This window comes from Cryptomeria japonica, chromosome 4 (assembly GCF_030272615.1).
Source record: "Cryptomeria japonica chromosome 4, Sugi_1.0, whole genome shotgun sequence".
Lineage (NCBI taxonomy): Eukaryota > Viridiplantae > Streptophyta > Pinopsida > Cupressales > Cupressaceae > Cryptomeria > Cryptomeria japonica.
Window position 1 is genome coordinate 559715330 of NC_081408.1, and position 72089 is coordinate 559787418.

Here is a 72089-nt window from a genome sequence, read left to right on the forward strand (position 1 = left end):
CCAATGAACAATGTTACTCAACAGCCGCAATACCAACAACATACTCAACAATACACTCAACAATATAATCAACAAGGCCAACAACAAAACCAGCAATGCAAACCTTTTCGATCAAGGGATGGGCCTCCTCGACAGTTTACGCCATTGGGAGAGCCTATTGAGTCAGTAATGAAACAATTAATACAAGCAAAATTTATTAAGCTACCAGATATCAAGGCAAAACCAATAGTAAAACCGCATTGGTGGAATGATAATGCATACTGTGAGTACCATCGGTCAAAAGGACATAAAACCACATCATGTTTCCAATTGAAACATATGATTCAAGACTTGTTAGAGCAAGGAGTAATTGAGGTAGATCCGCCCAACGCGACCTCTAACACTGATCATACCATTTTCAAAACTCCTTTGCTTGATCATGACAAGGGTAAAGCATCTTCTTCAAACTCTACCCAAACAACAAATTATGCAAGTACTGGTTATAACAATGTCATCAATTGTTTTTGAGCATCAAATGAGTATGTTTCCACCCTAAGAATAAAGGGACAAGATCCTTCTTGCACAGTCACCACTCGTCGATCAAAAATAGTCCTGAAAGGAGCTCCTACAGCTCCTCCCAAACCAACTCCTGCAAGTCAGCATAATCTCTTGGATCATCTAGGAAAGACACCTGCACAAATATCAATCCTTGAGTTGTTGAAAATGCCCCCCATGCATCGTGCAATCCTAGATAAAGCTTTAATTGAGTCCACTATCCCGACAGACATTGATGTTGACCCGTTTCAAGCTCGAATTGGACATCTAGCTGTTTCCCAAAATGTCGCATTTTCTGATAATGATATTGTAGACGTATAAAAATGACCATATTTCTAAATGAATATTTTATGTTCATTTCTCTATTTAATTAAATCCAATTTAATTAAATTATCCACATTCCTCTATTTAATTAAGTAAATTATTCAATTTATTTAAATTAAATTCACTATACCCATTTAATGAATAAACTATTTTATTCAATTAAATTCCCCGTATCCACTTTTAATTAAATTCAAATTTAATTAAATAGTTATCCTAAATTGAATAAATCTAATTTATTTAATTTCCCCAAATTGCAACCAAATTGAATTAAATTAACTTTATTTCAATTAAATCCTATTATCCCTCCATCCACTTGCAAAATCCTACATCTCCCACTTGCCTTCCTAAACCCCTTTCTAATCCCTTCTAGACTCTTCTAATCACTTCTAATTAGCCTAACCCATCTTCTAAACTTTGTCACATCCCTAAGCAAGGGGAGGTCACTTCTCAAATCCTTAAAGTCTTTGATAACCATTAAAGGCTTCAAGCCTTCAACCACTTAATTCCCCAAAGTCTTCATAACCATTAAATGGTTAACTCAAACCCTCTTACATGGTTAAAGAATTTATTTTAACTCAACCTTCATCCAACCCAAGGGTCTCATCAAGCCTTTAATGCTTTGACCATGATTATCTCTTAATCATTTGCACCAGGGTTTATCCTTGGATTAACTCTTAATCCAGTGGGTAATCTTAACTTAGGCTTGACCCTTACCTTCTAGATAACCCTAAGGTCTTCTCAGGTATTTAATGTCTCCAACCCCTTCTCTCAACCCAACCCTATGTTGACACTTGTCACCATTTCATTGGTGCCAATTACAAACATGGATCCCCAACTTTCAAACTCAACCCTTGATCAACTCTTTCAATCCTGACCATCCATTGCCCTGTTTTTGCTATAAATAGAGCTCTCATTCCTCCATTTTAAACATCCTCTAAATTTTTAGTATCACACTTATGCTCAAATACATTCAATCTTTCATATATCATTTTTATGCTCATCATTTTAGCCTCTCTTTAACTAGGAATTAGTCTAAATATGCATGTTTAGAATACTTTCTTTATCATTTAGTTCAATCATAGACTAATATATCATGTTAGGATAGTATTTATACTAACCTTGTCATCTTATAATCTAGTTTATTGCATTTTAAGATCATGCATAGCTTAGGATGCATTTCATTCTAAAATCTATCAAAGCATCCCTCGTTCTTGCATTTGCCATCCCTAAACCATTTTGCTCAGTGATCTGAGAGAAAAAACATTGGTTTGAGGGACATTGTAAGATAGAGAACCATGGGACCCACCTTGGGAAGCTGAGTTATACTTCATGACTCCATAGCTTGCACCAAGAAGTCCTATGTGTGTGTGTGGACAAGTCTTTTGGAATATTTTCACATATTGAGTTCTATCGACCCGCTTTTCCCGCATACACATATCTCACCTGATAAGCTCCCTCATAATGATCCTTTACACCTTGAAGTCTTTGTCCATAATTGCAAAATCTGACGAGTCTTGATAGATGGCAGAGCGGGTCTTAATATTTGTACCTTGAGAGTGGTCATTGGCCTTGGTTATACAGAAAATGACATTGATTCTTCCAAAAGAATAACAATCAAAGCATATGATGATGTTGAGTGCCCATCTAAAGGGATAATTACATTACCTATCAGAGTCAGTCCAGTGACAGAAAACACTTTCTTGCAGGTCTTAGACCTTGATCTCCCTTACAATATGATTCTTGGCCATCCATGGATCCATGCAATGAAAGCAGTTCCATCCACCTATCATCAATGTTTAAAATATCCTTACAATGGAACTGAGATAACAATTCTAGGAGATCCTAATCCATTTCAATTTTGTGCTGCCCTAAAGGATTCCCCGTAGTAACAAGTCCCCATCAATAGAGAGGCCAAATCACATAGTTATGTGGATCCTAATGAATTGTTAGATGCTGTCAAAGGAAAATTGAAGATACAAGACCAAGGATGCGAAGAATATTCAATGGATCAAACATTCCTCATCTAGAATTTACCAATATCTCCAAAATCATATGGCAAACCACATTTGTTGCAAAAGGAACCTAAGGTAGTTATTCAATATCAGCCTCCCACTACATTTACAAGATGGGGTGAACTTGACAAAGAAACTTTAGATGATGATGTCATAGATTGGCTTTATAAGGATCTAACTGAGACCCCACCTGTTAGGTTGCCAGTGGAACAGTACGGCAAAGGATTTACTATGCTGCAAAAGAAAGGATATGACGGCTGTAGTGGCTTAGGCCTGAAAAAAAATGGAAGGCTAGAACCTGTTATACCCAAGATGCGACCTCCAACTTTAGGGTTAGGTTTTGTACCATTGCGAATTGGATCCTCATCTACCAAAGTGACCACATGTGGAAAAGGGCGTGACTTTGATGATGAAATAACACCTGAGGATACCCAACCTGAAACTGATTCCAATGAATGGGAGTGGAGTTCTTTTTCTTCTAGCTCCTATGCCCTTGACAATATTTTCCTTGACCCTGATAATTTTCCTATGGAAGACAAACATGAAATAACTCCTCTTCCTAAAACATGTCCTAATGCTTGGATAGAGTCATTCTGGGATCCAAGCTCCGAATCAGATACAAGTAGTTCAGATAGTGATACCACAAATGTTTACATCTTTACCATCTCAGTCCTCTCTCTCCTTAAAACCGATGATGACATGCCCCTTGTCTATCCCTAGCTTATCCAACATGACCAACAAGAACCACTCACATTGGACTGTTTTCAAAATGACAAAGCAATTGCAGAATTCCTTGGACTATGGGAAGGCATACCACAAGGTGATCATAATGTAGGATTTGCTATTGACCTAGATTCCACAACATATTTTGGGGAGTCAACTCCATCTTCCAGTCATCAAAATGAAAAAAGAAAAGAAAAAGTAAAGAATCAAAAGAATAGGTCTTTGAGTGAAAACCATAAGGCACTCTCTGATCATACAAAAGTAAAAATAAAAGATGTACCTGTGGGCGAAAACCTCTCTGAGGTGCCCAAAGGTGGAAGAGTGGACATACCCCTATCAAGTCAGGATAAATCAACATTGCTTGTGGAAATGACCGAAAAAATCAATTTGGGCACACCTGACAACCCTAAGGTCATTCATTTTGCTGCTTCTCTATCAAAATAGGAAAAGATAGATTTTGTCAATTTCTTTCTTGAGAAGAAGATCAGCTTTGCATGGTCCTATGCAGATATGCTTGGCCTCGATCCAGAATTAGTCCTTCATCACTTGCCATTAAAAGTAGATGCCAAGCCTGTCAAATAGAAACTTAGAAAGATGCATCCCCAGGTGGCTCTTTTGGTCAAGGTAGAACTGAAAAAATTACTGGATGTGGGCTTTATCAGACCCATTGATTATGCAGACTGGATTTCAAATTTAGTACCAGTTAGAAAAGTAACTAGGGGCATCAGAATCTGTATAGATTTTAGGGATCTCAATAAAGCATGCCCTAAAGATGATTTTCCACTGCCAAATATCGACATCATAGTTGACATGATTGCTGGATATGAGATGCTCTCATTGATGGATGGTTTCTCCGACTATAACCAAATTCGCATTGCTTCTGAAGACCAACATAAGACTACATTCACATGTGCTTGGGGTACCTATTGTTGGAATGTGATGCCCTTCGGTCTTACAAATGCAGGCGCAACATATCAAAGAGCGATGACGACAATTTTCCATGATTTCATGCATACTTTGATGGAGGACTATGTTGATGACTTATTATGCAAATCTATCACAAGAGATAGTCATTTAGCCATCCTGGGCCCAATGTTTGACCGAATGGAGACCTACAAGCTTAGACTCAATCCAAAGAAGTGTGTCTTTGGTGTCACAGCTGGCAAATTACTAGGGTACATTGTTTCTCATAGAGGCATTGAAGTCGACCCTGCCAAGGTTAAAGCAATAATGGATATGCCTCCTCCTTCTAATCTCTGTCAACTAAGAAGTTTGCAAGGAAAGCTAAAGTCAATCCACCACTTTATAGCTCAGTTGGCAGACAAATGTCATCCATTCCAGCATCTATTGCATAAAGTTGTCTCTTTTAAATGGACTAAGCAATGCCAATCAGCCTTTCAAGCTCTCAAGGACTATTTGTTGTCGCTGCCTATTCTAATGCCTCCTATAGAAGGAAAGTCATTTATATTGTATATTTCTGCAACTGAAACGACACTAGGAGTTCTCTTGGCCCAACAGGATGAGAACGGCAAAGAGCGAGCTATTTATTATATCAGCCGGACACTAGTAGGCTATGAGCTGAATTATTCAACTATTGAATGGGCATGCTTAGCAGTGGTATTTGCAACACAGAAGCTCTGACACTATATGTTAAATCACCAAACATTGCTGGTTGCAAAAATTGATCCCCTAAAATACTTGCTTAGCAGAGCAGCTTTGACGGGTTGCCTAGCAAAGTGGGTTATGATCCTTAGTGAATTTGATATTGAGTATATGGAGCAAAGGTGATAAAAGGACAAGTCATAGCAGATCAACTTGCAGAGGCTCCTATTTATGATGATCATCCTATGTTGACCGATTTTCCAGATGAGTCAGTCTTTTCTCTTACATCTTCTAATGAATGGAAGTTATACTTTGATGGGTCCCATACCAAGTTCGGATCCAGAGCAGGCATCTTGTTTGTCACCCCTCAAGGTGATTCTATTCCCAAGTCCTATAGAATCACTTTTCATTGTACCAATAACATTGTAGAGTATGAAGCACTGGTCACAGGACTCCGAGTAGTGGTCCACTGGAACATCACGCATTTACAAGTCTATGGAGATTCTCAATTAGTCATCCGACAAGTGAATGATGACTACAAAAAAAAAGATGAAAATCTTATTCCCTACAAGCATATGGTAGATTTATTCAAGACAAAGTTCACGGCTATCCATTTTAGTCAAGTTCCAAGAATGCAAAACAAGTCGGCAGATGCGATGGCTATGGTCGCTTCCATGTTAAATATGCCCCACAATATGGATAAATGTGAATTTTTGGTCGAACAGTTGCTTGTTCCTTCTTTTGACATTCCGATAGCAGATGTGATGTGTGTTCTTGTTGGTCCTAACTCCTCGTGGTACAATGATGTATATCAATATTTGAAATCCCAAACCTTACCACCTAACCTTTCCGCTAACCAACGTTGAGCCTTCATCCGACAGATGGCCAAATATGTCATCATTGCCGACACCCTTTACCGTCATTCCTTTGACCATACCCTCCTCAGGTGTTTGGATTATGACAAAGAACAAATGGCTTTACACGAGGTTCATGATGGTATATGTGGGGGCCATTTCAATGGTCTGAGCTTAGCCAAAAAGTTGATTCGTGCTGGGTATTATTGGCCCACTCTAGAAAAGGATGTTCATGATTTTGTTAAGAAGTGCTACAAATGCCAGATCCATGGAAACTACATTCATGCACCAGCCCAAGAGCTTCATTCTGTCATATCTCCGTGGCCCTTTTCTCAATGGGGATTGGATCTTATTGGCAAGATTCACCCGACATCTGCAAATGGACACAAGTTCATCATTACAGCCATAGAGTATTTTACAAAATGGATCGAGGCTATCCCCATGACCTATATAACTGGTGTGCAAATTTCAAAATTCCTATTGAGTTATATCATATGCTGATATGGGGTTCCCCTTGCCATAGTCATAGATAATGGTCATCCCTTCAAGAATAAAGATGTCAAGGAACTCTGTGAAAAGTTTCATATCCAACACTGTTTCTCCAGTCCATACTATCCATAGGGTAATGGTCAAGCCGAAGCATCAAATAAAACCATTATCAAGATCCTGAAAAAGGTTGTCAATGATGCTGGTCGAGATTGGCATGTACAGTTGAATCCAGCACTATGGGCCTATCGCACTTCTATCCGCACACCTACTGCCGCAACACCTTATTCCTTGGTGTATGGTGCAGAAGCCATTTTACCCTTGGAAGTGGAGATTCCTTCCTTGCATGTTTCCTTGCAACATCTGATTGATGATGAGATGCACAGAGTCTCTCGGTTGCATTAGCTTGAGATGTTAGATGAGAAACATCAGACAACCCTGACACATTTACAAGCATATCAAAACCATCTTCGTCGCTCTTATAATAAGAAGGTCAAAGGGCGACACTTCGAAGTGGGAGATCTGGTTTTAAAGGCAAACCCTAAGAATGCACAGTCTACTAACATCATCAAAGGCAAGTTTGAACCTAATTGGGTTGGGCCTTTCATAGTGACTGCAACCTATGGCTCGGGGGCATATCAGCTTGCCACCCCAGAAGGTGAACCTTTGTTCGATCCTGTAAACAACATGCACCTTTGCAAGCACTGGGCATAATTTTCTATCAGCACTTCTTCAAGTATGATCATGAAAAAATACAAAAAAATAAAAAAAGCATAAAATACAAAAAAAAATTTTAAAAAGCAAAAAAAATACAAAAAAAGTGAAAAAAAAAACAAAAGAGAAAAAGAGCAAAAAAGTAAAGAAAAATGATTCGCCCTCTAGTGAAAACCTGGCAAACAGGCACTTTGGGCAAGTACCATGGTGAAAAACTGGCAATCAGGCGCCATGTGTAATGAGATCATTGCTCCATCATCTGTCATGACCTCTAGCTATGCTTTCTTTCGACCGGTTTATCATGTCTATCTTTGTCTTGACCCAATGTTCTATTCCAGGCCTATGATTGGTCAACATCATTGTCTTGCATACTCCGGTTTCTTGTACATATGTCTTTCAAATGTGCATTGAGTACGTTCCCCTTGTCATGATCAATCACTAGAACTTTTAAAAAATTGAAAAATGTCCTGAAATAATCCAAAAAAATTGAAAATGTCCTGAAATAATCCAAAAAAAATCAAATAATGTCCTGAAAAAATCTCTACAAAATTGAAAATGTCCTGAAATAATCCAAAAAAATAAAAAAATGTACTGAAAAAATCCCTAAAAAGTCAAATAAAGTCCTGAAAAAATGAACACAAAAAAATTGTAAAAACTCGAAAAGCATTTTGCCATAAATAACCCCTCATAGACAGATCATTGAGCATCCATCCCACAACAATTAATCACAACGCTGTGCTTTAATGCAATTATGCATTAACAGATGAACTTTTTCACTCAAACCGGACATTCAAACTGATCACAATTGTCATATCAATCAATCAACATCAATATCATTTTTCCTTGTCACTACTATCATGGGTCTTATACAGGGTGTGGTATACTTGAAACCAGACTATGTCCTATCTTAGATGGGGTACCGCATTCCCTGGAAATAGACAACATGATCATTCTTGTTTTCCACTTTTGACAATGATGATCAGACTGTTTGTTTGACTTGGTTTAATTTGTGTGTCTTATCTATTTACTGATTTTTCTTTGGCTTTGATCATGTTCCTATGTTGCTCGATGATGTCACTGAGTGATTTAGAGTGACTGGGATGGTTCATGGTCCCTTTCCTTGTTTTGTTGTGTTTGCTGTTTATGTAATGTTTGTCACAAACTAGGGCAACTATATCATTGGGTGTCTGTGATAAGTACGTTCACTTTGTGAATGCCGCACATACCTCGACCCTTGATGTATGCACCCTAGGATGCTTCACTCATTCCTTGTGTGTGATGTGTCTGTCTTTTGCAAAAGGGGTTGCATTTCAGCTCTGGCCTTCAATGCCATGATGCTCTGCATCCGCTTTGCTACATTAAATAAAGGTTCTCACCTACTTATGTGCATTTGTGAAAGCAAATTTTCCTTCATCTCTAACTGTCCTCTATCTAATTTCTGCTTACTAACATTTCTTCCATCAGTCTTGGCAGTCCATTCTTGATCCGTTCGAACCTATCATTTTCTATCATTCTTATTGCTCAGTTGGCCTCTTTTCTAGATTTTTCCGGCCAATTCCTCGAGGGGGCATGCATATGTCATTGTTATTGTTTGGGGCATTTTCATTATTGTTCTTTGAAACAATGCTTAAAATCGCATTGTCTCAAAGAGGGGCAAAATGTAGACGTCTAAAAATGGTCAACGCTTGCGGAGTCATACTTTAATATTTGCGCATTGCCTTATTTTAGGGTTTTTGCATCGCATTAACATTTCTCCTATGATTTGCACTTGGTCTTTATCATTTGCGAGCATCGAGTCCTTCTTCTGCATTCCTCATTTTTCTTGTTTTTGAATTTGGTCTTGTCGATAACAATATTTGTCATGATTTTGGTCAATCTTATCCTGTCGCATCAATGTGCGTATTCATTTGTCATCATTTTGGACATCGTCAATCCTAATTAGGGTTTTATCCTCTTATCAATCTTGTCATCATGCGATTGATTTGTCATCGATCGTTGTCATTTTCAATCTTATTATCTTGCGATCGATTTGTCATCGATCCTTGTCCTTTGATCAATTTGTCATCAATCTTGTTGTCTTGTGATCGATTTGTCGTCAATTGTTGAAATTTTCAATTTTGTCGTTTTGCAATCTATTTTGTCATCGATCCTTGTCTTCTTGTCAATTTTGTCATTTTGCGATTGATTTGTCATCGATTGTCGTCTTTCTCAATTATGTCAATTTGGATCAATTAGTCATTGTTCCTCATCAATTGGCGCATTTATCAATCAAATCACTTATCAGCATTGGTCATTTATCAAGTCAGAATCATGATCAAATCGAATTGACGTCAATTATCTTTTGTCAGGACCTAATTGTCATCCTTGCATTTCTAATTCATCTTTTAGGGTTTCATGATTTTATTCATTTAACCCTGTTTGTCATTTCCCCCTCTAGGATTAATAAATTATTTATTTATCCTAAGTCTTCGTGTCACAATTAAATGTTTATTTAATTGGCTAACTAATTATTCCTCTTTTTGTGAATTAATTAATAAATGAAAAATTATTAATTAATTTACCTAATTTTCCAATTTAATAATTTCTCCTAATTTCCTAATTTTCTAATTTTCATCAATTTTCAAATTTCCTAATTTCTAATTCATCTAATTTTCTAATTTCTCCTATTTTCTCCTAATTTCATGGGAATGACATTTCAATTTGTCATAATTTGTCATAATTGACAATCAATCAGTTTTGACATAGAAATTTGTCATAATTTTCAATCAATTAATCTTGCATAGAAAGTGCAAATTTGTCATAATTTGTCATAATTGACATTCTTGATTTGCAATTTCCATTCAAATCTCTTCATGCTAATTTGATCATTTCTCCAATTTGTCTATAAATTGGATGAATTTCTTCAATCAAGGCCCCTGATCCCTACCTGGTCGAATCAATCACACTTTGAGTATTCTTGCGCTACAATCTTGTCTACTTGCTTTCACATCATGCATATGCACTAGTAGGTGAGATCCACAAACAAAGCTATTTGAAGGAGAAAGAAGGACAATGGAGCCACATGAAGAAGACATTCAAGTTTGCTTAGTTTTTGATCTTGAATTGATGTCTTGTTTTCATGTCTTTATTGAGTGTAATTAGGATTGTTATCATTGCATTTGAGCTTTCGTGATTGAGCTAGATTACTAATACTATTTGCTTTGATGATTTCTGATTTCCTATCATACAACTTACAATAGGGGCCTGCACATGCAGGAAGGCCAACTGCCTAGAGCTCACTGCTCAATGGGAAGTCTCACTGACTTACAATGAGGATTATACAAATCCAATATCTTGTACTACTTTACAATAGCATCTATAATGCCTGATCTAATACCGGTTGCTGCTCTACTTCTTACATAAACCCTTAGCCTATATTTCGCATAATAGGTCTGCCTAATATTTTTCCTTCATGGTTCTTTACGCATTACCAAATGTCTACAATGATCTCTTTTATATATAAGAGTCATTTTACAATTTTCCAAGTCGGCTTACAAAGTTTTTACAATAATAACCAAAGTATAATATAACAAAATCATGTCAGCCTCTGTGCTGGTATACTTCTTTTCTTTGTTTCGGTGCCAGTATCCTGAGTGCCAATGTAGAGTGTGATCTGCTTGATGCCGGTATAACGCCTTTGCTGGTGCCATAGGATTGCAAGGTTGCCATCAATGACAAAACCTTCAATCACATACAATGTCTCATTGGAGTGTGCATATGCCAACACAATAAGTGTTGAAACTTCAAAGAGGGAGGTTTCTTTCAACATAACCAGGAAAGGAAAGGAAGAAGCTTCTCATGAAGAAGTTAAAGAAGACTCAGATGCTTCTATAGAAAATTTGGTTAGGAAACTCAAAAAAGGCTTAAGAAAGTACAAAGGCAATCTGTCTTTCAAATGTTTCAATTGTGGTAAGATTGGACACTTTGCCTGTAAGTGCCCCTATGGTGAGAAGGATGGAGATGAGAAGGAAAACAACAGATATTTTGGTAAAGATAAAATGAAGAAAACCTACAAGCCAAGGAGAAGGAGTTTTATGAAGAAAGATAGTCTTTACACATTTGAAGATGATGCCTCTAATGAAGAAAGTATCCCTGAAGATTGCTGCAGTGAAGCTGAAAGAGAAGTAAATCTTTTTATGGCACAAGGAGAACTAGATGATGAGCAAGTTGCTAGTGATGAAGAAGAGGAAATAGAAGCTGGAGTAGATCTTGAAGGTGAACTTATGAGTGCTCTAGAAGAACTTAGAAAACTGAGAAAAGAATACAAAAAATAAAGGTACGTTGCTACTGAAGAACAAGAGTTGTTAAACAACTCTCTTGAGGAATCAAAGAAAACAATTCTTGATTTGAAGATTCGATTGGAAGAAGCAAAGAGGATGTGTGAAGTGACCAAGTCAGATTTAGAAAAGAAGGATAAGGAGTATCAATAGTTAGAGGAGGAGATTATGAGTCTTAGAAAAAAACTTGAAAAGAAGAAAGATGAGCTAAACATGAGGGCAACATTGATGCTTTGGATAAAATTCTAAGAAAACAAAATCATTCCAAAGACACAAAGGGTGTTGGATTTGAAGTTGGAAAATGTTCTAACAGTAATGACTCATCAAACAAGGAGATACTCTTCACCTCTTCAAGTGAAAGTGAAGTCAAGAAAACCTTCACAGTCAGCAAGCCTAATGAAAAGAAGACATATGTCACTGCTACAAAAAATCAGTAAAGGAACCAGCATACTGGATCTAAAAGGAAAAGCCAAGATGGATGATGGAGGTTTCACAAGAGTCAATGATATGAGGAAGAGCTCAAGAAGACAGAGTTATGCTGATCCAAGGAGATCAATGAGAAATAAATTCAATAATGATTGGTATGTACCTCAATTCCATGGCTACTGCTATAAATGTAACACTTATGGTCATAGAATTGTAGAATGTAGGCTTATGCATAGGTCTCCTCCTAGTTTTGAAAGTAGAAATCAATTTGGTTCTCTTGGGGATATGGATTTTTTTGCTATCATTGTAATGAGTATTGTCATAGGAGTTATGAATGTAGGAGAAATGTATCTTTGTCCTACAATAGATTTTCAAACTCATCATTCAATGTAAATATAAAATGCTACCATTGTCACAACTTGGGCACATTGCAAGACATTGTAAGCTTAGGATAACTAAGAAAAAGAAGACAGTGTCACCATTTGAACCTAATGCAAAATCATATCAGAATGTAATAGTAGAGAAGAAGCAAGAATCAAAAAAAGTTTGGGTTGAAAAAGAAAAGCACAAAGTTGAGTCAAGTTTGATTGTTCAAACTGCCCTACATGTTGAAAGGAGAAACTTATGAGTAGTAGACAATGAACTCCAACCACATGACCGGTGATAAGAAGAAATTTATCAAATTAGAAGACTAGAATGGTGGTTCAGTAAGGTTTGGAGACAACTCATCAATTAAAATCAAGAGTAAAGGTACATTAAACATTGATGGTAAACTGGAAGCTCATGATGTTTATTATGTGGAAGGTCTGAAACACAATCTACTAAGTGTGAGTCACATGTGTGACAAACGATATAAATTTATATTTGATTCCAAAGGTTGTGAGATTAGAAAAGAGAATAGTGGTAAGCTAGTTGCAGAAGGTCAAAGGACAGATGGAAATGTATATAATCTTAAGGAATTCTTTGAGTCTCAATGTATGATGGGAAAAGTTGATGAGAGTTGGCTATGGCATAGAAGACTAGGTCACATCAATTTCGACAACCTTGTCAAAGCAAGCAAGATAGGGTATGTAAGACACATACCTCAAATTATTAAGCCAAAAAATACCTTCTTTGATGAGTGCTTAAGAGGTAAGAAAACAAAGGTCAGTTGTAAAACTAAAGAATACTCAAATACAAGACCTCTTGAGATGGTGCATATTGATTTGTGTGGACCTACAAGAACAAAAGCCCTAAATGGAGAAAGATACTTTATGCTGTTGATATATGATTTCTCTAGGATGACATGGGTCACCTTCTTGCAAGAAAAGTCTCAAGCCTATGGTATATTCAAAATCTTTAGGAAGATGGTAGAAAAGGGAAGTGGATACAAGTTGAAATGTCTGAGATTAGATTGTGGAGGTGAGTTCACATCAAATGAGTTTGAAGACTAATGTGAGAGACATGGAATCAAAAGGCAATATTCTTCCCCTAGGAAACCACAACAAAATGGTGTTGTGGAAAGGAAAAACATGATAGTCAAGGAGATAGCTAGAACAATACTGAATGAAGTAAATATACCTCATGTTTATAGGAAAGAGGAATTCCACGCTATTGTATATACACTAAACAAAGTGCAATTAAGAGTAAACAATAGAATGATACCTTATGAGTTATGGTATGATAGGAAACTATTTGTCAAGTATTTCAAGGTGTTTGGTAGCAAGTGCTTCATCAAAAGAGATGAAGATGGTCTAGCAAGTTTTGCTTAAAGAAGTGATGAAGGAATTTTCTTGGGGTACTCTACTCACAACAAGGCCTACAAGTGTTTCAACAAAAGACTAAAAAGGGTAATTGAGAGTTTAGATGTGAAAGTAGACAAAGATATTCATAGAGAAAGGCAAAACTCAATTATTCCAACTAAAGAACCATATGTTGAAGATGAAGATCAATCTGAGAGTGAACATGAAGAGGAAGTACCCAACAAAGCCCCAAATAGATATGTGCAAAAGAATCACTCTGAGGATCAGATTATTGGCAACAAGAATGATGGTGTGCAAACAAGGAGAGAAAGAAAAAATGAGCAACTAAATTTCTGCCTTATGACTGAAATGGAACCAAGGACATATGATGAGGCCACCAAGAGTGAAAAATAGGTAAATACAATGGAAGAAGAGTTGCAACAAATAGAAAAGAACAAAACATGGGAATTGGTTCCTAGGCCAGTAAACAAAAATGTTATTGGAACTAAATGGGTCTATAGGAACAAGATGAATGAAGAAGGCAAGGTAATAAGAAACAAGGAAAGGCTAGTATGCAAGGGGTATGCTCAGGTAGAGGGCATAGATTTTGAAGAAATATTTACACCAGTTGCAAGACTTGAAGCAATTAGAATGTTCTTGGCATTCTTAACATATAAAGAATACAAAGTATATCAAATGGATGTTAAATCTGCATTCTTGAATAGCAATCTTGAAGAAGTCTACATAGAGCAACTTGAAGGTTTTCAGCTACATGAAGATGAGAACTTTGTATGCAGATTGAAGAAAGTATTATATGGTCTAAAGCAGGCACCTAGAGCATGGTATTATAGGTTGGATAAATACTTGATTCAACAGGGTTTCAAAAAGGGAAATTTTGATAGCAATCTTTATGTCAAGGTTGGTGGAGATCACATGATCATAGTTGTGGTGTATGTATATGACATCATCTTTGGAGGCAACAAGGACATTTTATGCAAAGAATTTTATGATCAGATGCAATCAGAGTTTGAGATGTCCATGCTTGGATAGTTATCATATTTTCTTGGTTTGCAAATATCACAACAGAATGAGGGCATATTCATTTCTCAAACCAAGTATGCTAAAGACATGTTGAAGAAATTTCAAATGGAAGACAACAAACTGGTTAGTACCCCCATGGTGACATGATGCAAGTTGAGAAAAGATGATGAATCACCTAGTGTTGATCAAACCTTGTATAGATCCATGATTGGTAGTTTGTTATACCTAACTACTTCAAGGCCAGATATTGTGCAAGCAGTGTGCATGGTAGCAAGATTTCAAGTTTCTCCAAAGCAATCACATTTAAATGTGATTAGAAGAATCTTCAAATATCTGCAGGGAACACTTAGTTATGGCTTTTGGTATTCAAAGAAAGGAGATTTCACTTTGCAAGCATATATTGATGTTGATTGGGTAGGCTACATAGATGACAGGAAGAGAACCAACAGTGGAGAATTCTTTCTTGGTGACAGGTTGGTTTCATGGCATAGAAAGAAGCAAGATTCTATCTCTCTATCCACAGTTGAAGTAGAGTATATAGTTGTTGCCACATGTTGTTCTCAAGTTATATGGATGAAACAAACTTTAAAGGATATTTAGGTAGAGTTTTTGGATCCTATTCCCATCATGTGTGACAATTCAAGTGCACTCAACATATCCTAGAACTCTGTTATGCACACAAGGACAAAAAACATAGCAATTAAGTATAATTTTCTCAGGGAGAAGGTTGTAGAGAAAGAGGTAAAATTTGAATATGTTCCCACTAGTGAGAAGGTTGCAGACATTTTCACCAAGCCATTGCCTAAAGACAACTATGAATATCTGAGATAGTCAAAATTGGGTATTGATCCACCTTCTTTCAACACTTGAACCATTTTCATGAAGTCCCAAGTTTAGGAGGAGTCTATTGCTTTACCCTTCTTATCCTTGAACCTCATGTTTGTCTCAGGGGGAGTTCTAAAATTTTTGTAAGCAGTATTGATGCTGCTTTTTCATATTGTAATAATGGTTCATCTAATGGAATCTACAGATGAGAGTGATAACAATTTATTCATGTTGCTATCAGAATTCACATGATAGTCCACGAGTGATGAGAGTGATGAAAAGTTGTAGGTCTCTTTGCCATTGTTGTCAAAGGGGGAGAAAGAGAAGCCTGTATGTGTTGACATGAATGCCAAAGGGGGATATTGTTAGCATTATTATCATTGATGTCAACATGAGATACCAGGGTATCAAAAAGTGATGCAAAGGTTGTAGAGTTCCAATCATCCAGTGGAGAGTTTAGATTGATGTTAACTAGATGTAGAGTGAAGCCAAAGGTTGCAGGTTGCAAAGTAAGTGATCCAACAAGATATAGAGAACTATGTGTTTAGGGTTGCACAATGATCAGGGTTAGACAAAATGCATCTCTGACATATGTGTCATGACCAAAAATTGAAAAATCCATTCATTGTTATTTACCATCTGTTTGGGTCTTTGTTCTTTGTCATTACCCTCATATCTAGAGCTTAGGGTTTATGTGTTTTAAACAAGACTATGTCAAAAACCCTTGTCTCTTAAAACTTTTATGTTTTTGCATTACCTTTTTCAATAAACTCCAAGGGCCATCAGTTAGCATGTGAGGCCATGTTCCCCTTGTCATTTTTCTCCTAGGTGTTAACATTTTTGTTGGGCTTGTGTTATTTTCCTAAAGTCCAGCGCTTCAATTTATTTCCCCCCATAGACTATAGTTTGGCTATTAATTTTTATTAAGTCCTAATTACTAAGGCAACAAAAATTGGTTATAGCTCAAGCTACTAAAGGTACACAATTCTACACATGGGTTAATCAGATGGCTATGTCTAAATTACATCAAAAAGGTGCTCAGTGGTTATGCTATTAAGGTTGACGATCACCACAATAGGGAAGATAAAGTCTGAGAAGATCTGACAGCTCTCATTATCTCATGATGGAAGATGTGGGGAAGTTAACCTTCATGGTATCATGCGATGTTGCCATGTGTCCTTCTCAGACAGTCAAGCGACCAGGGTTAGAAGGTGGGACCGTCGTGTTGAGCCGTAAAAGCGTGATCAACGTGAAATATTCCTATTGGTAGAGAGATGAGTCACTTGCCAACATGGAGGTCAATATTAGGTTGACCATTGCAGATTGTCTGATCTCCCAGCATGGAGGAAGATCTACGACTAAGTTTTAAAAGTTCTTTTAAAATTGTTTCCTGCCATTTCTTTGCTGCAACTCAGAAACGGAAATGGTTGATAGGCATGATAGTTGTAGAGACCTCTTTGGCAGATGAACAATGTTAGACCAGGTGATTTGGATGCAAAATATGATGACATGTAGTAACCAAGTGGACAACCAGGAGATCCGATGTGCAGGTCAATTCTTACAGAGATGAAGGATGATTTAATAAGATAGTTGTCGATCCTTGGAGGGTACATAGAGAAAGAATGAAGAACACATTAATAGAAGATCTTTTGTAGGTGTTTGATGGGATCAAGATGATATATAGTTATTGGATCAGATTCACTGGGCATATCAAGTTTACTAAAGAAAGCAACCTAATGCAGAAGGTGAACTATATAGAGACCAAAAAGAAGAAAACACAGAAGAGTCATTTAATGTATGTGCTTGATCCATGAAGGAAAATCAAATCTGATTCATTCTAGGAAAATAATGAATCACTCCAAGTGGAATAAAAAGCATTCCTTGATGCAAAGCTAATAATACAGGGCAGTTAATGTGATTTGATTGAGGTAGTTGAGCCTGTTGAGATAGAGTGGGAAACAAAAAAAAGTGGAACAACTATAGTAGTTGATTGTTTTTTCTATGTGAAGTGAGTGAAGCACTGTAGTCAAGTGTAAAATGAAGAAAAAGATCTAAATAGAGACAATGATAGAGGAGTAGTAGAGTTTAGTTATCAGAGTGCAGAAAGCCAAGACAACAAGAAGCAGCAAGCTGTTAAGTCAAGGCAGAAAGGTAGAGGAGGGAACAGATCAGAGTATAAGACACATAGAGAACCTAGATCAAAAAGAGACAAAGAGGAAAGAGTAGAGAGAGTTACTAGCAGGAACATAAATCACAATTGAAGAAAAGAAGAACAAAACAAAGTGCAGAGGGCAGAGAGAGAAAGGAAAGATAGAAGAAAACTAGTAAGGTGCTACAAAACTTCATTTGTAGTGAGGTATCTAATTTGTAATTGAATCTATACTTATTGTAAACTCTGAGTGGGTGCTCAGAGTAGGGGTAGGTTCTCCTTTGAGTTGTAGCTCATAAAATCAAGGGTTGGTGCTCCTTGAGTTGGTGCTCAGAATACTAGGGGCTGGTGCTCCTTGAGTTGGTGCTCAGAATATTAGGGGTTGGTGCCCTAAAACTAATTGCAATTGTTATTCTTTGTGAAGTTGCATTGGAGAAATAGACTCCAGCAATGATTCTCACTAAGGTTTTTCCCACATTGAGCTTTTCTCATACATCTAGTGTTATGTGATGTGCCTCTTATGTGTGTGTGCTTGTATGTTTGATACCTCTGCTCATTGCTTCATAATTATTGTTATAATTGCTTAGATCCTTTATAAGGTAATTTTTTTTTTATTGATACCACTGATTCACCCCCCTCTCAGTGGTCCATCACATTCCTTCAAGAAATGATAGGCTCACAGAGTAAACCGTATTAGATAAAGTGGTGGAGGAACCCATTTGTTATGTAAGGGTTCATGAATATTTTGTGTAGAGGTGTTGGTATCATGAGGCATATTAAAAGAAATGGTAGGCTCATCTTGTGAGATGGAATCTTGTGAGGGACATGGAGGATTGTGACATGGAGATGAAGGGATGGAGGGATCTTGATAGGGATCTGGAATGATGATGGGATCTTGTGGTAGATATGAAAGTGAAGGGATACTTTGATCTTGACTTGGATGGGGATTATTGGATTCCATTGTAAGGGTGTTTCTCTCTTGATTTTGAATGGAATAATTAGGAAGGATGGAAGGGATGTCATGATCTTTCTTAGGAAGTGGAATATAAATAAGACTTGTAAGGACAACATACCCTTGAGGAAAAAATGGACCACCTTGGATAGGATGGGCATGGACAGTGGGATCATCAAAGTAAATAAGATTTTGGTTGAATGTTGGATGCAATGGGAAAGATTTAATATCTTGATCTTGATCTATTTTAAAACTTTATTTCTTTATTTTGTTGATCATCCTCTTGACATGGGTTTGGACTTTGAAAATGTCTAGGGGATTATGGGAAGGAATCAATGTTTTGACATGAGTGCAATGGAATTTTCATGGGACTCTTTGGAAGGGGAGTATATAGTGTGATTGGGTCTTGTATTTATAAAGCATGGTTGTGACTTGCATAATGAATTGTATTATCTTGGAAACATGTTGTGGATAGACCTTGGGAGGTTGCATCATTGGATGTGCCATTTCATTAAGATGGTGTAGACTGATCTTGTGAATCTTTAGGGGATGAAGGAATGGTGGGAGATATGGAGTCTACTTGAGAGTCACTTTTTTTATGGAAGGATGAGCCATTGATAGATATAGGCAGATGATCATTTTCAGAACTAGTCTCCTCTTGTTGAAGCAAACTATTGATAAATTCAAGTTGGGGTTTTTGATGTTTGGGTGATTGTTTTTGTGATATTGTTCCAATGTTTACATGTTGCAAGGTAGTTGTTGATTGACCTTGTTGCATGATAGGTGACACATTGACCATGTTCGATTGATGTCCAAAGGGTGACGTGTTTGTAATTACACTTGCATTTGGATTTACTTGTTTACACAATTTGTGTTGAGCTAGGAGTTGTGTAGTTGCTTGAGGAAAACTTAATTTCATCAAAAGAAAAATTGGTTCAATCTTTTGGGGTGGCCCTTATTGAATTATACCAAACTATGGCTGTGTTGATTTGAACAAGTTTTGATTTGAGATATGGTTGAGTGGAGTTTGATATGAGAGTTTTCCTGATGAAGTTTGATTTGGGACTTGATTGAACAAGGCTTGATTTGAAATTTGATCAAATGAGATTTGATTTAGAAATTGATTGTATGAGGTTTGATTTGGAATTTGGTCAAATGAGACTTGATTTAGGTTCATCGTTTGAGATTGGTTTCTCATGTTTATTGTGAGAGGAGAGATGGTATTTTTTATTTTTCAATGAGAGCTTGTATGTCTACTAGCTCTAAGTTTGTATTGGGACCTCTGAATTTGCGAAATAGTTTGGCCATTTGGGATATACTCTCTTCACTTTTTTTCTTTTTTTTTCTAACATCTCTATTTATCGAGCTAGTTTTTCTTCAAATGATGGATAAATAGGATTGACACTTGTTTGTTCCTAATAAGTTTTATGAACATCTTGGGACATGTATATGTTAGATTGACATGATTAATTTTTTGGTTGCAATGACATGGTCCCATGAGAGTAGGAAGATTGATATGGGGAATGTTGTCTCTTAGAAGCTTGAGAGCTTGTTTCAACCATTGAACTATATGCCATTTTTTTTTTTTTGAATTTTAGGGATGAAATGTGATGCAACTAAGGGAAGAAAATGCAACCCTATTTTTTTTTTTTTTGAGAATTTTGAAAATGGACAAATGTAACTAAGGATGACAAATGCAACCTATGTTTTTGAAATTTTTGACCAAATGGACTAAGGAATGACAAAATGAAATCCTAAAGAATGACAATGCAATCTATGTTTTTGTTGTTTTTGAAGATTATGAAAAACCTTAGGAGTGCAAGTCTAAAGAGATATCCTAGGGGACTGAAATTGAATCAAGACCTTTAAAAGACAAAAGGACAAATTTATAAAAGGTTAAATTGGCAAAGTCTCACCTATCACTTGGATACTAAGCTAGGTTTGATGAGATATTGTTGTTGATAAAGGACAAGGGTTGATCAAGGTCAAGACTCCCTAATAATGACTTTGGATATGATCTAAAGATTTGATTCTTCAAGTTTGACAAATCTAATTTTGGAGATTAAATACAAATGTGAAGATTGATACTAAGGAAATGATGTGATTTAAAATGAGGATAGAAATGATATGCGATAAGGGGAAATGTAAATGGACTATTATGACAACTTTGGACTTGGACTATGGAATACCCTAATTTTGAATATAATGCAAAATGGAGATAATGATTTGATCCTATGATTTATGAGGATAAGGAATATGCAAAAGATTATCCTAAAATGATGTCGGATTGATATAAACAATGATTTTTGAACAATGCTAGGAAAATGATATGTGAATGAATCCAAATAAGGATAATGACAATGATATGGAAATGAATCCTAAATTTGGTTGAAACAATTTTAATTCCTTGTGTGATGTTTGACATGATTCAAATTTGTTGGACAAGTTTTTCATTTGATTGTTTGGAACATTTAAGTGTTTTGGACAAGTGTTTGGATTTTGAAAATGCTTTATCTTTGTTTTGAAGCAATCAACAAACACATCATACAAAATGGCCGCTTGATTTTGACTATGAAATGAATACATTCAAGTACAACCCTAGGTTAGGCAAAGACAATACTTGTTGAATCCCCTTGCCCAAAATACCACATTTAGTTGGATAGATAGAAGCTTGGTAGCCTTGACTCCCCTACACTACACACACTTCTCGGACATACCAAGCTTCTAATTTCTAAAGACCCGAAGATCTCAAGAAATTTTTTATTTCAAGTTGAAGGGTATAGAAGGGGTTTCTTCAGCATGTGCGTATCACAACACTTGAGTCAACAAGTAGAAGGTTTTTAGCAATCTTAAATAGTTAGATCGTAGTAAATTTTCAATGGGTCTAGTCCAACAACGGATTCTCAAAGCCAACAACTTAAGGCTTTAATTGAGCTTATCGATGTAGAGAAGGCCTCCACATATGTCAAATTCACTCAACACTTCAGCCGCTTGACCAAATTTTGTATATATTGACTTGAAAAACACCACTTGAGATCTTGTTGGGAGTGAAGACATCCCCAACGTTTCTCAATTCGAAATACCCTTGTGAGGTGAGCAAATCCCCAATCAAAGATATCCCTCTACTACAAAAGAAAAAAGTGAGTGTCATTATCACTTTTTCCTCTCTCCCAAGACCCTAAAGGTCTGTGGAAAGGTACTTAATACAATAGTGGGTCCACCCTAGAGAGCAAGAAAGCAAAGATATCAATTTGTGAGCTAGTCTAATTAGAAGGCTGTTGGATATTGGATGATATGTTGTCATTGATTTCAAATATGTGACATATGTGGAGATTGTTGATGAAGAGATTATTGGAAAGTTTTATGTGTATTCTAGTGTTGCAGTTTGATTGGATGAGTTGGTTTAGCTTGTGTATTGCAAATGAGATAATGCGGTTTAAAAGGTTTCTAGTATGTTGTCTGTAGATGGTTCATTTCCATTTGTAGAGGTTTGCATGATGATTTGATCGAGTTATGAGATCCGGTATTGAGGATGCTATGCGGTTGTTTGTGTTATCTAGTATTTTTTGGTTTATGCTCCATATTGCTTTGAAATTGCTATATCTTTGGTTGCGGATGTGTGGAATGTGTTCTGTGTGAGCAACAACAATGAAGGAAAAATGAGGGGGGGGGGTGAATCAATTTTTACCGAAGCATAAACTTAACCACAAATACAGATCTTATAAACTGTAGTAATAACAAAGATAAGAAAAATGATAGCACAACACACAACACCAAGACTTTTACATGGAAAACCCAGTGAAGGGAAAAACCATGGTGGGAACCTACCCACAATAAGATGATACTCTGCAGTAATATGTGAAAATATTACAATGGGGAATGCACATGAATCTAAGCACATTGCCTAGAGCTCACTACTCAAAAGATAATGACACAGAAGGCTACAACCCTCATGGAAGTCTCACTGACTTACAACAAGATTTGGAATACAATCCGAAAGGAATGAACTGCAATAATAGCATCTACAAATGCTTGATGATAGTTTTGGTTAAGCACAATTGTCAACTCTGTAGCACCAATCTTTTCTCAATCACAATGTCAAAGGATGAATCACTTGTTTTCACATACATCACTCTTTGATAATGCATACACAACCTCGATACCTAAATTACATGACAATATCACCTATTTATACAATTCATCAACCTTGATAACAAGGTCGGATAAACACTCAACTCATAATTACAAAATTACATCACACGATACAAGGATCAACCACTAGACCAATATAATGATATACATGACATAACATGGACCTAAATCAAATCTCCAAACATGTAACACCAATGAAAATCATGCCAAGATCAACCATAACATGCTACACCACCAAGAAAACCACATAACACGAAGAACATCACCGGTTCAACAAAATCACCAAAAACCTGCACAATGATCAATGCAGATCACGAAAATAAATAGGAAAAAAATAGGAAACATCAGCAAGGATGTTAGAGTCTTCAGAGATAGCTGCACCAACACCACTTATCAAATCTTCATTTGTCAATGTCTAAACTATTGGCCATTTGGTGAAATTGATTATGTGTTGCATTGATGTTTTGTCATTAATGCCAACACTAGTTGTTTGGATGTTTTACCGACACCCTCATGGTCCCAGTAGGTTGAGAAGTTTCTAGTTGATCTAAATCTGGCATGATCTGATAGGCTCCAGTATAGTTTGGTGATGGAATTGGCTTGTTCGTGATACTCATGCTCATATTTGGTCAGTTGGTTTTGGTCTGGTGGTCGGATGCTATCCTGCTTAGTTTCTGGTTTCGGCGAGGGATTCACCACTAGAGATTTTGGTTGAGATCTTTGTTGAATTGCATAAGTGGTGTTGGTGCAGCTTCTGGTGGAGTTTTAGGATGCTATTGGTGATCATGTTTGAGACTTGGCAGATGGAGATCATTGCTGAAGCATGTGGACCTATATTGGGTCCCGGTTGATCTAGGTTATGGACTGACTTTGATGTAATGTGTGGATTGGACCCCTCGTTGTATTTATGAGATGTCTTATTTGTTGGATATTATTTGTTTGGTCAAAGGCCAACATGGTTTATAATTATGTAATTGGTTTATTGTTTGATGGTTGACCTAATTGTTTATGGTTGAGAGTTTGTATATATAGATGTAAGATCTCATTGTAGATTACAATGGTCATGGTTATTGTTAGAGGTCATGGTCAAGGAATGCAATATGCGAATAATGTAATATCATTTAGAAAGAGGAGTTGGTCGATCATTGGAGATCAAATTGGGTTTATGAAAGAGGATTTAGTCCTCTGATATTGAGCTTAACCGGAACTATACTCAGGCATAGGAGATGCTATCTTTTGCAATTCAACACTTCTCTAGATTGTAGTCTGGATTTCTATGTAGTTAGTGAGGCTCCTTTTGTGATGAGCAGTGTGCTCTAGGTTGTTGGCCTTCCTGCAAGTGCAGGCCCCTCAATCGTAATTCACATACTTACTACAAAAGTATTATCTGACTGTGGGTAGCCTTTCCAATGTGGTTTTTCCCTTTAGCGGGTTTTCCATGTATAAATCTTGGTGTTATGTGGATGAATTTTATTCTGTGATTATTGTTTATGCTTAATTGGTTTAACTATTATTCTGATATTAACATCTTGGGTTTTGGTATTAAAGTTCAAAATTCCAATGGTTCCGGTAATCCATGACAACTGATTCACCCCCCTCTCAGTTGTCTTCTAGTTATTTGAACTATCTAATAATTGGTTTCAGAGCTTTGGTCCTCTCTACAGAAAGATTAAGCGCTTGAGGAAGATCCTATGGTGACTAACAATTCAAGTTCATCCAGTTCTTCTGGATCTATCTTTCAAATGAATATTCTGAGGCTTGATGGAACAAATTACATAGTATGGAAGATTCAGATGGAGACTCATCTGAGATGTCTTGGCAAGGATATGTGGGAGATCACACATAATGGTGTCACACCTTATAATCTAGGATCTGGCAATCCTCCTCTGACAAACCTAGACAAGGAGTTTGAGAATGATTGTAGAGAAAGAGAAGCCCTCTTGTGTGCACTTTCTGATCAATAAATAATGGGATTAACCGACAAATAATCTGGAAAAGATATATAGGATAAGTTGGAGACTCTTAATGAAAGTAACCCTACAGTGAAGATTTCTAAACTTGATGGTTACCAGATGAGATATGAAAACCTGAAGATGGAAGAAGATGAAAGGATTATTGCATTCATGGAAAGGGTAAATGACATTGTTATGGGAATTCAATGTTGTGGTGGAACTTTGAGTGAAGATGAAATTGTTTCTAAAGTCCTGAGAGCCCTACCACCAGCTTACAAAATGAAGGCTACTACTATTAATGAGTTAAGAATAATGGCTAATACATCTATCAACAAAGATAATTTGGTTGGGAAACTGTTTGCTTTTGAGCTTGAAGAATTTGGACCTTCCAGAGCTGTGAAGACTAAACTTGCTTTTCATGCATCTACATCTACAACTGGTAAGCAAGACCAGAAAGCTTTGTATGCAAAGGAATTAGAAGATATGAAAAGACAAGGTGATGAGTTTGAACAACTTGAAGCAATATTTTCTAGAAGAGTACTTAAAGGACCAGTAGGAAGTAAGTATGAAGGAAAAGAACCTTTTAAATGTTTTGCATGTACTAAGATTGGTCATTTTGCATCTAGATGTCCTGAAAGGAATTCAAGATTTGAAGAAAGAGTTAGAAGATTATTTAAACCTAACCCTAGATATCAGAACAAGTATAAGTACAAGAAAAACATAGACAAATCATGCTACATAGCAAATGAGGAAGGCATTGCTGATTCTAATGATGAACCAACAGAAGACTCTGCTAGTGGTTCCAACAATGGGAAGGAATGGGTGTTCCTAGCTATCAAGGAAGATGATCTAGCACTAGAAGATAATATTCTTGAAGAGAAGGAACTTGCTACTAAAACTGAGGATAAGAATGAATAGGTAATTGATAATGGTTGTTCACATCATATGACTAGTGATAAAGGGAAGTTTCTGTCTTTGAAAGAATTTGATGGTGGTCTAGTTAGATTTGGAGATGACAAAGGATGTATGATCAAAGGAAAAGGAAATATATCATTGGATGGTAAGAATAATACTTACAATGTTTATTATGTTCAAGGTTTGAGGCATAATCTTTTGAGTGTAGGACAATTTGTATATAAGGGATTTCAATTACAGTTCCAAAATGAAAAATGAAAAATCATTAACAAATTTGGTTTGGAGATTGCAACTGGTACAAAGACAAAAGGTAATATATTTCATTTGAACTTCGGTGAGAATAAATGTTTGAATACACAGATTGATGAGAGTTGGCTATGGCATAAAAGGCCATGTCATGTGAATTTTGATTGCATTGTGAAGATCAGTTCAACTAAGGCAGTTAGGGATATACCTAAGATTATGAAGCCCTATAATCTAATATGTAAAGAATGTCAAATGGGTAAATAGGTCAGAACCTCTTTTAGAAGTATACAAGATAAATCAAATGATGTTCTTGATCTTATTCATACCGATTTGTGTCGCCCTGCTAGAGTTAAAAAATTTCAAGGTGATAGATATTTCATGCTAATCATTGATGATTATTCTAGAATGATGTGGGTTACTTTTTTTAAGGAAAAATCTGAAGCATTTGAAAAGTTTAAAATATTTAAGGATAAAGTGGAAACTGAGACATGATTGAAGATTAAATGTTTGAGGTTAGATAATAGTGGATAATTCACATCCAGTGAGTTTAATAACTTTTGTGAGAAGCATGGTATAAGAAGACAATTTTCTTCTCCTTGGACACCTCAGCAGAATGGAGTTGTGGAAAGGAAGAAAATAACTATCTTGGGTGCTACTAGAACAATGATGATGGAAGAAAGTCTACCTTATATCTACTAGAGAGAAGCAGTGAGCACAATGGTTTATACATTCAATGAAGTACATATCAAAGGAGAAACTGATAAGACACCTTATGAATCATGGTTTGGTAATACACCTACAGTTACGTATTTAAGAATATTTGGTAGTAAATGTTATATTAGGAGAGATGATATCATTGGAAAATTTGATCCTAGATGTGATGAAGGCATACGTCCTAGTTATTCTAATGAAAGCAAAGCATATAGATGTTATAACAAGAGATTGTAGATAATTGTGGAGAGTGCTAATGTCAAAGTAGATGAGCTAAATAGAAGTCAAATCAGAGTTTATGAGAAGGAACCAATAGTGGAAATGATTATATCTGAACTGGTAGCATGTTTATCGAAATAGGGTGTTGAACCAATTACTCCAGCAGTATCAGAGAATTCTATAGTAACTGAAGAATAGGGAAGAGGAACATAAAGTTAGAAGACTCTTAGGTATGTGAGATTGAATCATTCAAAAGATCAAATCATTGGGGATAAGAGCAATGGAGTGATGACAAGAAGAAGACTTACAACTAATGAGGAATGTTTAATTTCACAAGTTGAATCGGTATAAGTAAATGAGGCATGTAAAGATGAATATTGGTTGAAAGCTATGGAAGAAGAATTAGATTAGATTGAGAAAAATAACACATGGACCTTGGTTCCCCGACCTAAAAAAAAAAATGTTATTGAAACTAAATGGATTTTTAGGAATAAATTGAATGAGGATGGTAAAGTTATAAGGAATAAGGCTAGATTGGTTTGTAAAGGATATTCTCAGAAGTAAGGAATTAATTATGGAGAGAATTTTGCACCTGTAGCTAGGATTGAAGCTGTAAGATTATTTCTTGCCTATGATGCTTATAAAAACTACAAGGTTTATTAGATGGATGTTAAATGTGTATTTTTGAATGGGGATCTTGATGAGGAAGTTTATATTGAGAAACCTGATGGTTTTTCACTATCAGATGATACAAATATGGTTTGTAGGTTAAAGAAAGCTTTATATGGATTGAAACAAGCACCTAGAGCTTGGTATGCAAGATTGGATAAATATTTTTTGAAGCTTGGTTTTATGTTTTACTAAAGGTAGTGTTGACAACAATTTTTATTATAAGATTATTGAAGTATTTGTTGATGACATAATTTTTGGAGGTGAAGATAAGTTATGCATAGATTTTTCTAAGAATATGGAGAAAGAATTTGAGATGTCTATGATTGGTGAGATGAAATTTTTCTTAGGTTTGCATATTACTCAGATTGACAAAGGTATTTTCATCTGTTAAAATAAATATGCTAAGGAATTGTTGAAGAAATTTGGTATGGGAGATTCTAAACTGGTAAGTACTCCTATGGTTACAAGTGAGAAAATGACAAGAAAAGGTATTTCTGCACCGGTAAATCCTACAAGATACAAATCTATGATTGGAGGTCTGCTTTATTTGACTTAGATTAGGCTTGACATTATGAATGTTGTTTGTATTGTTTCAATATTTCAGAGTGATCCTAGAGAAAATCATGAGATTGCGGTGAAAAGGATTTTTAGATACTTGCAAGGTACATCAGAATATGGTTTGTGGTCTCCTAAGGATGACAAATTTACTTTATGTGCATATACAGATGTTGATTGGGTTGTAGATGCTGATGACCAGAAAAGTACTTCTGATGGAGCTTTCTTTCTTGGAAAGGAGTTGGTTTCATGGATCAACAAGAAACAGTCATGTACTTCTTTATCTACTACTGAAGTTGAGTATGTTGTTGCTGCTACTAACTGTACACAAGCTCTTTGGATGAAGCAAATGTTGAAGGATATAAAGGTGGATTGTGATGCATAGGTAGTTATTCACTGTGATAACTCTACTACTATTGATATATCAAAGAATCTGGTATTTCATTCTAAAACAAAACACACTTCTATCAAGTATAACTTTTTGAAGGAAAAGGTGGAAGTGTTGCACCCCTCCCTGATCAAGCTCTGGTTAACCTAGTTTGACCATGGTTCACCTTATTAATAGTTTGCATGGATGGTTGGTACACTATGTAAAGATGCTTTGATTCAAAAGGATTGGCTATGTTAGATGGATAAATTAGTGAATGTTGACCCCTTGGGGGATAATTAGATGTAATTTTCTTGTGTATCATATATATGTTAGAGGTTTGGGTTCCTATCTAGAACCCATCATATAAAATATCTTTCATTTCTGTTATGGACTTATCTTTCAAGATAGAACCTTGATACATCACAGTCATGAGACCCTTTTGGCATAGGATCCTCATGAGACTAGTGGATAAGATGTAATTCTACATTATGATTGATTTCAGTACTTAGATTTATGATGTTGTGATTCATTGTGCATGCCTAACTGGAAATTATTTTATAAGATTTTTTTGTTGTTGCAAATGAGTATATGGCTGCATGAGAATTATTGAGAAAAGTAATTGAACCATGTTAGGGAATCATTTTACCTTGCAGTGCATATTTTGATGCATTATGGATTTAGATTCTATATGATGCAGTGATTGGATAACATTGATATGATGTATGCCATTTATTTCTGAATTTGCAGTACTTCATTATGATGTTAGAAAACATGGATGCATGCCTTACAAATGATTGAATTTCATGATGATAGTGATGATGCCATTGAGTAAATTATTCTATGAGGATTCTATTGGATAATTGATATTTTGATTGATCTGATGTAAATTATATGCAAGTGTCTAATTTGTACTCTTTTCATATATATATATATATATATATATATTAACAAAAGTGGCAAGCCACTAAAATATATATATATTAATAAGAAAACTGATTCAAGAGCTCAATAGGGAAAGAACCAAGAAGAAAACCCTATATCCTTGCTCAGATACAATGAACAAAGTGGAATTGAGGCTAAAAGAAGGAGCCCCCCAAAGATCCGAAGAGAAAGATAGAACCTGCCCATAGTACAAACCTCATAGAGGTCAAAATTGAGAGAAACGGGTTGGGACAAATCCAAAAGAAACCTTAAAGAACCACCCCCTCAATCGGTTGTCATGGAGACTTGGGAAGCGGAATATTGGTTGCCAGAACACTGTAGAGCTGCCACAACCGGTTACTGGTTGTGTTATACCAAAAATTTGATACCAATATGTTGTCCTATTAATCGGTTCATAAAAGAGCCTCCATTACTGGTATGACCTTGCTAATTAATAAGGTGTTTCCACTACCGGTTTTGTTATACCGGTGGAAATAAATGAACAGACCAACACCGGTAAAAACAAGAAGCAGTCAAATTTTTTTGGGCAATTGGTTATCAACATATTTCCTTATACATCAAAGTGGAGCATAAACTAATCAGCAAAAAATAGAGCCAGAGTCATTTTACTCTCCATGGTAGCATCACCCTGGAATTGATTTTTAGGGGCATCGAGGGCTAGAATATCTAACTCCCATCGCACCGGCACTGCATCTTCTTGAGGGTGGCGAAGGACCTCCCAACAATTGACCTCCATGTATTGTCATGGTCTGGCATCTCTCGAAGGAGTCGATACAATATTTTCCCACTCCTCAGCCACTTCGGGCTGAGAGGAGCTAGTCCATCCCGGGGCCCCATCCTGCACTGGTGCATTGAGGTCTGGCACCCTATCTAAGGCCCATCCCCTTTCCACTGGTTGCAGAATTGGCAGACAGGGATCAACATTTTCTAGTTTCAAGATCACCATGAGAGCACTGACTTTGATTTTGACTCTGTGCACAATATGCTCATCCAGTTGTCTGCCAAATTGCTGCTGACCATTCTTTACATGATGGAAGTATTTCCTTTTGAGAGAAATCTTGATTTGGTCATAAAGAACCATGTAAGCATGTCTAGATTGAATGTAATGTCATGGAAACAGGCCCCCTAGGAGAGCCAACCCCTGCCATAGATTATAATTGACCAAGGCTTCATGGAACAAGGCAGGTGCAAGCACATTCTGCCTTACCAACTTAAAAAACACTAATTCAAGCAAGGGAATCGATTGTAAGAGGTCAAGAGTGCTGGATAGGAAAGAACTGAGGAGTTGATAAGGAAAAAGAATTCTTTTGGCTTGAGGGGACAAAATCTCCTCACTAATGAAATCTTTGACTACTCTTCTTAGTTGTGGATTATGCAAAAGAAATAGTTGATCGAGGTCCTTATCATTGATTTGTCCATGAAAAGCCTCTGAGGGTTCTGTAATTTGCACTGGAACACAGTTGTTCCATGGCATGTACTCCCAATGCATTTGCTTGCATCCTTCACAAGAGACAATCTCCATATTGCTAACCACTGAGATACTTCAAAAATCGAGAGCTTCTAAAACTTCCACTGAGAACTGTGTATATAAAAATAAGCGAGTTTCCTTTTATAAACAAAACTTAATATCTTGAAATGCAATAATTAATCGGTCTTTAGAAACAAGTTAAAGATTTCTTGCATTAACATGTGGCCATAATGCAGTCGAGAGGATGTGTGAGAGGCCAAAATCTATTTTACCCCATGTGAAATGACATCACAAACATCTCAAAGTACACGCACTAATATTTCATCCATACCATCCACAAACTACATTTAAATGTACAAATGCAAGTGTCCTATCAGTCATCATGTTCGTAGGCTTCAGGTTAAATGCATACTTGCGAGTACTTATTAAGATGTAGTTTATAATTTAAGTGTTGTACTTTCCTTTTGTACCAATTCAAGAAAATCGGGAAAAGAAGACAGTTTGATGGGAGATGCAACCGACTCAACCAAAATGCCATCACAACCCATATTTGCTAATTTGTCAGCTATAGAGTTGCCCTCTCTTAATGTGTGGCTGACATCCGAAAATGTGTCACGTAAATCCAAGATATGCTTCAAAACATACGATAGGTGCCAAGACTTAGATCTTTTCGAGGTAATTGAATTGACGATAACTAATGAATCCCCTTCTATATGTATGCTAGAGAAACCGCATTTCCTTGCTAACACTAGGCCAACTAGTAAGGCATTTGCCTCCGCCATGTTATTGGCACCCGAAGGGATGGGAGAATCTTAGAAAGGACACATTTTGCCAAATTGATCTCAAATGCAAACTCCAATTCCCGACTTCCCTAGGTTTCCACAGGAAGAGCCGTCAAAGTTGATCTTAAAGAAATTAGGTTCTGGGGGTACCTATTTTATGGAAGACCTATCTCTAACATGAGTTGAGGACAAATTCAGAGGAATCCCTATTGGCAAAATAACACCATTCCATGTTTTTTCAATTACCTTATCCCACTGGGTGAATGACTAGATGTCCTTAGAATTAGTGAGAGAAGAAATTATAATTTCTACAATCAAATTTTCCAAATTAGTTAGAACTTGATCCAGAGAAGAGGATGTTTTTCTGAAAATTCTTTTATTCCTCTCCCACCAAATGGCCCAAATGATGTGAGAAGGAGCACATTTCCAAATGCCTAAGAAAGTTGATGAAAAAAAATAAAAGAGGCCAAGAGTTAAACATATCCTAAAGTGATTTCGGGAAGGGCATCATAACTTGGAGTTTATTCATGATGAAGAACCAACATTGGGAGACAAAAGTGCAATGTAAAAATAAGTGATCAACTGATTCTTCCTCTAGGCCACAAAGTACACAATTAAAATATTGTGAAATACCCAATTTTACTAGTCTATCTGCTGTTAGGATTCTTTTGTTTAACGTTAACCATGCAAAACAACCTGCTTTTGGCAGAACAATATCATTCCAATAGATTGAGTATGCTCGGCTACTGACCTTACTATTGCAACCTTGTTGTATGGCTTTGTAACCTTCTTTAATTGAATATTGTTCTGATTTAGAAGCTTCCCAAATTAACACATCTTCTCTGTTAGACATGAGAACTGTCCTATTCAATAAGATATATGCCAAGGAGGAAGATTGTTGGGTGGATATTGGGAGAAGAGTTGGGTCTTTCCAAATTATTTTACCTGAAAATATTTCTACAATAGACACATAGTCACTCAATTTTGTACCCCAATGAGCTATAGCTATATTCATAATATCTTCCATATTATCCATTTGAGAAATTGGAGGATGCCCACACCATGAGTGTGTCCAGAATTTAGCACTGAGACCATTATTGACTTCCCATGAAACATACTTAGATATTAGATTTCTTGAATCCATCATAAAATCCCAAATAGTTGACCCCTTTGGAGGATCCAAAATTACCAATACTCTGGATGGTCGATTGTTGTCCAGATATTTAGCTTCCATAATCTGGCACCATTTAGAAGCAAGATTAGTGTACATTTTCCAAATTAGTTTCCCTCCAAAAGCCTTGTTGTGATGCTTTATATTATGAAGACCTACTCCACCTTGGGATTTTTGACATGACATATTTTCTAGAGAGGCTAAGGGGATTTTCCTTTCATTTGTCATATTACTATTCCATAGAAAATCTCTAACAATTTTCTGCAATTATTGAATGATAGATGAGGGAGCTTTGAGAATAGACATGTAATAGTTCAGAATAGCTATTAACACTGACTTAATAAGAAGAATTCTACCTGATAATGAAAGCCACCTTACTTTCCAGGCTTAAATTCGAGCCTTGATTCTACCAATAACCGCAGACCAATAAGAGGATTTGTTTGTTCCCATTAAAAAAGGAATGCCAAGGTAAGAAGATGGCAATTGATCCATTGGGAAGCCCAAAATCTTGTATATTCTTAGTGACAAGGTTGGAGGTGTGTTGAAGATGAAAATCTTAGACTTAGCAACATTAATTTTCTGGCCCCAAGCAGAAGAGTAGATTTCCAATGTTTGCTTAATGTACCTGGCTTCTTGTAGAAAAGACTTACCAAATAACAATGCATTGTCAACGAAAAGAGAGTGAGTTACTGCTATTGAAGTACCTGGAAGACTGGCTCCAAGCCAGAGCCCATTTGAAGATTGAAAATTGATGTGTCTACTAAAGGAATCTGCCATAAGAATGAAGAGAAAAGGTGATAAAGGGTCACCTTGTCTTACTCCCTGTGTACCCTAAAAAAAACCTGAGGGATGTCCATTTATTAGAATTGAAAAGTGTGCACTTGAGATACAAGTTTTGATCCATTTGCACCATTTGTCTGAGAAGCCAAATTTAGATAATACCTTAATGAGAAAATCCCACTTAACCCAGTCGTATGCTTTCATCATATCAAGTTTGACTACAAAATTTGCTTGCTGGTTTTCATGGATAGAGTGTAAAACCTCATGTGCTACTAAGGCTCCTTCCATAGTCTCCCTACCTAGGACAAAACCCCCTTGTTCTTGTGAGACGATATTAGGTATAAGATAATGTAGTCTGAGGTAAATGACCTTAGTTACTATCTTATAGTTGTGCTATAGAGTGAAATAGGTCTGAACTCTGTGAATGTTGATTGGGAAGGTGTTTTTGGGATGAGAACAATATTTGTTGCATTAAATTTTTTTAGCATTGCTCCCCTCTTCCTGGATTCTTCCATGACCGCCAAAAGGTCAAAACCAATCACATCCAAACACTTTTGGAAGAAGAGGGCGGTGAACCCATCCAGACCTAGAGCTTTATCTGGGGAAAGAGAGAATACCACTTTGTGGACTTCCTCCAAAGTGAAAGGGGCCAGTAGGAGTCTATTATCCTTGTTGGAGATCAAAGGAGGGATAGACTGCAATAAAAGCTCAACATTATCCTTCCAAGAAGGATTTAAATCAGAAGGTAAAGGGGCTAATAGATTCTTGAAAAACTTTACTCTTTCATCTTGAATATCTGCTAAATTTTTAATCAATACCCCTGTGTCCACATGCTTGATTGAGAATATAACATTTGATGCTTTTCTTTGTTTTGTGGATGCATGAAATAATTTTGTGTTCTTATCTCCCTGCTTCAACTAGAGCTCTCTTGATTTCTGTCTCCAATATTCTTCTTCTCTCTTACAAGCTTATTCCCACTCATTTTGAAGACCCTTCTGTGTAGAATGTAGAAGCTGATCCAGACCCTTGGATATTATATTTTGGTTAACTTCTTCCAATTGTTGTGCAATGATTTTTTTTTAGCAAAAACATTCTTGAAGACCTTTCTATTCCACTCCTTAGCCTGAACCTTAATAAACTAAAGTTTTTAAACAAATTTGAACATCTTTGTTCTACTACATGCAGGGGTAGATACCACCATTGTCTTAATAAATCCTGGAAGTGTGGATGTCTAAACCACTTGCGCTCAAACTTGAAAGAAGAACCAAAACACGACATGGGGTTCTGATTTTGCCATTCAATAACAATTTGGACTGGAAAGTGGTCTGATTCTGAAATAGGAAGAATATTTGAACAATAACTAAACTGATTAAGGCACCATTCCAAAGGTATAAAAAACCTATCAAGTCTCTCTGCAATTTGAAGGAAGCATGATCTCCTGTTAGTCCAAGTGAAGAGACCATTGTTGGGGATCACATCCAATAAGTTATTTTCTATGGTGAATCTTAGAAAATCCCGCATGGTTCATGGGGGTGGGTAGATTCCTCCTTGTTTCTCCTTATGAGATAATATTGCATTAAAATCTCCCCCAATGATAAAATTTTGTGCTTCTTCTTGTTGGAGCAAAAGAGTCAGTTTATCCCATAGATCTTTATTTTCCTGAGAGGGGATGGGGCCATAAATATTGAATACCGTAAAGTTCATGTCATAGCATACTACTTTCAACATTTACCAATTATGATCTTGATCTAATAGATGAGCTTGAACTTTTTTAGGATTCCATAATGTAAGCAATCCTCCCGAGGCCCCAACACCTTGCATATGGGCATATCCGAATTGTGTCCATTTAGCCATTGTTTTGTGATACATTTCCTATGATAACTTCATTTCTTGAAGTATAAGGATGTCAGCCTTTGAAGAATCAAGATGTGACTTGATTCTCCCTCTTTTGTCAGGAGCAAAAATGCCCCTGACATTCCAAGAAATCATTTTCATTGTGAACAGGGAGTGCCTTTTGCACTCCTTGTAATTCTTTTTGATACCTTGAATTTTCCATCTAAAGTATCTAAACACCTGCCTCTATTTCTTCTTGAATCTTCACAGAGTTTGGTTTTCTACCTCTCTTTTTAGAAGTTGAAAATACTTCTGATTTCAAACTGGGGCTCTGCTCAACCGATAAGGATTATGTATAGTCAAAAGAATTTTTCTTTGTCTCACCATCATGTGGAGGGGCTTCCATTTCTTCCTGCCTAATTTCATGCGAATGGAGCTCTAAGTGAAGAGATATCAGAGAGAAATTTTGGTGGATCTTGTTTGGAGGATTTAATTCGACAGGTTTACTCAGAATAAGAGGTTCATTGACCAAGGGAAGTTTCTCTTTATCTGAGAAGTCAATAGTTGAACAAACACACCTTGCCTTTTGTAAGGGACACATTACATTTGTCATACTAAAACCTTCCACCTTTGTGGTTTCCTCAATCATAGTGGCAGCTAAAGTGGACAAGATATCATCTGCTAATTCTTGAATATGACCTTCCTTATCTGAAATAGCTACCCTTGAAATTGATAAATTTTGCATTAAACTCTAAATATCAATGGGAGATTCGTTAAACATTAGGTCCCGAACTATAACTTCTCTATCATTAGATGTTTTATCACATAATTGGAGAATCGATGTGGGCATGAAGGAAGATTTATAGCTATAGAGAATCCAACTATACATGATAAATAAATTGGTCAACTGAAAAATCCATTGAACATAAGATAGCTCAAGACTTAAGTCAACATGAGGCTCAGAGGGGACATTACATGGTTGTATAGAATTAGAAGACAAAATTGTCTTGTGTTGGTGGACAGTGCAAAATAGAGGGTCTGAGCAGTGATTTTTACAAACTAAAAGTTCTGAGCACTCGAGACCACTGTAGGCATTAGTAAAATGTCCTAGTTGGTGTTGATATTTGCAAATGATCTCTGCGTTATCCATAACAATTTCTTGATACCATGAACCCCATTTTGATGTGATAGAGAAGAGTCTTGGTAGGGTTTTATCTAAGGCAAGAAGAAGGCAAACTCTAACATCTCTTTGGATTATTTCAAAGGGTATAAGATCATGAGAAACAAAGATTCCTAATTGATTAGCCATGATCTCAACAATATCCAAATCTCTATATTCCAAAGGCAAGTTCGGTAAAGAAATCTAGTGAGGGTAAAATCTACATAGATTAGCATCTCATTTAAAGTTTGGAATCCAGGTCAAGGTAAAAAGACCAACCCCTTGACAAAACCAACCTTCATTTTTATGAACTACGTCTCTATCTTCAGATGAGGAAAATAGAGAAATAAAAAACCCCGAGTGGTTATCAATAAAGAAAAGATCACGAAGACCCGACCAGTGGCTACTAGTCCATGAAAGAAAAGTTTGAAGAGGGATCGGTGAACTAAACTTACCGATGAGAGCCGACTTTTAGAGAAAAGAGATCGACTGAGAGAGAACGTGATCAAGAAAGGTTATCTTGATGGCGGAAGCATTGTCTGCCGAAGTCGGTTTGGGAAAAGAGGTATCTGCCTCTTTGAAATTTGCTTGTTTTCTTTTCCACACAAGGTGCGCTGATTTTGACTTGAGGGGGTCTCCATGATCACCTTGATGATCTGCTTCATTATCCCCTTTGGCAAAATAATCCTTGAGAAAATATTGTTGGGATACTGATGGAGATGCTTTACAAATGTCAAAAATCAGTTGTTTTTCTTGATGTTTTGACCGAAACGCTAACGAATGTGGAAAGTTTTTGGCAAGGTTTTGAATTTTTTTTTCCCGCCCGAATGATTTTTGAAATGGGCCAAGGGTTTTGAAAGTGTCCTCTGGAATCCTTATGAGCCCCTTGGTTGTGTGAAGGTCCCCGAGCATAGTTGTTGAAGTTCAAATAATTCTGTGAATTACCTTTTTCTTTGTGGGGTTGTTTATGAAATAAGTGGGCCAGTTGAACAAAGGGTTGATTGAAAAAAGTGTTGGGGCTATCTGACTGATCTTGGAGACATGCAAAATGATTTAACCATTGGTTACCTGGAGGTAAGTCTGAAACCAGTTTGATAAAAGGTTTGTTTCTAAAGATTTTGGTAAAGGGATTGATATCAAAATTTGAATATTGGGCGAATCAGAGGGCACCCTTAGTCTGTCCTTGACGAGCCTATTGGAGATCACTGAAACCTTGCCGCCATCTTCCATTTCCTATAGCCCTACTTTGAAACCCTGCTGCTCCCTGCAACCCTGTGTTGGCATCCTAATGCCATCTTCCATTTCCTGCGAACCTACTTTGAAGCCCTACTGTACCCTACGACCCTCCTCCCATTTCCTCTAATTTTTTCCTTGTATTTATTCATACCCTTATTTTCCTTATTTTCCAACTCGATCCAGACTATAAAATTGTTATTCATTACTCTTTTCATATATTAATAATTACATGAGATTATTTGAGATTACTAATGTGCAAGTGAGATGTGCAGGAAAACTAATCCATGTGACCATGGAAACTATTCAGAGAATCAAACTAAACCTATGTGCGTTTGTGAAGCCAAGGGTTGTCTATTTGGAGAGACAACACCTCGTATGTAATGTGTTTATATTTGTAAATGTGAATGATTGAATGTGCGTTTAATTTGTATTTGTTAATTTTATTAATTCCAAAAAAAAAGGACATGCCATGCATATTATAGTAATGTGTATTTTTATGGTGTCACTTGACACTTGTGTTTTGATGCGAGTTGGCAATGACATGTCTTTTGAAAGGTTTTTGTGTAACCAATGCATTATTCAAAATATCTTAAAGTTGTCCTAATAGAGTCTTGGTTAGAGAGCCATTAGAATCATCAACTCAAGTTTGACCCGTAGACAAACTTTAGGTAGGTTTCTATAGGGTCAAACTAACTCCTAAGGTTAGGTTTAGGGCACTTTTGAAGGCCCATATGATATACCTATGGGTAAAGGTCAATTTTTGAAATGTGACCCCTCACATGTGACTGTCAAGTCACCTCAAAAATGAGTTTTCCAAGATGGACGAAAATTCAACTTTTGAGGATTTCTCCTTGATTAGACAACCTTCCATTGGAGTGATAGTTGCTCTTCCCCACTTTCTCGTACCTTTTTCAGTTTCCATTTTTAGAAGCCATGTAAGAGGTTGAGAAGACCAACCTATGGGATCTCACATCCTTTCCAAGGAAGTTGGAAAGTGTGAGGAGAGCTTACTTAGGGAAGGGATTCAAACTTAGGATTTTGATCACCCACTCTCCAATCTTGGAGACGTAGAGTTGTTTTTGAAAATTTGGGATTAGGAGTTGCATTTTGGTGTTGGGAAGAAAAGACTAGTGGATTTGGCAACTCTTCTTCAATCATTCCTCATACCTTTTTGTAGGATCAAAGGTTAGTAGTTTTATTCCATGTATTTTAATTTTCATGGTTTTATGTGAAGGAAAAATTACTTTTGTATTAGCTTTTGTGTATATGTGATTTGTGATGTTGGATGTTGAGTTCCTTCTTGTGTTTGCCTTTGTGATCTCTGTGATTTGTTATGTTTTGGGTGTTTCAAGGCCATACTCACCCTTGGGAGGGAAGAGTAGCCTTGGGGTGAAGGGTTGCTTGATAGCCTAAGAGTGTAGAGACTCTCTTCTTGGAAGAGAGAGATACACAAGGGTTATGGGACCCTTGCTGCATTGTTTTATATTTATGCAAAACGGGGCCATAAGGGGAGATATGGGCCTGTAAGCCATAGGGGACATAAGGGATGTTTTTGGGTCAAGTATGTGACCTTGGGTTGGTTGTATTTTGGTAGCCTTGTGAAGGCATTCTTTCCTCTTTCTTGCAGATCTCCTCTAGGTGCTTGGTACACCTTCACCCCACAAAGTTAATCACATAGTGATAATGTAAATCCTTGGGTTGGGAGTTTATTTTTTGTTTAAATATTTCTTGCATGTATTGTGAGTTTGTTTTTAACCAGTTTAGCCTTGGTTCTCCTAGCTCGAGGGTGGCTTCTTGTAAGCCTAGGTTGGGAGGTGAGCCTCCATGGTCACAACCTATAAGTTCTATTTGCAGCTTCACATTTGGGTTAAAAGATGGAGAAGAGATACAATTCCTAAAGTGGTGTTTAAGAATGCTGAAAGTGCACCCCTTTTCTATCTACCTATCTAAATCTTCTTGTTGTATTTAGTCTTTTCAATAAAAGTGTAATGAAGGAAAGAATCTCATATTTTGTGGAGAGCATTGTATCTTAAACAAAAAAAAAGAGAAATATTTGTATTTTATTAGAAAGCATTTCAAAGACTATGAGTAAAAGAATGTGTTGTTCTAGTAAGTTATTGTTTAGTAGAAAGAAAATAATTATAAATGCACTAAGTTTCTGCTGTAATCTTCTTTGAAAGAAAGGATTAAAGCTGGAAAGTTTTATTTTTTAAATGGAATTAAGTTATTGAGTTTCAGATTTAAGATATTGTCAAATAACTATTCTTGAAAGATTTAAACTTTATATGCATCTTATTTTTAAATCTGTCTAAACTATTGAGTAGATTCATTCAAAAAAAAAATTCATTTGCAAAGTAGGAGTAAAGAGAAATAAATATGTATTTACAGTTTGCATAATTTCCTTATATAAAAAAAAAGGATTACATAGAAAGGGAAATAGATAGTTAATCATTTTGCTTGTATTCTGTTTTAGTATTTAAATCTGGTTATTAAGTTCAGTTATTACTCATGAAACTAGTAATATCCTAAATCTGAAAGTAAAAGTTAATTGTAGCATTTCTATTAATCTCTACATTTAGTAAATCTGGAAAATACATTGGACAGTAAATGTTTATTTATATATTCACACTTTCCATGTAGATTAACATGCCGCTGTAACACTCTAATCTAGAAAGATAAATAAAAAGAAGTTCACTGTGTTTAAAAGATTATACACATACATAAACATAATAAAAATGTAAATGCTGCTGATAAATAAATTAACCCTGCTCACTATAAATGTATTTAATAATATATATATATATATATATAATGCTGACCTATAAACTAAAGTTGTTGTTTTAAACAAAAGAAAAAAAAATAGTTGAACTGTGTATCTGACAAATACATCAGATTTCATCTCTATCCTTGCCCCTATATTTGATGTGTATTGATATACATACTATATAAATATACATAAATATTATTAATATAAATATTAGATTGTAACTTGCATAATATTTTATGAACATTGAAATATATATATATATATATAAAGAAAGTCGTTTTTTAAAACCAAAAAATGATTTAAAAAATAAAGAGAAACCCTTCTGTGAGTGTCTCCGCGGTGGGCTGCAAAGCCACCCATAGGGGGCGGCTCGGCCGCGCTATAGGTGACCCATAGGGATGACCTTGATTGCCACTATGGGCTGTGACCCACACGGGCGGCTTCGGCCGCGACCCGTAGGGATGGCTTCGATCGCCACCGTGGGCCACGCCCCACAGGGGAGGCCTCACCCACCCTATGGCGCGTCCCCAAGGAAATGCTATTACTTCACACCTTGCATTTCCTTCACGCCCTGCGTTTCCTTCGGCCCTGCATGCAAAAATTCCATGATAAAGTTGTGGCTTAGCATAGTTTTCTTTTAGTAAAGAAAATTCTAACCCGACTTACAGTTAGGACGAGTAAGAGTAAGTAAATATAAAAGGATGACTAATTTTTGGGATATTATAAGATTATCATAATAATTAGGGTTCCAAATTTGAAATAAGATATTGGGGGGAAATTTCCCCATTAAAAATAAAGTAATTTTTATATAGCTTAGGGGAATTTATTTAGGTTCATTGTTTTTTATAAAAGAATATTGGGGTTTATATTTTTCTTGGTTATATATATATATATATATATATATATATATATATAATTTTCATTAACATTTATCAATGGGTATTTTAATTTTAATGGTCAATTAAACCCCAAAGGGGTAATTTAATTATATATGATTATTTTATATTTATGAGGGTTGATTGAATTTTAAATGCTTATCTATAGGAAGATTTAATTTCTAAGCCAACTTAATAATGTTATTTGAGGACGTTGGAGATGTTTCAATTATTTGTCTATTTAATTTTATTATTACAATGAGTTGTATTAATGTTAATCTAGTGAATATTGGAGTTATTTAAATATTGTAAGGGATTAATAATAACCCATAATGTAATTAAGATTGGAGGATTTTAATTGGGTGAATTAATTAATTATAAAGGTTGTGATGACTTTATAGGGTTAAATTATTCAGTTTAGGCAATGGTACTTAATGCATTTGTAAAGTAAATTAAAATCTAATTTGTTTATTAAAACGCTTAGGAGTTGGGAGTTAGTCCTAAGTCTCCTAATTAAATTAAATAAATTATCGTTCACTTTAGAAACCCAATCTTAATGATACTTGAGTTATCCTTTAGTGAAAACTAATTAAGTTATCTCACCTTTTGAACTTAGAACATCAAGTATTATAGTGTAGTTTTAAAAAAATATTGTTGTTGCGTTTTTGCCCAAAAGTTTGGGCATGACAGGAAGCAAATGAAGTTAGACTGGTTTATGTGAACACTAAAGAGCAAATTGCAGATATTTTCACTAAACCTTTGCCCAAGGAATCATTTGAGTACCTGAGAGACATATTGGGAGCTTCTCCCCCTCCGGTAGAGATTTGATTGATGCGGTTTGGCATCAGTCCAACATGCACTATCAGAGATATTATTCATTTTGAAACTAATGTGGGTGTAGCGTCCTAAAATTGTGACACTTGCAATTTCGACCGCATTTGGGTCTTCACGATGGTGACGCAACACGCAACCTAAATGGAGACCCGGAAACCTGATTATGACACTGAAAACTGCATTTTCTTGCACCCTGGCCTGAACTTCCTTTGCACCCTGCTGTCCCAGGAGGTGGGACCAGAGCGCCCAGCGCCCTGGTCCTTCAGGACCAGGGTGCCCAGCGCCCTAGTCCCCCAGGACCATGGCGCCCAGCGCCCTGGTCCCTGGGTCCTATTTTGGGCCTGGTTTCTTTTGGACTTCGGGTTTTTATGTTTGCAAATTGGAAAATTATCTTTCCTGGTCGGCCTAAGGTCGGGAAAATCAGTCTATCAGCCCTAATTGACAAGTATATAAACTACATTTTTCTCTTCATTCAATATGATGGAAAAAGTGTGGAAACTATACTCAAGCATTCAAGCATTCAAGCATTCCTTCAAGCAATTGATCATTTCAAGTCTCCATTCAAGGCTAAGTGTTGCATTCAAGACAAGGATTCAACCATTGAAGAGGAGATCACTTACAACATACTACTACAACATACAACATACAACATCTATACCTTCGCACATAAGGATACAAACATCCTTACAACAAGGTATTAGTACTTGTTTTACATTACAGACATTTACATTTACAGCATTGCTCATTTCTTGGTCAATTCCAAAACTGGGGTTTGACCTAAAGGCAAACCCCTAATCCCTAACCCCCCAATCGTCTTTGCTTTTCTGTGTGTAGGTTGCAGGTACGCGGCTGAAATTGAAGATCTGGAATCCTTGTGCAGAGACGAACAGATCCCCCTTCGTTTCGCGGATTTTTCGGAGGACCGTGGCGCTCGGGCACCATCGTCCCGGAAACTTTCACTCAAATTTATAGGACAATGCCGTATCGACATTTTACTACTAATTCCAGGTCCGCAGCTTCATACTGTATTCCTATCTCAGTTTATAAGTAAATCTTTCTCACTTTCTATGCATTCCTAGCTTAATTCTTCTATGCACATTCTTTACAAAAGAGGGTAGCCTTGCTGTCATAACCCTTGAAACTCATTTAGCATCCAATCTTGCATTGCATGGGATTGGATCTTGTGGGTTTTCAACCCCTCTTTTGAATGTAAAGTCTCTCCCCTAAGTGAAAACCATCAACCCTAGTGAATCTCCCTTCTCTCTCCTTGGAGTTGGAAGAGGGGAGAGCAACTAGGGTTCGATCGCGATTTTCCGCTTTACATTTTGGTGAACCCGACGTGAACATCCTTTCTAATTATTCATGATTAGATTTGAAAATTGGATTCCTTGATTACATTTCCATGTTGATCTTTTGAGGTTAATTGCATAAAAACCCTAAATTTTCTTTTTAGTAATTAAGCTTGTGAAATGTCTAAATGTTAATGCTTGTTTCAGATCTATCCTTCTATTACAAATTACCAATTCATATTTGTGCTTTAATTTTGAAATTAAGTGGTTAAGTGTTAAAACCCTAATTTTTAAAACCCTCTTGATTCAACCTTTGTCCGACAATTTCACTGATCAAAACATTTCCAAATCAGCTGTAACTTTGGATTCCGCAATAAAATCACAATATCTTTCATCCCTGAAAATTTGGAAAAAAGTTGCGAGGACCGTGTGCACTCCGAGCACCATCATCCCCGACATTTTTTCCAAAATTTCGGGAGCTAGATCTTACTGTATTTTCCTGCTAAAATCCAGAATTTTGACTGATTTTATCAATTATAACACTTTCAAAATTAAAGTCAAAGTTGGTCTAGGGATTGCTTGGATTAACGCTTCTAATCATTCAAAAATCATTGAAATTGAAATTTTGTGTCAAAATTGTGTTCTTACTGTCCTAAATCTGAAAAGTGTGTTTGCATTCATTCGAAATTTTAGTGCTTTATTCAAATTCTTACAATTTGTGACTTTTGAAATTAAGTGCTTAATTACAACAACTTTAATTTCCGCTTTCAAAATTGAATTTTGCGTGAAATTGAGTCAATTTTTAAATTTCAAAATTTGCATTGCTCTTGACATTCCCTCTAAAATCATAAAATTCAAAATTTCAGTTTCCCTCTCTTTTTCAAAATTCAAATTTTTGCATTTTTCGACAATCTTGGTAGGGTTCAATTTCGAGATTGCAACTTTAATTTGGCCTATCTACAGATCGTAAAACCACTCAATTTTTTCAGACTAGCTCCAAAATCATCATAACTTTCATCCCTGCAAATTTCGAAAAAAATTGTCAGGACTGTGTGCACTCCGAAGAGCCATGGTCCCTGACATTTTTTCTGAAATTTCGGGAGATTGTCCTGATTGTATTTAACAGCTTAAATCTAGAAGATTGGTTGATTTTACTAAAAATTGCTACCTCTAAAATCAAAATTTTCTCTCCCTCTCTAGTGCATGAGTTTTACAACAATAAGCCCTACTTACACTATTCCCGTTAGACGAAGCCGTAGAATTAAGTCTTTCCGAGGTTAATTACTGAGGAGATGGAACCTAATTTGAATAGCCTTTTTAACGAGGACATGGGTAATTCCTCTAATCCTCCTAATGATGAAGAAGCTCTCCATGAGGTTTCTGAAGAACAACTTTCGAAATTGGATAACCAATTTGACGATTTTCGACAATGGATGTCTCAAGAATACCCTGATAGTCAAGCTCTTCCTTTAATTGAGGGTCTAAAATGTATGCTTCAAAGTGATAAGAATGGAATTGATATTTTGCGTGGTATTGCACACATTGTGGATTTGAATGTGATGCCTATGAAGAGTTGTGCTGAAAATTTGGGTTATACACAACCTCCTACTCAAGTCAATCATTCTATTCCTTTGACGACTTCTATTGCTAGCATACCTACCTTTACATCAAACATAATGGCTACTTCTACACAAGACATTCCTCCTGTGATCACCAGTCATGGGGGAAATCCTTCTTCTTCAATTAACCCTCTTCCTTCATTTAATCCGACTTCTTCATTCCTTCCTTCAATGAGTGTCCCTATTATATCTCCACAAATGAACATGACGCAAGGGGGCAATTCATTCAATCATTCCATTCCTCCTTGTAGTGTTCCTCCTGTCCAATCATCTCCTATGACTAATTATCATAGGGTCCCACCACCTTACTCTTTACCTTCTTTTAATAACATAACACCTCCATCACAATCTAACGCGTCTAATATGAACTCTTCGACTGAAGCGACCATTAGCAATCTTGCACAAACTGTCTCTTCTTTACAGCAACAAATTGCCTCTATGAATCAATCTAAGTTTAGTGTGCCCACATTTGATGTTGCGAGTCCACTTTCTCTTGACATTGTTCGAGCTATTCCTCCTAAACATGTTGAAATTCCGCATTTGGAGCTTTATAATGGTAAAGGTGATCCTCTAACACATGTTAAGACTTTTCAAACAATCTGTACTGATTTTGCTTATGACCAAAGGTTGCTTGCAAAACTGTTCACTAGAACATTAAGAGATAAAGCCCTACAATGGTATTGCTCATTGCCTTCCTATTCTATTACTTCTTTCGAACAACTTGCAAATGCTTTCATTCAACAATTTCAAAACAATATAAGTCCTAAAGTTACTTTGATTGATTTAATGCATTGTAAACAAGGTGTTAAAGAAAAAGTGACTGATTTCATTGGTAGATATAAGCATTTGTATGCTCAAATTTCTTTTCCAGTGCCTGATAATGATATTCAAAGAATCTTTATTTCTAATTTACAAAATGATATTCGAGACAAGCTTCTATTTTCTGAGTTTACTTCTTTCCAACAGTTGTGTGCAACTCTTCACAATTATCAACTGACTGTGAGTCTGTAGCATCCTAAAATTGTGACACTTGCAATTTCGACTGCATTTCGGTCTTCACGATGGCGATGCAACACGCAACCTGAATGGAGACCCCGAAACTTGATTACGACACCAAAAATTGCATTTTTCAAGTACCCTGGCCTGAACCTCCTTGCACCCTGATGTCTCGGGAGGTGGGACCAGAGCGCCCAGCACCCTGGTCCCTCAGGACTAGGGCGGCCAGCGCCCTAGTCCCCAGGACCATGGCGCCCAGCGCCCTGGTCCTTGGGTCCTATTTTGGGCCCGGTCTCCTAAGGGGTCTCGGGTCTTTTTGTTTGCAATTTGGAAATTATCATTTCCTGGTCGGCCTAAGGTCGGGAAAATTAGTCTATCAGCCCTAAATGACAAGTATATAAACTACATTTTCCTCTTTCATTCGATATATGATGGAAAAGGTGTGGAAATTATACTCAAGCATTCAAGCATTCAAGCATTCCTTCAAGCAATTAATCATTTCAAGTCTCCATTCAAAACTAAGTGTTGCATTCAAGACAAGGATTCAACCATTGAAGAGGACATCACATACTACTACAACATACAACATACAACATCTAAACCTTCGCACATAAGGATACAAACATCCTTAGAACAAGGTATTAGTACTTGTTTTACAGTCATTTACATTTACAACTCTTGCTCATTTCTTGGTTAATTCCAAAACCGGGGTTTGACCTAAAGGCAAACCCCTAATCCCTAACCCCCCAATCATCTTTGCTTTTCTGTGTGTAGGTTGCAGGTACGCGGCTGAGATTGAAGATCTGGAATCCTTGTGCAGAGACGAACAGATCCCCCTTCGTTTCACGGATTTTTCAGAGGACCGTGGCGCCGGGCGCCATCGTCCCGACAACTTTTGCTCAAATTTGCAGGACAACGCCGTATCAACATTTTACTGCTAATTCCAGGTCCGCAGCTTCATACTGTATTCCTATCTCAGTTTATAAGTGAATCTTTGTCACTTTCTATGCATTCCTAGCTTAATTCTCCTATGCACATTCTTTACAAAAGAGGGTAGCCTTGCTTTCTTAACCCTTGAAACTCATTTAGCATCCAATCTTGCATTGTGTGGGATTGGATCTTATGGGTTTCAACCTCTCTTTTGAATGTAAAGTCTCCCCCCTAAGTGAAAACCATCGAATCCTAGCGAACCTCCCTTCTCTCTCCTTGGAGTTGGAAGAGGGGAGAGCAACTAGGGTTCGATCGCGATTTTTCCGCTTTACATTTTGGTGAACCCGACGTGAACATCCTTTCTGATTTTTCATGCTTAGATCTAAAAAAATTGATTACATTTCCATGTTTGATCTTTTGCAAAATTTTAGAGGTGATTGCATAAAAACCCTAAAATTTCTTTTTAGTAATTAAACTTGTGAAATTTTTAATTGTTCATGCTTGTTTCAGATCTGTCCTTCTATTACAAATTATCAATTCATATCTATGCTTTAATTTTGAAAATTAAGTGGTTAAGCGTCAAAACCCTAATTTTTGAAACCCTCTTGATTCAACCTTTGTTCGACAATTTCACCAATCAAAACATCTCCAAATCAGCTGTAACTTTGGATTCCGCAATAAAATCACAATATCTTTCATCCCTGAAAATTTGGAAAAAAGTTGCGAGGACCGTGGCGCCGAGCGCCATCATCCCCGACATTTTTTTCGAAATTTCGGGAGCGAGATCTTACTGTATTTTTCTGCTAAAATCCAGAATTTTGGCTGATTTTATCAATTTTAACACCTTCAAAATTACAGTCAAAGTTGGTCTTGTGATTGCTTGGATTAAGGCTTTTAAACATTCAAAAATCATTGAAACTGAAATTTTGTGTCAAAATTGTGTTCTTACTGTCCTAAATCTGAAAAGTGTGTTTGCATTCATTAAAAATTTCAGTGCTTTATTCAAATTCTTGCATTTTGTGACTTTTGAAATTAAATGCTTAATTACAACAACTTTGATTTCCGCTTTCAAAATTGAATTTTGCGTGAAATTGAGTCAATTTTTGAATTTCAAAATTTGCATTGCTCTTGACATTCCCTCTAAAATCATAAAATTCAAAATTTCAGTTTCCCTCTTTTTTTTCAAAATTCAAATTTTGCATTTTTCAACAATCTGGGTAGGGTTCAATTTTGAGATTGCAACTTTAATTTGGCCTATCTACAGATCATAAAATCACTCAGTTTTTTCAGATTAGCTCTAAAATCATCATACCTTTCATCCCTGCAAATTTCGAAAAAAGTTGCAAGCACCGTGTTGCACTCCGAGTGCCACGGTCCCGGACATTTTTTCCAAAATTTTGGAAGACTGTTGTGATTGCATTTAACAGCTTAAATCCAGAAGATTGGCTAATTTTACTGAAAATTGCTACCTCTAAAATCAAAATTTTCTCTCCTTCTCTAGTGCATGAGTTTTACAACAATAAGCCCTACTTACACTATTCCCGTTAGACGAAGCCGTAGAATTAAGTCTTTCTGAGGTTTAACTACTGAGGAGATGGAACCTAATTTGAATAGCCTTTTTAACGAGGACATGGGTAATTCCTCTAATCCTCCTAATGATGAAGAAGCTCTCCATGAGGTTTCTGAAGAACACCTTTCAAAATTGGATAACCAATTTGATGATTTTCACCAATGGATGTCTCATGAGTACCCTGATAGTCAAGCTCTTCCTTTAATTGAGGGTCTAAAACGTATGCTTCAAAGTGATAAGAATGGAATTGATATTTTGCGTGGTATTTCACACATTGTGAATTTGAACATGATGCCTATGAAGAGTTGTGCCGAAACTTTAGGTTATACACAACCTCCTACACAAGTCAATCATTCTATTCCTTTGGTGACTTCTATTGCTAGCATACCTACCTTTACATCAAACATAATGGCTACTTCTACACAAGACATTCCTCCTGTGATCACTAGTCATGGGGGCAATCCTTCCTTTTCAATTAACCCTCTTCCTTCATTCAATCCGACTTCTTCATTCATTCCTTCAATGAGTGTTCCTATTACATCTTCACAAATGAACATGACGCAAGGGGGCAATTCATTTAATCATTCCATTCCTCCTTGTAGTGTTCCTCCTGTCCAATCATCTCCTATGAATAATTATCATAGGGTCCCACCACCTTACTCTTTACCTTCTTTCAATAACATAACACCTCCATCTCAATCTAACACATCTAATATGAACTCTTCGACTGAAGCGACCATTAACAATCTTGCACAAACTGTCTCTTCGTTACAGCAACAAATTGCCTCTATGAATCAATCTAAGTTTAGTGTGCCCACATTTGATGTTGCGAGCCCACTTTCTCTTGTCATTGTTCGAGCTATTCCCCCTAAACATGTTGAAATTCCACATTTGGAACTTTATGATGGTAAAGGTGATCCTCTAACACATGTTAAGACTTTTCAGACAATATGTACTGATTTTGCTTATGACCCAAGGTTGCTTGCAAAACTATTCACGAGAACATTAAGAGACAAAGCCCTACAATTGTATTGCTCGTTGCCTTCCTATTCTATTACTTCTTTCGAACAACTTGCAAATGCTTTCATTCAACAATTTCAAAACAATATAAGTCCTAAAGTTACTTTGATTGATTTAATGCATTGTAAACAAGGTGTTAAAGAAAAAGTGACTGATTTCATTGGTAGATATAAGCATTTGTATGCTCAAATTTCTTTTCCAGTCCCTGACAATGATATTCAAAGAATCTTTATTGCTAATTTACAAAAAGATATTCGAGACAAACTTCTGTTTTCTGAGTTTACTTCTTTCCAACAGTTGTGTGCCACTCTTCACAATTATCAACTGACTGTGAGTCAAATGGAACAATCACATCCTATGGCTCCGAGTGATAAGGGTGATAGCAGTCAACAACCATTTGGGAAGTTTAAACCGAACAGAGACTCCATCAAATTCAATGAAAACATCATCAACAACAATGTGAATGCAGCATCAGGTGTGCCTCCTATTTCTAAATTTTTCAAGAAAGAAAGAAAGTATACTCCTTTGAATGAATCATTGCATAGTATTATGAATAAATTATTGGAACAAAATGTGCTTACTCTTCCTCCTATAAGACAAATTGATCCTGCAAAGATTACTTCACCTTATTTTGATAACAAAGCCTTTTGTCAATTTCATCGTCAGCCTGGGCATGATACTGAAAAATGTTTTTCTTTAAAGGGTAAAATTCAAGATTTGATTGATAATAATACTATCTCTGTTTCTGGAGTGAATGATAAAGGCAATACATCTGTAGCTCCTCCTAATCAAAATCTTCAGATTTTCACTGATCCATTACCTTCTCATACCTCTAATGCGGTTGAGACTAACGATTCCTCTCTTTCATCTGATGGTCTTGTGTCTATGACTCCAAATGTGATTAACTTTGTAGAGCAGCAAGAAAACCCTAAAGAACCTTCCATCACATTTGATTCCAATGAAACCATTAGGGCACCTGATGGTCCTTTATACATAGTTGCAAAAGTCAAGAATACACCTTGCCGTGGAGTGCTTATTGATCCTTCGTGCATGGTTAATGTTATTACTGAAGAATTTCTTTTTACTTTGCAATTGAATCAAGTGATTTATGACAAAACAGATGTGATTGTGAAACTATTTGATGCATTTTCTTCTCCTGCAATTGGTTCTATTACATTGCCTATTGAGGTCCATAACAAATCCCTTGATGTGAACTTTGCTATTATTCCATCTTCTGAACAATTTCATGTGAAGCTTGGCTATCCTTGGCTATCTTCCATGAAAGCTATTGCTTCTCCTATTCATAAGTGTTTGAAATTTCCCCATAATGGTGAAGTTGTTACTGTCAATCATAGCCTCTTTAAACCAGCTGAAAGAACCTCCAGTGTTCCTCTTGATTACTTTTGGCCTAAACAATTCCAATCTCTTCCTCCGCGAAGTGATCATCTTTTCAAATCTTATCAAAAGTGGAAAACAGATATGATCCTATCTTTAAGTGAACCTAGAACACCTAAACTTGACATTCCTATCATTCTTGAGAAGGAAGTTCTTCCTTTGAAAGATAAAACTAATGTCTTTCCTCAAGAAGATTCCCAACCCATTCCTATGGATGTGACTATGTCTATGTCTAATAAACTTCCTACAAGTAGACCTATACCTCCTCGTCATGATGGACTTGGTCTCCTTCCTAAACCAAAAATTCCTCCTTTATATGGAGCAGTTCCTCCTCCTTCCTTTTATAGAGAGAAGAGACCTACTTCTTCTCCTATTATCTAGCCTAAGAGACCACAACCTAAACACCCAACTGATAGGGATGAGAACATTCCTCATCCTCAATCTTCTTCACTTCCTACTAAGACTAGACGAAATCGTTCTGCACGTGAACGCCGACGAAAGCGTCGTCTTAGAGCTCAAGTAGCTACTTCTCAAACTTTGCCATCTCCAAAAACACCTTCAATGAGCATTATTCCATTTTCTCCTCAGCCGGACATTGAGCCTAAATCTCCTAAACATAAGATGCATGATGGTCTTGATCCTGTGCGAGTTAAAGATCCTATTTTTATAAATCTTGATGATGATATAGATGAAAATGTTATTCATGATGAAAATATTACTTCTCTTGCTTCTGATAGTGAATATGAACTTGTTGATATTGATAACCATTTATCTAATGAATTTTCTAAAGCACTTATCCTAGCTCCTAGACAAGAACAATGTGGCTCGGAACATGAACATAGCCCTTGTTTGGATCTTGTGATAGCTCCATCTGCTGTGTTGAATGTTCCTCCTCTAGCGTGTTCCCTGCCTTCCCGAAACATTGATCAGCAAGATCGGGGGGTAGATGATGTGCTAGACTAGTTACATTAGCATAGCAGATTCTCTCCTCCTCTCTTGTGTTACTTCTTCTATATGTTATTCTCATTCTTCTATTTGTTGTCCTTAGTGTTGTCTACTTGAGGACGATGCAAAGCATTGAGATCTCTCGATCTCTCTCATGTTGACTCAAAAGACACATGTGTTCCCTTCTTCTAGGTGACCTTCCTTGATTGGGGAATGAAGAACAATTATGCATACATACATATGATATATACATGACTTATCATACAGCATACTGACCCCAAGGAAAGTGAAGTCACCTTGTGCTTTGTGTTTTGTGTCTATTATCCTTGGGTTTATCTCACACTTGGGGGCTAAATCCTTGCGATAACGTGCTCCTTTCCTTTCTCATTCTTATGTGTATCACTACGTTAAAACAATCACCCCCGGTGAGGCATGTGCGATCGCTTTAACGTAGGGGGGCATACATCTCGTTCATATCTTTTCAAGATACTTGAGAATTTCTTGGCAAATTTAGCTTTGCCTTGAAAATTCTTGATATCTTTCTTGCATAACTCATAGTGAGGGAACCTTACTACTGGTAGTCATGGTTCTCCTTCGTGATCTTCCCTTTTACTTTGTCAATCGAAGTCGTAAGATCCTTAGTCTACTGGGGGCTTGGTGTGTCTTGCCTCCTTGACGTGGTGAAAGTTTTTCAATGTTGTTTCCTTATACTTTACCGGAAGTATGAGCATACATACTCCCGCTAAAGTGGGGGCTAAATGTAGCGTCCTAAAATTGTGACACTTGCAATTTCAACTGCATTTCGGTCTTCACGATGGCAATGCAACACGCAACCTGAATGGAGACCCCGAAACTTGATTACGAAACCAAAAACTGCATTTTTAAAGTACCCTGGCCTGAACCTCCTTGCACCTTGATGTCTCGGGAGGTGGGACCAGAGCGCCCAGCGCCCTGGTCCCTCAGGACCAGGGCGCCCAGTGCCTTGGTCCCTGGGTCCTATTTTGGGTCTGGTCTCCTAAGGGGTCTCGGGTCTTTTTGTTTGCAATTTGGAAATTATCATTTCTTGGTCAGCCTAAGGTCGAGAAAATCAGTCTATCAGCCCTAAATGACAAGTATATAAACTACATTTTCCTCTTTCATTCGATATATGATGGAAAAGGCGTGGAAATTATACTCAAGCATTCAAGCATTCAAGCATTCCTTCAAGCAATTAATCATTTCAAGTCTCCATTCAAGACTAAGTGTTGCATTCAAGACAAGGATTCAACCATTGAGGAGGAGATCACATACTACTGCAACATACAACATACAACATCTAAACCTTCACACATAAGGATACAAACATCCTTAGAACAAGGTATTAATACTTGTTTTACAGTCATTTACATTTACAGCTCTTGCTCATTTCTTGGTTAATTCCAAAACCGGGGTTTGACCTAAAGGCAAACCCCTAATCCCTAACCCCCTAATCATCTTCGCTTTTCTGTGTGTAGGTTGCAGGTACGCAGCTGAGATTGAAGATCTGGAATCCTTGTGCAGAGACGAACAGATCCCCCTTTGTTTCGTGGATTTTTCGGAGGACCGTGGCGCCGGGCGCCATCGTCCTGACAACTTTTGCTCAAATTTGCAAGACAGTGCCGTATCGACATTTTACTGCTAATTCCAGGTCCGCAGCTTCATACTGTATTCCTATCTCAGTTTATAAGTGAATCTTTGTCACTTTCTATGCATTCCTAGCTTAATTCTCCTATGCACATTCTTTACAAAAGAGGGTAGCCTTGCTTTCTTAACCCTTGAAACTCATTTAGCATCCAATCTTGCATTGTGTGGGATTGGATCTTATGGGTTTCAACCCCTCTTTTGAATGTAAAGTCTCCCCCCTAAGTGAAAACCATTGAATCCTAGCGAACCTCCCTTCTCTCTCCTTGGAGTTGGAAGAGGGGAGAGCAACTAGGGTTCGATCGTGATTTTTCCGCTTTACAGAGTCAAATGGAACAATCACATCCTATGGCTCCAAGTGATAAGGGTGATAGCAGTCAACAACCATTTGGGAAGTTTAAACCGAATAGAGATTCCATCAAATTCAATGAAAACATCATCAACAACAATGTGAATGCAGCATCAGGTGTGCCTCCTATTTCTAAATTTTTCAAGAAAGAAAGAAAGTATACTCCTTTGAATGAATCATTGCATAGTATTATGAATAAGTTATTGGAACAAAATGTGCTTACTCTTCCTCCTATAAGGCAAATTGATCCTGCAAAGATTACTTCACCTTATTTTGATAACAAAGCTTTTTGTCAATTTCATCGTCAGCCTGGGCATGATACTGAAAAATGTTTTTCTTTAAAGGGTAAAATTCAAGATTTGATTGATAATAATACTATTTCTGTTTCTGGAGTGAATGATAAAGGCAATACATCTGTAGCTCCTCCTAATCAAAATCTTCAGATTTTCACTGATCCATTACCTTCTCATACCTCTAATGCGATTGAGACTAATGATTCCTCTTTTTCATCTGATGGTCTTGTGTCTATGACTCCGAATGTGATTAACTTTGTAGAGCAGCAAGAAAACCCTAAAGAACCTTCCATCACATTTGATTCCAGTGAAACCATTAGGGCACCTGATGGTCCTTTATACATAGTTGCAAAAGTCAAGAATACACCTTGCCGTGGAGTGCTTATTGATCCTTCATGCATGGTTAATGTTATTACTGAAGAATTTCTTTTTACTTTGCAATTGAATCAAGTGATTTATGATAAAATAGATGTGATTGTGAAACTATTTGATGCATTTTCTTCTCCTGCAATTGGTTCTATTACATTGCCTATTGAGGTCCATAACAAATCCCTTGATGTGAACTTTGCTATTATTCCATCTTCCGAACAATTTCGTGTGAAGCTTGGCTATCCTTGGCTATCTTCCATGAAAGGTATTGCTTCTTCTATTCACAAGTGTTTGAAATTTCCCCACAATGGTGAAGTTGTTACTGTCAATCATAGTCTCTTTAAACCAGCTGAAAGAACTTCTAGCATTCCTATTGATTACTTTTGGCCTAAACAATTCCAGTCTCTTCCTCCGCGAAGTGATCATCTTTTCAAATCTTATCAAAAGTGGAAAACAGACATGATCCTATCTCTAAGTGAACCTAGAACACCTAAACTTGATATTCCTATCATTCTTGAGAAGGAAGTTCTTCCTTTGAAAGATAAAACTAATGTCTTTCCTCAAGAAGATTCCCAACCCATCCCTATGGTTGTGACTATGTCTATATCTAATAAACTTCCTAAAAGTAGACCTATCCCTCCTCATCATGATGGACTTGGTCTCCTTCCTAAACCAAAAATTCCTCCTTTATATGGAGCAGTCCCTCCTCCTTCTTTTATAGAGAGAAGAGACCTTCTTCTTCTCCTATTATCCAGCCTAAGAGACCACAACCTAAACACCCAAGTGATAAGGATGAGAACATTCCTCCTCCTGAATCTTCTTCACTTCCTACTAAGACTAGATGAAATCGTTCTGCACATGAACGCTGACAAAAGCGTCATCTTAGAGCTCAAGCAGCTACTTCTCAAACTTTGCAATCTCCAAAAACACCTTCAACAAGCATTATTCCATTTTCTCCAAAATCTCCAAAACATAAGATGCATGATGGTCTTGATCCTGTGTGAATTAAAGACCCTATTTTTATAAATCTTGATGATGCTATAGATGAAAATGTTATTCATGATGAAAATGTTACTCCTCTTGCTTCTGATAGTGAATATGAACTTGTTGATATTGATAACCATTTATCTAATGAATTTTCTAAAGCACTTATCCTAGCTCCTAGACAAGAACAACGTGGCTTGGAACATGAACATAGCCCTTGTTTGGATCTTGTGATAGCTCCATCTGCTGTGTTGAATGTTCCTCCTCTAGCATGTTTCCTGCCTTCCCGAAACATTGATCAGCAAGATCAGGGGGTAGATGACGTGCTAGACTAGTTACATTAGCATAGCAGATTCTCTCCTCCTCTCTTGTGTTACTTCTTCTATATGTTATTCTCATTCTTCTATTTGTTGTCCTTAGTGTTGTCTACTTGAGGATGATGCAAAGCATTGAGATCTCTCGATCTCTCTCATGTTGACTCAAAAGACACGTGTTCCCTTCTTCTAGGTGACCTTCCTTGATTGGGGAATGAAGAACAATTATACATACATATGATATACATGAATTATCATACAGCATACTGACCCCGAGGAAAGCGAAGTCACCTTGTGCTTTGTGTTTTGTGTCTATTATCCTTGGGCTTATCTCACACTTGGGGGCTAAATCCTTGTGATAACGTGCTCCTTTCTCATATGTATCACTATGTTAAAACAATCACCCCCGGTGAGGCGTGTGCGATCGCTTTAACGTAGGGGGGCATACATCTCGTTCATATCTTTTCAAGATACTTGAAAATTTCTTGACAAATTTAGCTTTGCCTTGAAAATTTTTGATATCTTTCTTGCATGACTCATAGTGAGGGAACCTTACTACTGAGAGTCATGGTTCTCCCTCATGATCTTCCCTTTTACTTTGTCAATCGAAGTCGTAAGATCCTTAGTCCACTGGGGGCTTGGTGTGTCTTGCCTCCTTGACGTGGTGAAAGTCTTTCAATATTGTTTCCTTGTACTTTACCGGAAGTATGAGCATACATACTCCCGCTAAAGTGGGGGCTAAATGTAGCATCCTAAAATTGTGACACTTGCAATTTCGACTGCATTTGGGTCTTCACAATGGCGACGCAACACGCAACCTGAATGGAGACCCCGAAACCTGATTATGACACTGAAAACTGCATTTTCTTGCACCCTGGCCTGAACCTCCTTTGCACCCTGCTGTCCCGGGAGGTGGGACTAGAGCGCCCAGCGCCCTGGTCCCTGGGTCCTATTTTGGGCCCGGTCTCTTTTGGACTTCGGGTCTTTATGTTTGCAAATTGGAAAATTATCTTTCCTGGTCGGCCTAAGGTCGGGAAAATCAGTCTATTAGCTCTAATTGACAAGTATATAAACTAAATTTTTCTCTTTCATTCGATATGATGGAAAAAGCGTGGAAACTATACTCAAGCATTCAAGCATTCAAGCATTCCTTCAAGCAATTGATCATTTCAAGTCTCCATTCAAGGCTAAGTGTTGCATTCAAGACAAGGATTCAACCATTGAAGAGGAGATCACTTACAACATACTACTACAACATACAACATACAACATCTATACCTTCGCACATAAGGATACAAACATCCTTACAACAAGGTATTAGTACTTGTTTTACATTACAGACATTTACATTTATAGCATTGCTCATTTCTTGGTTAATTCCAAAACTGGGGTTTGACCTAAAGGCAAACCCCTAATCCCTAACCCCCCAATCGTCTTCGCTTTTCTTTGTGTAGGTTGCAGGTACGTGGCTGAAATTGAAGATCTGGAATCCTTGTGCAGAGACGAACAGATCCCCCTTCGTTTCGCGGATTTTTCGGAGGACCGTGGCACTCGGTCGCCATCGTCCTGGCAACTTTCGCTCAAATTTATAGGACAACGCCGTATCGACATTTTACTGCTAATTCCAGGTCCACAGCTTCATACTGTATTCCTATCTCAATTTATAAGTGAATCTTTCTCACTTTCTATGCATTCCTAGCTTAATTCTTCTATGCACATTCTTTACAAAAGAGGGTAGCCTTGCTGTCATAACCCTTGAAACTCATTTAGCATCCAATCTTGCATTGCGTGGGATTGGATCTTGTGGGTTTTCAACCCCTCTTTTGAATGTAAAGTCTCTCCCCTAAGTGAAAACCATCAACCCTAATGAATCTCCCTTCTCTCTCCTTGGAGTTGGAAGAGGGGAGAGCAACTAGGGTTCGATCGCGATTTTCCGCTTTACAGTGGGATGCTACTGTTTAGGGGGAGTAGTCAACTTTGTGATTCAATGGTTTATGTTTTTGCATTGATATTTTTGTTAGATTTCTGGCATTGATGTCAAAGGGGGAGTGATATTAATGTGAAAAATACAAAGGAAGAAAAAAGAAAAAGTCAAAGGGGGAGAAGTTCAGAGCTTTATAGAGATATTATTTATAGGGAGAGTTTGGTCTTTATTTCAAAGCTATATGTCATAGATTGTTGGTTGTCTTCCATTGGGGAAGACTTGTTTGGCATTTCTTGGTACTTAGAAGCTTTTCACATCTAGTGTTGCCATCAATGCCAAAGGGGGATATTGTTAGCCATTTGGTGAAATTGATTATGTGTTGCATTGATGTTTTGTCATTGATGCAAACACTAGTTGTTTGGATGCTTTACCGGTACCCTTCTAGTCCCGATAGGTTGAGTGCTTTCTGGATGATCTAGATTCATCATAATCCGATAGGCTCTGGTATAGTTTGGTGATGGAATTGGCTTGTTCATGATACTCATACTCATATTTAGTCAGTTGGTTTTGGTTTGGTGATTGGATGCTATCCTTCTTGCTTAGAAGCTTGGTTTCTGGTTCCGGCGAGGGTTTCGCCAGCAGAGATTTTGGTGGAGATCTTTGTTGAATTGTATAAGTGGTGTTGGTGCAACTTCTAGTGGAGTTTTAGGATATTGTTGGTGATCATGTTCGAGACTTGGAAGATGGAGATCATTTCTAAAGCGTGTGGACCTATATTAGGTCCTAGATGATCTAGGTTATAGACCAACTTTGATGTAACATGTGGATTGGACCTCTTGATGTATTTTTCAAGATGTCTTATGTGTTGGATATTACTTGTTTGGTCTAAGGCCAACATGGTTTGTAATTATGTAATTGGTTTATTGTCTGATGGCTGACCAAATTGTTTATGGTCAAGGGTTTGTATATATAGATGTAAGATCTCATTGTAGATTATCATGATCATGGTTATTGTTAGAGGTCATGGTCAAGGAATCTAATATACGAATAATGTAATATCATTCAGGCAAAGGATTTGGTCGATCATTGGAGATAGAATTGGGTTTAGGTAAAAGGATTTAGTCCTCCGATATTGAGCTTAATCAGAACTATACTCAGGCATAGGAGATGCTATCTTTTGCAGTTCAACACTTCTCCGGATTGTAGTCTAGATCTCTATGTAGTCAGTGAGGCTCATTTTGAGATGATCAATGCGCTCTAGGTTGTTGGCCTTCCTGCAAGTGTATGCCCCTTAATTGTAATTCACATACTTACTGCAGAAGTATTATCTGACTGTGGGTAGGCTTCCCACCGTGGTTTTTCCCTTTACCAAGTTTTCCACGTATAAATCTTGGTGTTATGTGGATGGATTTTATTATGTGATTATTGTTTATTCTTAATTGGTTTAACTATTATTCTGGTATTAATGTCTTGGGTTCCATTATTAAAGTTTAAAGTCCTAATGGTTTCTATAATCTGTGACAGTTGATTCACCCCCCCTCTCAGTTGTCTTCCGGTTATTTGAATTGTCTAACATGAACTTCAAGAACAATCAAACAACATCAACTGTCATGAAGAAAGAGAATTTGTAGAGCACCAAATCATGAACCATCTAAAATGAAGATACACAAGATCATCCCATAGAATCTCCCAAAGACTCATCTCAAGATCTGATCACACTGAAATATACCAGAGGAAATACTAAACTCTGCAAAGCACTGATCATAAAAACAAACTGCAAACTGGATCATATGCTATGATCAATTAAGCTTCCCGAATCATCAAAACTAGTACAAAATAATATATTGATACTATAAGTACTCCATACACCAAACCATAATCACAATAAACCAATTTGCAAGCACCGAAGTGGGAATATGTTGACATCAATGACAACAACATATCCTAGCAGTAGCAATGTCCAACAATCTCCCCCTTTGACATTGATGGAAACATATGAATGTGAAAAATAATCAATGCAAAGAAAGAAAATAACTCCAACAAACTCCCCCTAAGATCAAGAAGATAAAACAAATTTTCATATGCTTTTCTCCCCCTTTGACAACAATGCCAAAGATAGAAAAACAAAATCTCCCCCTTAAATGAACAAAACATGATTCTCTCCACCATAATCAGATAACCAATCCAATAGATTACTCCACCAGAGGAGCAACACCAACTCATCAATCCAGATAAAAGGAATAAAACTGTGAAGTCCAACGGATTGATGCAACTCAATGCATCTAGTTTTCATCAAGAGGGGTGGATACCCCTGACTTGTCTCTCAAGTAGACAAATGTATCTACAAGCAAAGGCTTACTGAAAATATTAGCAATATGTTCCTTTGTAGACACATATTTCATCTTCACTGACTTTTTCTCTCAAATAATGATATTTTATTGACACATGTTTAGTCTTTAAATGTTGTACCAGATTCTTTTATATGTTAATATAATTGAAATTATCATAGTATATGATAGTAGGCTCATCATAGATAAATCTGATATCCTTCAATATTTGCTTCATCCAAACTACCTGAGTGTAACTACCAATAGGAGCAATGTACTCAGCTTCATTAGTAGATAAGGATATTGAATCTTGTTTCTTACTAGCCCATGAAACCAATTTCTTACCCAAAAAGAAAGCACCACCAGAGGTACTCTTCCGGTCATCAACATCACCAGTACAATCAACATCAATGTAAGCACATAACATGAAATCATCATTCCTCAGATACCACAAACTATAATCGACATTTCCCTTCAAGTATCTGAATATTCTCTTTACAGTAGTGACATGACTCTTTCGAATTAGCTTGATACCTAGTAGCCATGCACACAATATGCATAATGTTCGGCCTAGTCTGAGTAAGATATAGCAGTCCACCAACCATAGATCTGTATAAACTTTGATTAGCTTTTGGAGATTCATCATTCTTAGACAATTTGCAGCCAGTCACCATAGGAGTTCCAACCAGTTTGGAGTCATCTAACCCAAACTTCTTCAACAATTCCTTCACATATTTGGTTTGAGATATAAACATACCTTTTCCAGTCTATGAAATCTGCAATCCTAAGAAAAATTTCATCTCTCCTATCAGAGACATCTCAAATTCTTTTTGCATATCACTAGAAAACTTCATACTCAAGTTATCATTTCCTCCAAAGATAATATCATCAACAAAAACTTCAACAATCAAGATTCTATCATTCTCAATCTTAAAATACAAATTACTATCAGTAGTCCCTTTATTAAATCCTAATTTCAGCAAGTGCTTATCCAACCTATCAAACCAAGCTCTAGGGACTTGTTTCAATCCATAGAGAGCTTTCTTTAGTTTACATACCATGTCTCCATCATCTAATAATGAAAATCAATCAGGTTGCTCAATGTAGACTTCTTCCTCAAGATCACTATTCAAAAAAGCTGACTTGACATCCATCCGATACACCTTGAAATATTTATAGGTAGCATATGGAAGCAACAGTCTAACAACTTCAAGTCTTGCTAATGGAGAAAAAGTCTCCTCATAATCAATCTCTTCTTTCTTTGAATATCCTTTGCATACCAGTCTTTCTTTATTCCTGACAACTTCACCAGCTTCATTCAATTTATTCCTGAATACCCATTTAGTACCTATAACATTCTTATCTTTAGGTCTAGCACAAGATCCCATGTGTTGTTCTTTTCAATCTGATCTAATTCTTCTTCCATAGCTCTCATCCAATTTTCATCTTTGCAAGCCTCAACAACATCTTTAGTTTCAATTTTAGAAATCAAACATACTTCTCAGTAGCTAACCTTCTTCTAGTCATCACACCTTCATTTTCATCTCCAATAATCTAATTTTTATAATGATTCAATCTTACATACCTTAGAGTCTTATGATTATTCTGATTTTTAGGTTCCTACACCTCTCCACCAGCAGTAGCAACATTCGGATTAACTGTCTCTACTAGATCATTCTGCTTTGATTCTTTAGTCTGAATAGGATTCAGAAAAATGTGCCATATAAACCTAAATATAAAAAGAAGTGTTATTATGTTGTTGATGAAGGTGTAACAGATGATAAGTCGGATAATGGTAATTCAGAAAATGAATTTGTGTTCATTTCTATCAAGGAAGATGATCCTATAACTATAGATTCTACAAGCTGCACTAATGAAGAGAAAGCTTTAGCTGCTAAAGTTGAGAAGAAATATGAATGGGTAATTGATAGTGGTTTCTCTCATCATATGATAGGTGATAAGAGTAAATTTGTGAACTTGGAAATTTATGATGGTGGTATAGTAATATTTGGAGATAACAAAGCTCGTGTAATTTGTGGTAGAGGTTCTATTTCTCTTGATGGTAATCATAATGCCAATGATATGTTGTATGTTGAAGGTTTAAAGCATAATATTTTGAGTGTTGGTCAGATGGTTGATAAGGGATATAACTTGCAATTCAAGAATAGAAAATGTGAGATCTTGAGTAGATCTGGAACTGAGATTGCATCGGTTACAAAGACTAAAGGTAATATCTTTCACTTGAACTTTGGTGGTAAAAGTTTTTTGATTTCTCAGATTGGTGAAAGTTGGTTATGGCATAAAAGGATGTGTCATGTAAATTTTGATTTTATGGTTAAGATAAGTTCTACTCAAGCAATAAGAGATCTACCAAAGTTAATAAAGCCCTCTAATCTGGTATGTAAGGAATGTCAATTAGGGAAGCAGACAAGAGTTACTTATAAGAGAATAATATAATTCTAATGGATTGTTTAAACTTGTGCAATTGATCTATGTGGTCCTTCTAGAGTGATAAGATTGTAGGGTGATAGGTATTTCAAGCTATTGATTGATGACTATTAAATAATGATGTGGGTTACTTTCTTAAGGGAGAAGTCTGAAGCATTGGAGAAGTTCAAGATTTTTAAAGCTAGAGTTGAAACAAAGAATAAAATGAAGCTGAATTGTCTAAGATCTGATAGAGGTGGATAATTTACTTCCGGTGAGTTTAGTGCATACTGTGAAGAGCGTGGAGTCAAGAGACAGTTATCTTCTCCTAAGACACCACAACAAAATGGTATTGTGGAGAGGAAGAATAAAATTGTTCAAGAAGCTGCTAGAACCATGATGATTGAAGGAAATGTTCCACATATATTTTTGAGAGAAGTTGTGAGTATTGTTGTATACACTCTTAACCAAGTAAATGTCAAAGGTGATACTAGTAAGAATCCTTGTGATTTATGGTTTGGTCATGCTCCTAGTATTAGATATTTCAAAAAATTTGGTAGTAAATTCTATATCAAAAGAGATGAAGATCTTGGAAAGTTTGATGCTAGATGTGATGAAAGAATGTTTCTTGGTTATTCTACTAAAAGTAAGGTATGTCGGTGTTATAATAAAAGATTGGGAAAGATGGTTGAAAGTGCTAATTTGAAGGTTGATCAAGGAAATATAAGATAGATTAGATCTTGCGGATATGATTCTAATGATCAGGATACTAGTTCAGATAAAGGGAAGCTGGTGCAAAATCAAGTTCAAGTTTATCCGGAAAAGACAAAGAATCAAGGAGAAATTGTAGACGTTAATGTAGAAGAAAGAGTTAAAGCCTGAAATTCAAGAAAATCCTAAAACTCCCAGGTATGTAAGGTTGAATCATTTAGAAAATCAGATTATTGGTGATAAGAATAAATGTGTGATAACTAGAAGAAGACATGCTGAAGAAATTTGTTTGATTTCTAAGATTGAGCCTAAGAATGTTGATGAAGCTTGCAAAGATGAAAATTGGATTAAATATATGGAAGAAGAATTGAATCAGATTGAGAAAAATAATACATGGATTCTTGTTCCTAGACCTAAGGATAAAAATGTAATTGGAACTAAATGGGTATTCCAGAATAAGTTGACTGAACAAGGTGAAGTTGTTTGAAATGAAGATAGACTTGTTTGTAAAGGTTATTCATAGATGGAAGGAATTGACTACGAAGAGACTTTTGCTCCAATGACTAGAATTGAAGTTGTTAAATTATTTCTTGCCTATGCTGCTCAAAAATATTTCAAGGTTTATCATATGGATGTCAAATCATCCTTTCTTAATGGAGAATTGGAAGAAGAAGTGCACATTGAGAAACCAGATGGATTTCAGCTAACAGATGAAAAGAACATGGTTTGTCAGTTGAAGAAAGTATTGTATGGATTGAAGCAAGCCCCCAAAGCCTGGTATGCTAGATTGGATACTTATTTGATGAAGCTTGGATTCAAAAAAGATACTGCTGATAGTAATCTTTATTTCAATATTAATCAGAATAATTTATCTTGATTGTTGAAGTTTTTGTTAATGACATTATCTTTGGAGGAAATGATTGTCTATGTAAGAAATTTGTTGAAGAGATGCTGAATGAATTTGAAATGTCTATGATTGGTGAAATGAAATTCTTTATAGGATTGCAAATTAATCAGCTGGACAAAGGTATTTTCATATCTCAGTCTAATTATGTGAAGGAACTGTTGAAGAAATTTGTTTTTGAGGATTCTAAACCTGTTGGTACACCTATGGTGACCGAATGTAAGCTGACAAAAGATGATGACTCTCCAAAAACTAATCAGACTAGATATAGATCTATGATTGGTGGTTTGTTGTATTTGACTTAGAATAGACATGATATAATGAATGTTGTGTGTCATTTTGATATATTTCAAGCTGATCCTAAGGAATCACATGTTACTTCCACAAAAGGATATTCAGATATTTGAAAGGAACAATTGATTTTGATTTGTGGTATTCTAAAAATGATAACTTTACTTTGAGTGCTTTTACAAATGCTGATTGGGAAGGTTATGTTGATGATCATAAGAGCACTACAAGTGGTGCATTCATTTTGGGAAAGAAGTTGCTTTCTTGGGAAAGTAAGAAGCAAAATGCAATTTCTTTATCTACTGCAGAAGCTGAATACATTGTTGTTGCTAGCAATTGTACTCAGGTAATTTGGATGAAACAAATTTTCAAGGGTATAAGAGTTATTTATGATGACCCTATTTCTATATATTGTGACAATTCAAGTGCTGTCGATATTTCAATGAAACTAGTGTTGCATTCCAAGACAAAGCATATATCAATCAAGTTTCATTTATGGAGAGAGAAGGTGAATGAGAAAAAAGTCAAATTAGAGTATATATCTACAAAAGAATAGATTGCATATATCTTTACAAATCCTTTTCCTAGAGATACTTTTGAGTATCTTAGAGAGAAGTTAGGGGTAATTTCCCCTCCTGATGAGAACTAAGGTGCATGGATTTGCATCAGTCCGGTGAACTTCACATAAATATATTTTGGCTCCGGATTGATGAGTGTGGCTACTACTTAGGGGGAGTAGTTAGTGTCAGTGTTGGTGGTTTAGATGTTTAGATTTTTGGGGAGAGAAGCCTGATTCCTGATCCTTTATCATTGATGTCAAAGGGGAGAGAAGAATGTGAAAAACTCTGAAGTATTTTGAGAGCTGATTTTGAGGGAAATTGCTGTGTTGATTTCTTTCTTTGTATTGATTGTTTTTTATATTCATATGTTGCCATCAATGCCAAAGGGGGAGATTGTTGGATATTGGATCATATGTTGTCATTGATATCAACATATTTAACATATGTGAATATTGTTGATGAAGAGATTGTTGGAAAGTTTTCTGTGTATTCCAGTGTTGCGGTTTGATTGGATGGGTTGGTTTAGCCTATGCATTACAAATGAGCTGATGTAGTTTAAAGGGTTTTTGGTATGTTGTCTATAGATGGTTCCTTTCTATTTGCAAAGTTATTCGTTATTATTTGATCGAGTTATGATATTCAGTATTGAGGATGCTATGTAGTTGTTCGTGTTATTTGATATTCTGGTTTATGCTCTGTATTGCTCTGAAATTTCTCTCTCTTTAGTTATGGATGTGTGGAATGTGTTCTGGACATTGATGTGTGTCCTCAGTTAACTTGGTTCATGATTTGGATATCCACAAGTGAATCTTTTAGTTTGATAGTAAGTTATGTTGATGTTCTTGAGCTTTGATAGAGAGATGATGATGATTCTAATGATCTGAGTTGTTGTGGTTATTGTGATGCAATTCACATAGCTTGTGAATTTCTTTTGATTGTGTTATATGCATATTTGTGGTCTGCATTGATAATTGTGTAGGTTATTGAATATTTTTCTTGTCCGGTGATGTTCTTCATGATATGCAATATTCTTGGTGGTTGTAGCATGATGCAGATGATTGAGGCATAATTGTTGGAGGTCTTGCATTCTTGCGGTATTGATTTGGGTGTAGACTATGTCCTAGCTGACATTATTTTGGTTTGCATGTATTGTTGTAGCGTGTGAGGATATTATTTTATAATATGTATTGAGGGTTTAGACGACTTTGTAATACAGGTTGAAGGGTTTGTATAAATATATGTAGTAATCTTGTAAGATGTATGTCTGCAAGTGTCTATGTTGTATATGAGAGTAGATGATTGAGTTAGATGTGCGAACAAGTAATTTGATCTTTCGGAAGTGTGGAGAAGAGAAGTGTTGCAAAGGAGACTGTGTGCTTAACCAAAACTGTACTAAAGCATATGGAGATTCTATTTTCATAGTTCATGTAATCCAGATTGTAGTCCAAATGTTTTTGTAAGTCAGTGAGACTTCCTGTAAGGCAGTGAGCCTTCCCTTAAGGTTGTAGCCTTTCTAGGTTTCTCATTTTGAGCAGTGAGCTCTAGGTAGTGTGCCTGAATGCATGTGCATTCCCACTATAATATTCACATTTACTCCTAATAGGGTATTATCTCATTGTGGGTAGGTTCCTACCGTGGTTTTTCCCTTATCTGCATTTTCCATGTCAAATTTTTTGGTGTTATATCTATTATTGATGTGGTGTTATTTCATACTCTAATTGTTAATCATCAAATCTATTTTGTGGTTTAAGTTGCTAAATTTTTGGTGAAATTGATTCACCCCCCCTCTCAATTTGTTGTATTGTTACCAACAAAAGCATGTCCATGTCCATTTTAAACCAAAGTGAAAAAGATAGAAATGGTGAGTTATGCTAGTCAAAAGTCTGATCCATGTTCATTTTAAAACAAATTGAAAAGATATAAATGGTGAGTTATGCAACTAAAACATCATTCACATAAGTTTGTTTGATTTTCAATCTTTAACAATTGTTCTACATCAAACAAATTAGTAGTTTTGTGAATTTCAATCTTTGTCCCACATATGCCACAATGTTGTAAACAACTGATTAGTAACCCAAAAAAATTCAAATGAAACCCTATCTAGTTGACTACCAAAGATGAATTTAAAATCCAGATGTTCCTGCCAACTACCTAGAAAATGACCAACTACTCAACAAACTCAACCAGCTGCACAACAAATTGAACCAATTGTGCTACAAATTGAACAAACTGTGCAACAAACTCAGCCAATTGTGCAACAAATTTAACCAACTACGTAGTAAATTGAACCAACTGCATAGCTAATTTGACTACCTACGTAGGACTAGGTGCTACCTACGCAAGAGATAAACATAGCTTTCAATTTCATAAATTGATAAATTAAAACCCTAATTTAAGCATAAAGAGACAAACGAAGAGTGGAAGAAGGTTTAATCTCACTGCAAGGATGCAAGATTGGTCTGATTTTGGCGTTGTTTGCATTGATATTGTTTAAGTCTTCTCTGCTCTTTTTCATGTTATCTTTGTCGATCTTTCTTTTTGAAGGTTGAAAAGATTCTAAATTGAAATTGAATATTCAATTAATCTCCTAATTAAGACTAGTTGAAGTTTGTAACTTGAATTTAAATCAATTAGCCTCCTAATTAGGACTAGATGAATATTGCAACTAAAATTTAAAGTTAATTGATCTCCTAATTAGAGCTATTTTAAATTTGTTGCATGAATTGAAATGATTAATCCAAAGTTTAATTAGGTCCTAGGTGAAATTTGTAACATGAATTAAAAGGATTAATCTAGGCCTAATTATGATCTAGGTGCAATTTATTTGTTCAATTTTAAGCCTTAAGTCCTGCAATCTGCACTTTAATTCTTTCAAAACTTGCAAATTAACTTGTTAAAGTGATCAAAACCATGTATGTGAAAAAATTGTAATCAAACCCTACATGCAAGATAGAAAAGCTAGTTATGTAATCTCTTTGACCAACTACGTAGTATTCTAGATCAACTACACAAAAAAATTAACCAACTGCATAGGAATGGATGCCACCTATGCAGGACCAGCGTCAGGTACAAAAATCAAGATTTTTTGGTCTTCTGGAACCTGCAATTGATAAAAAATCTCATAAAAAGTATCAAATTTGTGTGTGCTTCACATCGGATTCACTAGATGTAGATGAGGAAAAAAGGGTGTTAGTTCAAAAACCAAAACATGCATACGATCTATTCAAGCTAATCACAAAAATTCAGATTGTAAGCTACCTTTCCTAATCCTACCAACAAATTAATTGAAATAAAACACAAAGTAAATGAAAACCATCCATTGTGTTTCTTCAATTAGACCTCATTTCTCTTCCTTTTATCTCTAATGGAGATATGTCACTCTCCAGAGGCCAAGTGCATGAAACAATGAAAGTGAAGGAGACAACATGTGAGACTTACTAGGGATATGTGATTAAATGATGATTTCTATTTTCTAACTACTGATGATTATCTAGATAGAATAACATTACTTAATCTTGATGATTTATTGAAAATGCAATAGAATGAAACTACTCAAAAATTAGATGAAAATGTGATAGAATAACAATGCAAAAGTTAGATGATTTGATTAAAGGGGAGTCCTCAATTTATAGAAAATAGTAGACTTGGTGGACGGTCAAGATCAAGAGGATTTTTGGTTAGGTGGATGGACAAGATTGAGCACATGACAGAGTTGTCATTCAGGGAAGGATGAAGGAGATGAAGGAACAAGCGATGAAAAAGAAAAAGGCAAATTTTTGGGGATGCATACCTCATTTTCAAATTAAAAATTGAAAAATAATGAGATATTAAGACTTTCAAAAATCAAAGATGAAGCTTGAGACAAAGTTGCCATTTTAAAAAACTAGAAGGATATTTTCAATTAAAATTTGAAAAAAAGCAAATATTATCCTCATGCAAGAAGATAATAAAAAATAAATAAATAAATAGATATTTATTTAATTCAAAGATATAATTAGATAATTGAATAATTTAAATGAATTATTCAACTATAGGTTAAAATGAATGAACTTTTAATTAATCAATTAAGATTGTTTAATTAAAGGGGATAAATAGAAAGTAATCAAATACTGCAATATTATTTAATTAATTTTGAAAGGGGAAGGGGTTTGATGAAATGATAAAAGATTAGGGCAAAATAATTAGTAAAACAGGGGCTTAATTAATTAAACCTAACTAGGCAAATTAGTCAAACTGACATTTGAGGTCCTTAAAGGGGTTAAATTAAGTCAATTTGGGTCTAAATAGATGAAATTGGAAATAATACAAAATTTTGGATGGGAGATGAGAATTTGAGTGAAAACTGCAAATTAGGGAAAACTCAATAAAAATGAGCAATATCGAGTAAACCAAGTCAAAGCGGGTCACTGGATGGAGAAGGGACAAATACGATGCCATGGGACTAGAAAAGAGGTCAAAATTTAACTTTTGTATATGGATAGGTAGGAGAGGGGATCCAATGGGATTGGAAATGGAAGGCAGGAAGTTATAGAAAATCTAAAAAGTAGGCCTAAAAACCCTAAAATTGAGATAGAGAAAATGGTCAAAACGGACATTGTCGGAGCCAAGGGAAAAATACAACACAAGGGGGCTGAAGAAGAGGTCAAAATGCAAATTTCACACTAGGAGTTGGAAGAGAGTGGAAGGAATTGGATAGTCATGGAAAAGGTTGAACAAGAGGATTGAATTTAGGGAAAAAACCCTAATCAAGATGCAATTAGGCAAAACATGAGTACAAGAAAGAAAAAGGAATGATCTGATGCAAAAGGGATGAGGTTAAGGGTAAAATTCAATCTCAAACCTGAAATGGGAAGGGATCAATTTGGATAGGATAGGATCACGTGAATAAAGAAGATTATACGCATGATAAGGTTAAAAATGGAGAACACAGGTGATGCAGATTTTAAGTGTCTACAAACTTCTTCTTTTAGTTCCCCATTCAAAAATCCTGACTTCACATCCATTTGATAAGATTTGAAATCTTTTCATGCTATAAAATCCAAAAACATCCCGATAGCTTCCATTTTGGCAACATGAGCATATGTCTCTTCAAAATAAATGCCTTCAAACTCAATGTAACCTTTGCATCCCAATCTTGCATGGTTTCTTACAATATATCCATCTTCATCTAGCTTATTCCAAAACACCCACTTTGTTCCAATGGCATTCTTATCTTCCAGTCTAGGGACTAGTTCCCATATTTGATTCTGTTAGGGGTCCCACAGATACTGAGAGTGGGTGTTGAATCAGTATCTATCCAATAATAAGAATTTCTTAAGTTAAAACATGCAGAACATAATATAACAGTGTATCGGTATGCAAGAAATAATGCAATAAACACAATCAAGAATATCCACATGAAAAGTACACCATAGCATAAGATGTTTAACGAGGAAACCCAGTGTGGGAAAAACCTCAGTGGGATTTATGACCCACAATATTCACTCATTGGCCAATAAGAGAATATTACTTACAATAGGGGCCTGCACATGCAGGAAGGCCAGCTGCCTAGAGCTCACTACTCAATGGGAAGTCACACTGACTTACAATAAGGATTATACTAATCCAATGACTTGTACTTCTTTACAATAGCATCTTCAATGCCAGATTCAGTACCGGTTCCTGCTCTGTTATTTACATATACCCTTGACCTATATTTCGCACATTAGGTCTGCCTAATATTTTCCTTAATGCTTCCACATCACTCCTACAAATGTCTATAATGATCTCCTTTATATATAAGAGTCATTTTACAATTTTCCAAGTCGGCTTACAACAATAAACAAAATATTACATAACAAAAATCTTGTCGGCCTCTGTGTCGGTATACTTGTTTTCTTCTGTGTCGGTGCCGGTGTCCTAAGTGATCTGCTGATGCCAGTGCACTATCTTGCCGATGTAATGCTTTGCCAGTATAATGTCTTGCCGATGCCATAGGATTGCAAGGTTGCCATCAATGAAAAAACCTTCAATCACATGCAATGTCTCATTGGAGTGTGCATATGCCAACAATCTCCCCCTTTGGCATTGATGGCAACACTCATGAGAAATTTCAAAAAGTATCCAAAAATGTGTAGTCCAAAAATGTAACCAAAAATGTGAGAGCTCCCCCTGAGCATATGATTCCTGTGTTTTGAATTTTCTCATCCCACTACTCCCCCTTTGGCATCAATGATAGAGGTTGTCAAGATGTCAGTAGAGTTTGTAGGTTCAGCTATCCATAAACTCAACCTTGTAGCTGTGTAGTTATTATCTAAAAAAGATCTCCCAAAATTAAGTTTATACTATCCATAAACTTCTTACTATCCTTTATTGTTGTCTCAGTTCTCTTCACTGTACCAGTGAGATGCTGCAAATGCTCTGCCGGTGTTTTGCTTCCCTGTGTTAATGCCTCTGAAATTTCTTTCTGCAGAGACGCTAAGTAGTCCAATCTTGGACTTAGTTTAGATCTCAAATGTTTTGCCTTGTTTATTATTCTCTCCTTTTCCCTTTCTAATTTGAGTAGTTCTTCCTCAAAATTTGCTATCTTCTCTTCAAAAACTGATACTAAATCTGGTGAGTTGACAAAGTTGTTTGCAAGTTTATTTATCTCATCCTGTGCCTTGCTTATTTTCTTGTCAATATCTACAGTCAAAAAGTTTGTTTTACATGTATCTTTATACAGATTTTTGTATTTTTTCAACAAACTACATAGTTCCGGTAGAAGTGTGTCAAAATCTCTGTTACACTTCTTTATTTCCTCATCAAAGAATTTCTGTTTTTCTTTTTCTACCTTATCCTTCACTGATTCTTCCTTTGTTTTCTCAATGTTTTTTGAAATATATTTAAACAATGTATCCAATTGTCCTAAAGAATCTTT